This window comes from Coregonus lavaretus, assembly GCF_964263955.1.
Source record: "Coregonus lavaretus genome assembly, contig: HAP1_SCAFFOLD_1835, whole genome shotgun sequence".
In the NCBI taxonomy this organism is placed as follows: domain Eukaryota; kingdom Metazoa; phylum Chordata; class Actinopteri; order Salmoniformes; family Salmonidae; genus Coregonus; species Coregonus lavaretus.
The window spans coordinates 7187-79275 of NW_028160891.1; the positions used below are offsets into that span (position 1 = coordinate 7187).

The following is a 72089-nucleotide window of genomic DNA, read 5'->3' on the forward strand; positions in this document are numbered from 1 at the left end:
TGTGAGGGGGTGGCATTACGCCACAGAGGCTCCCGCTGACTAAGCAAGCCGGACTGCTATTGGTGCCTGAGCTCCTCACTAGAAGGTAATGAGCATAGTTCAGTTATAGTACAATATCTAATATAGAGAGTGAAGACAGATATATACTGTTCACACCTCCACAGAGCAGAGCTCCTAGTCTTTAGAAAAGCTCCTGTCCTCTGCCTCATTAACACATGGCACCCGTGGACATCACTTAGAATGTACAGAGAGATATCCCCCTCCACAGATGTCCTAACCTGTAGGAACCCCCCCCCCCCCAGGGACAATAGGAACACCCTGATGGGCATCCTGCCTGCAGGGCCAGGCCTTTGATAAGGGGAACGGAACAATCCCCTCTGCCAGCCTCGCTAGGGGATGAGTCACCCAACCAATGATTCAAATCCGCTTTTCTATCTATTCCTATGAATAAAACATGTTGTATGGGGTATGTCTATGTGTGATTGATATTCACTCAGTCTGTATAGGATGATACATTTCCCTATGAAACAGCTTCCTACTGAACAGACCAGAGAACAGAGCACCTGCAAGACACTGATCGTGTGCATCGCCAATGGCACCCTATTCCCTATATACTGCACTACTTCTGATCGGGTCCCATAGGGCTCTGGTCAAAAGTAGTGCACTGTATAGGAAATAGGATGCCATTGGGGACGCACACAGCAGTGCACTATAAAAGGACTAGGATGCTAGTTGGGACGCAGTCGTGAATACGGCTTTGGGATGAGGGATACCAAACGCACAGCGGAGTGTGTTTGATCTTTTTCCATAAAACTTTATCGACAGCAACTCGGTCCGTTCGTATACTCCTGGGTATGTGTTTTAATTGAGATAACAATGTTTTGTGTTTTTTATGATCTCTTCTTGGATACTTCCCAATTACTGTCCCTGTCTTGTGGCCCATGTGTTAGGGGGTGATATGGTTGGAGGGGCTGGTGTAAAGCTGTTGAAAGGACCTAAAACATATTGGGATCTTAACCCCTGCTAACACAAACACACGCAGACGGACAGACAGACAGACACGCAGACAGACACGCAGACAGACAGACACACACACGCAGACACACACCTCGTCTGCTCCCTCTGTCACTGCCAAGGTTATCTGGCCGGTGAAAGGGTTGCGTGAGGTTTGGAGAGCCAACTAGCTATAATTCATTCTGATACATATGGAAATCAGATTACTGGTTTTCAACCCCCAATGTGTTTTTCATTGGCCAGTCCAGTATAATATAATTCAGTTGAAAATATATTTATTGACATTTCTGCAAAGGAATTGGCCTAATATAGTTTTGGGTTATTTGTTATTATATTTGATCTAATGGAATAATACATTTATTTCATTAGATATTTGATCTAATTACATCTCTATAGAATGTTCGGTGAGTAATCTGCTGAGAAGTCATTCAGTTGCCGTTCTTAACTTCATCCATCAAACATATTTTATGTTTTATGTTTTATTTAGTACCAGGCACTAGGAGTGTCAATCTATAACGCTCGTTATGTCTCATAACTCCAGAAATGTTGATCTGTTTGATATGACATGCTTAGATGATCTGGATAGAGTGCAACGTTAGTCTGTTTACAGAGACAAACCCAGCTGTACTGTTTCTCTCACTCAATCTCACTTGAATTAATAGCACTGAAGAAGCACAGCGGCTAAACAAACACAAGCTGTGTTACTGTTTTGTATCGTGCTGTGATTTTCTGAGAGGAACTGTAGCTACCTGAAGACATTCAACTTTGATGATCACACAATGTTGGCGAAACACTTCAGCTCAAAATAAAAACCTTGAGATGTTATTATTGTTGCCTTGTCAAGGTTTCTACAGGTTGAGGCCTCAAAGTCATCATGGTGACTCACCTCCTCGCTAACGTGGGACTGTATTCCATCTCACGGCAGACATTTTGTCACCAAACCTTGAGACAATTGAAATAAAACAATATTCTCCCGATAGGTGCATTGACAGCCACACCTACAAGAGGTTACAGGTTCAAACGCAGGGTGAGATCACAGAAACATACACCAATAGCAATGTAATGTGGAGGAAGGAAACTCAACCCGACAACATGCCTCACACTAAAGTATCAGCTGTAGAAACAGAGAATATGTAAGGCAACTGTGTAAACTGTGAACGTCAGCCCGGCTACACTCTTTAAAAAAAGGTGCTATGCTATCTAGAACCTTAAAGGGTTCTTTGGCTATCCTCATAGGAGAACCCTTTGAATAACCCTTTTTGGTTGCAGATAAAACACTTTTTCTAAGAGTGTAGGCCACCAAAAGAAAGATAATACCACCTCCTCTCTCATACAGGAGTATTTGTTCCTAATGCTTTGACATTTCATCTACCTAAGAAGAGACGCTTAAGAGCTTCTTAAGAACAGAGAAAGGCCAAAGACATTATGAAAAAAGCCAGAAGCATGAATCAGTGCAAACTGAACGTTTGTGATGCATGATGTGACAATGCAGTGTTTTCAGTTATCTCTGGGCAAGCTTAAGCTCTCATTATGCAACACTAAAAACAGCCCATTGACTGTGAATGGATTCGAGTTTCTGGTTGGTATTGGGTCTGTTGGAAATATTTCGAGGAGAGGAAAGAAAGAAAGAAAGAAAGAAAGAAAGAAAGGAAGTTAGCACTGTGTTTAGATTGTCAATGGAGGGAGGAAAGAAGAATACATAGAAGAATCCAGTGTCTTTTGTATAGTATCGTTCATTCAACATACATGCAGAAAGGGGCAGAAACCAACAGTTATCTAAGCCTCACCTGGCTCTCCCTTCAGAAACCAACGGGCTCCCCATTCAGACTGATTCTATGCATTTAATCGACTTCTCCACCACTTCAAAATGATTCAGTTTCCACTGAGACTCTTTAAAGTAGTATCTCGTCTTGACAGACTTTCTAGCCAGGTAGCTAGCACGAGACATTCGCTACGTCTGAAATGGCACCCCATTCCGTCTAGAGTGCACTGATTTTGACCTGGGCCCAGCCGTTGATTATGGCTCGTGAGATGACTCAAACAAACCTTTTCCAGGTCTCAATGGATGTGCTGCTGCCATGATGGTGCCAGAACCCCAATCAGATCATATCCCAGAAGGAAGAGGATGGAAGACACCGTGGCTTATATAACACTGTGGAAACTGGAACGAGCCGTGTCAATCAGAAACGCCATCCGGGTATAATCAATTATTAATTGTTCTCTCCAGGTAAGAGAGTGGTGAGCTCAACATCTGGAAATGGCCGTATGAATCATGGTGCATTGTGGGTTTGGGTGGAGGGTGGTGGCCCCTCATACCATAATTACTCTACATTACTCAAATGTTGAATGCAAATTGCCATGATGGGGAAGCCAACATACACAGCACAGCTTGGCAGAGCGAGAGAGGGATTTCCTGGATTTCTTCGTGCAACACACATAGACGACCCCACTGTGTCTGTCTGTGTGTGTAATTCTTCTTGGGGGGATAACAAATACACCAAAACAAAAACAATAGGCTTACCAAGACAAAACAACGATCATTCTGTTATTATGCGCTTGTGGAAAGGGGGATTTTCTCTGCCTCTTAAAAAGCAATTTTTGCTGACTGGCTTACAGAGTGATGCCGTTTAGCTAAATGTATTCGAGAGGGAGAGAATGAGGTAGAAAGGGAGTACATTGCTATGAGATTATCCCATTGGCTCACAAGGACAAAAGGTGAGAGCCCAGGGGAAAACATCTAAAATTAGCTCATAAAGGGAAGTAGCAAAGTGCGTCATGTAGGTTTTTACCAAAAGTCTGTGTTTGTGAGTGTGTAATTATAAAACATACAAAGTGAGAGAGTGAGAAGAGGAGGAGCAGGGTAAAAGGATTAGCAATAGAGGAACAGTGTAAAGACACAAAGCAGACTGAGACAACACACCACACCAGGGTCGTGTTCAGAAGGCACGAAACAGAAGAATAAGTCTGAAAACGGTGTGAAACAGGGAGGTATTATCTTAACTTGGCCAATAAGAAATACTTGATTTTGTTTTCAAAACATTTTGTTACAGTTTTCCCTAACGAACACGACCCAGGCCTATACTAGGGATCTAATAGAGTTTGGGTGAGAGGTCTCTACTCCACAGTAGACCTCTCACCCTACTCCACACCCCTCTTCTTTCTATTGCTACGGATACTTTAAGGACCATTTATTTCTGTTATCTGTCACAACAGAATAGATCCATTGCCAGTCATCATTCATCACAACGCTGAACCTAAAGGTGCTCAGGGATGTTCTATGTCCTATGGCTCAACACAATGGGAAATGATAAGCTATTCTGTTGTGACAGAAAACAGAGTATCCGGTCCTTAAAGAATCCGTAGCAATAGATTTTACATTTACGTCATTTAGCAGACGCTCTTATCCAGAGCGACTTACATGAGCAATTACGGTTAAGTGCCTTGCTCAAGGGCACATCGACAGATTTTTCACCTAGTCGGCACGGGGGATTAGAACCAGCGACCTTTCGGTTACTGGCACAACGCTCTTAACCACTAAGCTACCTGCCGCCCCAGATAGAAGGGGGTAGTGTAGTTACCCTCCTCTGGTTAGACGAGCTCATGATGCTCTAGTCAAATAACCTCATGGATCATTTAGATACAAAGCAATATATAGGCTGAGAGAGAATACAACTAAGGCTAGGAGAGAATACATATTCACAAGACTGATAGATAGGCAAAGGCTGATTGTGATATCCCTGTTCCCCATACAGTAGTTCTGACAAGGAATTCATGGTAGTCTGTTGAGTTGATGGAGACTAGTAGGCCTACTGTAATACTGTAAGTATTGAGGAGTTACATCTACTGAGGAGTTACGTCTACTCTGAGTGTACAAAACATTAAGAACACATTGCTCTTTCTATGACATATACTGACCAGGTGAATCCAACTGAAAGTTATGATCCCTTATTGATGTCACTTGTTAAATCCACTTAAATCAGTGTAGATGATACAATTGAGGCATGGGTTGTGTACAGTATGTGTGCCATTCAGAGGGTGAATGGGCAAGACAACAAATGTAAGTGCTTTGAACAGGGTATGGTAGTAGGTGCCAGGCGCACTGGTTTGTGTCAAGAACTGCAATGCTGCTGGGTTTCAACAGTTTCCCGTGTGTATCAAGAATGTCCACCACCAAAAGGACATCCAGCCAACTTGATACAACTGTGGGAAGCATTGGAGTCAACATGGGCCAGCATCCCTGTGGAACGCTTTCGAAACCTTGTAGAGTCCATGCCCCGACAAATTGAGGCTGTTCTGAGGGCAAAAGGGGGGATGCAACTCAATATTAGAAAGGTGTTCCAAATGTTTGCAAAAGTATTCAACCCCCTTGGCGTTATTCCTATTTTGTTGCATTACAACCTGTAATTTAAATTGATTTTTATTTGGATTTCAAGTAATGGACATACACAAAATAGTCCAAATTGGTGAAGTGAAATGAAAAAAATAACTTGTTAAATAAAAAATTATACTAAATAAATAACGGAAAAGTGGTGCATGCATATGTATTCACCCCCTTTGCTATGAAGCCCCTAAATAAGATCTGGTGCAACCAGTTACCTTCAGAAGTCACATAATTAGTTAAATAAAGTCCACCTGTGTGCAATCTAAGTGTCACATGATCTGTCACATGATCTCAGTATATATACACCTATTCTGAAAGGCCCCAGAGTCTGCAACACCACTAAGCAAGGGGCACCACCAAGCAAGCAGCACCATGAAGACCAAGGAGCTCTCCAAACAGGTCAGGGACAAAGTTGTGGAGAAGTACAGATCAGGGTTGGGTTATAAAAAAATATCTGAAACTTTGAACATCCCACGGAGCACCATTAAATCCATTATTAAAAAATTGAAAGAATATGGCACCACAACAAACCTGCCAAGAGAGGGCCGCCCACCAAAACTCACGGACCAGGCAAAGAGGGCATTAATCGAGAGGCAACAAAGAGACCAAAGATAACCCTGAAGGAGCTGCAAAGCTCCACAGCGGATATTGGAGTCTCTGTCCATAGGACCACTTTAAGCCGTACACTCCACAGAGCTGGGCTTTACAGAAGAGTGGCCAGAAAAAAGCCATTGCTTAAAGAAAAAAATAAGCAAACACATTTGGTGTTCGCCAAAAGGCATGTTGGAGACTCCCCAAACGTATGGAAGAAGGTACTCTAGTCAGATGAGACTAAAATGGAGCTTTCTGGCCATCAAGGAAAACGCTATGTCTGGCACAAAACCAACACCTCTCATCACCCCGAGAACAACATCCCCACAGTGAAGCATGGTGGTGCCAGCATCATGCTGTGGGGATGTTTTTCATCGGCAGGGACTGGGAAACTGGTCAGAATTGAAGGAATGATGGATGGCGCTAAATACAGGGAAATTCTTGAGGGAAACCTGTTTCAGTCTTCCAGAGATTTGAGACTGGGACGGAGGTTCACCTTCCAGCAGGACAATGACCCTAAGCATAATGCTAAAGCAACACTCGAGTGGTTTAAGGGGAAACATTTAAATGTCTTGGAATGGCCTAGTCAAAGCCCAGACCTCAATCCAATTGAGAATCTGTGGTATGACTTAAAGATTGCTGTACACCAGCGGAACCCATCCAACTTGAAGAAGCTGGAGCAGTTTTGCCTTGAAGAATGGGCAAAAATCCCAGTGGCTAGATGTGCAGCTGTAATTGCTGCAAAAGGTGGCTCTACAAAGTACTGACTTTGGGGGGGTGAATAGTTATGCACGCTCAAGTTTTCCGTTTATTTGACTTATTTCTTGTTTGTTTCATAACAAAAAATATTTTGCATCTTCAAAGTGGTAGGCATGTTGTGTAAATCAAATGATACAAACCCCCCCAAAAAATCAATTTTAATTCCAAGTTGTAAGGCAACAAAAAAGGAAAAAATGCCAAGGTGGGGTGAATACTTTCGCAAGCCACTGTATATTCCCTCCTCTCCTCTCCTTTAACCACCACAAACCACAGTGACCTGTGTACTCACTCTAACCACCTGTATTGTGACAGTAGCGACAGAAGTGTACCTGTGTTGCTACAAACAGTAGTGTGTTGTGTTGTTTGTTGTCTGTCTCTCAGGTGTAGAGCTGTGGTAGCCTACTGTAGGTGTGCCAGCAAGGTTAACACACTTTGACATGTTGTGGTTGTTGTTGTCCCCTTTTCTCCTTAAATGATGAATGTTCCTGACTGGCTGCCTGAGGAGGGTGTGACACTGTGGTGACATAGCAGAGCTATGATCTGGAGACTGGTCTGGATAGGCCACCTCACCTTACTGTATTGTACCTCATACATTCCTTCATTCTCCCTCATTCTTCCTCTCTCTCTCTCTTCCTCCTCCCTCCTTCCGTACCTCCCTCCCCAGTATACCCCTTCCAAACCCAGACCAACCCGATACTAAACTACACACTCATGCTCTCGGGTGGCGCTCTAAACATCCCCTACATTCCTCACATTTTTATGTCCACCCTCCAAAACGTTCCAGAAATCAAACAGCTCAGACTCCTTCCTTCTTTAGAAGTGTTGGGTTACTCTTACAGCCGTCTGTCTATCGTTTGATAAATGCATTCCGCACTCCGCGGCCTGGGAGCATGAGAGCTGCCCATGTAGGATTGTTGCCTGTTTAGGTGCAGAGGAATGCAGCGGTTGAAGTTCTATATAAAAGGCCGTGGAATGGAGAACGTGTGGAGTTGCCGAGTTTGGGATTGAAACCCCATGGTTTTTAGTGGACCCATCTGGAGTGCTGAGGAGTGCTGATGGGTGTTAGCCCTCTCCTTGTGTGCATCCCAAATGGCACCCTAATCCCTATGCAGTGCACTAGTTTTGATGGGCCCTGGTTAAAAGCAGTGCACTACATAGCGAATAGGGTGCCATTTGGGACCCAGTCCTTGTCACCAGGAGTGGCTCTGCTGCCTGTTAGCCTTGGGTTCCCCTCTCTGGCCTTTCACCAGGCTCTAGATTGAAGATGGAGGACTGGGGCTCTAAGAGCCTTGCTGAAAGCTGAGGTCTGGGCAGGGTGCTCTCCAGCTGGGCAGGATTAGCGACTGCTGCTGCCTGCTGGCTCTGGGATGGAGTATGGAGGGTGTGCAGTATGAACCATAGACATACTGGATGCATAGACCATGTCTACATATGGTTCCAATGGGACCTGCGTGGTGCCTAAAACACCAGGGATTGATTCAAAATGGGCCACATCCAGTACTTGATGTATGTGTTAACTAAGTCACTTGAGATAAAAGTGTCTACTAAATCACCATGCATATTATATAAAAATACACATGCATATACAGCACTTTCAGTGCATTTACATGCACAAAAACACTCACAAATATCCTTATACTCTGCGGACCCAGACTGGAATGTAAGCTACAGTGTAGTAAGCTATCCTGTCATTTTCTTCTTGGGACACTTTCCCTTAGTTAGTGGCTTGTCTGTCACTGCTGTGGGATCTGACCAGGGACATATTTGTGTAGGGCGAGGAGTTTTTCTTTCCTGCCATTTTCCTGCCATAACTACAGGAGCAGGGGACTTAATGACAGGACATGGCTGAAATGACAGGGGACAGATAAAGTGTGTCCTCGTTTGAGGGTGTTGGTGTGTGTGTGTGTGCTGCCAGCCATTGCTGTGTTGGACACTGCAACCAAATAACTGTGGCACACATACAAACACAGTCACACACACACATATACACACACACACACTTGCCCAAGTAAATAACCAGCCCTTTTCATGGTGAATTAAAGTCGATGCAAATGCATACACTCCTCTATATCTCTGACCTTGACAATCTGAACACGTATGTAGCCTATAGAGCATGGTTGTTTGACTGGGGGCCTGGAGTATTTTTCTCTGTGTTCCAAATAGCACCCTACTCCCTACATAGTGTACTACGTTTGACCAGAACCCTGGTCAAACGTAGTGCACCAAATAGAGAAAAGAGTGCCATTTGGGATGCAGACTCTGTCTCTGTGTTCCTTATTGATCTGTTGATGTCAGTCAGAGCCGAAGATAAACCCATCCGGCTCCCAGGGGCCCGGGCCGTGTGTGTGTGTGCGTCCGTGCGTGCGTGAGTGTTCCCAGGACTCCAGTCAGGCAGGCAGGCTGCAGGGGTATTGATCTAGATCAAACTCAAGGCTCAGAGACTGGAGCGGTAAAATATCACAACGTCTGCCAATTACCATAAACAGAAGCTCCATCACTCCTCCAATGATGGAAGAGAAGAAGTAATCAGGGTTGAAATAGAAATAGCCTGGTCCTATTTCCAGCCCAGCTGCCTCGGAATAACACCTCCCAGTGATAGATCCTTAGAGTGGCATGGAAGCATATGGCAGGAGAGGGGCACACAGCAGACTTGGACAGAAAATAGTTGTATTTTGTATTTTACTTGAAAATACCAACTTTTCAAATACTTGAGGTAGTTGAATATAGTTTATATAGAGTTTCAACTTAAAGGCAACTATTTTCTTTGATATTCAAATACAGGTCTCAGAAAACCAATAATATTTGAAAGCATTTTGAACACCTCTCAGAAAACCAAATAATATTTGAAGGTATTTGAATATATGCAAGTTCAAAAAAAATAACATATATATATATATATATATATATATATATATTTGATGGCTGCCAAATATTTGATGAAGAACCAAAAACTAAAACAGTTAGTGAAATTAGTCTAAATATATTATCATTAGCACATGGTTTGCAGGGCACTGAGATATGAATCTTAATATAGCCTATAGCCTAGAATGAAATACACAAGGGACATGGAATCACCTCACTGTTAGAGTAGACCACTTTTGCAGCTTCAAAAAGACTAACAAGTATATTTGCATAATGAGTGAGACATAAGGTAATACAGTAACAGTAACCAGTTCTGATACATATGTAGTAACGTTGTGATAATTACAATAGCAACATTGTGGTTAGGACTTTGGGAATTGCTTTATAATTGTATAATAATGGAGTTAGTACATAAGTGGAATAAGGAACAGTCACTATTCCTCTTGTGTACAGTAGTTACACAAACTCTCAGATCATTGCTATGTAATTGGTCAAATGCAATTACCAAAGTATTATGGAACAACATGCTAATAAAATGTTGCTCCAAAAGTAATTACAGTTTTATTACAGGCACAAGACCAATTTAATGTTAAGTGTTACTGAGAATGCTAACAGAAACAAAATATGGCTATTAAAGGGATTCTCTGGTACTTTTGTTTCCTTTTTAGCCAGTAGATCTGAAAGTAGCGCTCACGAGCAAAAAGTGGTCCCCAAAAATGGCGTACTACATTACATATGTGTGTGCAGACATGTACACCAGGTCATTGCTCTCTCTTTCTCACTCTGCTGTGGGTGAGAAAATGTGAAAGAAATGTGCATCTTGCTAGCTGAAACTCATTTAGCGAGGGGCTGAGGCTCAATGGTTGAACTCTAAATGCTAGGAGCCTGGCCCATGTGGGGGAAAATTTAGGGAAAAGCACAGCTTATTTTCATCAAACTAGGGATTTCGTGGCTAATTGAGGTAAGACAATCATTCTGCTCATTGATTAGGCATGTATGAACTACACATTGACACATCCAGCCCAATGCGGGAGGTTTAAAAAATACTTAGTAGTCGTCAATGTTCTGGAGAATGTCTTTAAGTGTCGAAATGAAACTATATCCAGAAACTGCCTTCTAGAATAAACTACAGCCAAGGTAGGTGGAAAATCAAGTTAGATTGTATTCAGATTAAACTATCCCTTTAAATATGTTATAGTGTGTGTTTTAAACAACAATACTTTCCCTCAAATGGACAAACAGGTTAAACGTTTTTGAATTTCTCTGCAGTATTTTCAGGTATCATAAAAGGTATTGCAGCTTTCAACCTTTTCAGTAGTATTTTGAAAGAGTCATACAGTAGTTGAGCATCACAACTTATTTATAGTTATCTGTACAAAATATCATTGGGTTAATTGATTTGACTTGATTATGTACACCTGGGGCAATGGACATTCGGGGGAATAGATATAACTGTTTTGTGTAGATCAAATATGACTGTTAGAAAGATTAGAATAGTATAGAAGATTGTGTGTGCTCTATTCATTTTATTTATATTTTGAAGTTCCAGATACAGCCCTGCCATTAGTTGAAGGCAGCCAATCCAATAGTTTCTTAAAAGTAGTAATTTCCTTAAAAATAGTTACTTTCTGAGATATGTATTCAAACACACAAACACACACACACACACACACACACACACACACACACACACACACACACACTATAGGGCTGTGGGTGGGGTAGGGGGAAAACTGATAGGGCATTTACCACAGGTCAGATCTAGAAGATTTCCGCCCAGTGGCCCGTCATCTCATCTCATCGTGCCCCTCATGCTTGTTTTAATTGGCTCTGATCCCCTGATTGGATTGGCAGCCACTCCGTGAGAGAGAGTTTTGGCTCGGGGACAGGAAGTGAAGGGGGAGGGAGGGGGACTAGAGCGTAGGAGGGGTGCCAATCATCTTCTGGCATCTGCCCTCCTCGGAGACGTGGCCTAGTCAGAGAGCCGCAGAGGGATGGAAGGAGAACGAGAACGAGAGAAAGAGAAAGAGAGAGACAGAGAGCCCTATAGCTAAGGCTCACCCCAATACACACACACGCTCACGCACAAGCACACACACTCCACCACCACAACCATGGTGTGTCAGTCCACTAAGAGTTCATTAGCCTCAGCTTGACCCCCTACAGTAGGAAAGATTAATCAGATGAGTCGGAAATCAAAGGGGGAAAAAGACCATGTCAGTATGTAGGGTTGCACAGTTGACCAAAACTAGAACATTAAAAACAGTTCGGTAGTAGAATATGTGTTACTTTCAGTACTTCTGTCAAATGTGTCTCACGTTGTCTACTGATTTAGATTGGATCAAGTCTATCGATCAGCGCAGCCGATATCCCTTTATGGCGCTTGCGCACCGTTCATGCCTCTTGCCTAATCCACTTCCTCATAACTAAAGGGCCTGCCATAAGGAACCACTGAACTCACTGGGAGTCTGGGCTGCATCACCACTCATGCTGCACAGAAGTTAACACACTTGAATAATACAACGCGGCATGTAGAAATGTTGAAACTGTTCATTACTGTTCCCAAAGCAATGTCCAGTACAGGCTAGAACACTACAATGCAAGAACATACCGGTAGCTTCCAGCTTTGTAGGCTAACTTTCCTTGCTAGCTTACAGCTGAAGCCAACATCAATTCATCAATTCACTACCCTAGTACCATAACACAAAATACTGCTTATTATCACCAAAAATGTTATTAATTAACTTAGTCTCCCCCGCCTCATGTCTCTCCCAGTCAAGATCATCTTTGCTCAAGCCTCGAACTGACTTTGTGTGTAAATGACATCATGGGTCTTAAAGAGACAGCGCATACTTTTATAAAATAAGAGATTCTATGATTCTATGACAATGTTGTTGATCAGTACAATAAAATAGGTCCCAAATGGAAGGAAAAACAGAGAAAAAAGGGTGAGGTGCAACTCAATATTAGGAAGGCGTTCTTAATGTGTTGTATACTCAGTGTAGATGTATGGTGTTTTTACCGAGCTATTCATTAACTGTCTCAGTCGGGGGCCGGCGCCATTGAACTCCAGATAAATGCTTTTGTTTTCATCTGGGAATCAATACTGTGCTGTGGGTGATAAAAACTCACAGCTCACAGCCATACAGGCTGCACAGAGGGAGTGTTACGCAGGTGTCACCATTTATTTTACTCTCTTTATATACACTGCTCAAAAGAATAAAGGGAACACTAAAATAACACATCCTAGATCTGAATAAATGAAATAATCTTATTAAATAATTTTTTTCTTTACATAGTGGAATGTGCTGACAACAAAATCACACAAAAATTATCAATGGAAATCAAAATCATCAACCCATGGAGGTCTGGATTTGGAGTCACACCAACTTTGATGTAATGTCCTTAAAACAAGTCAAAATGAGGCTCAGTAGTGTGTGTGGCCTCCAGGTGCCTGTATGACCTCCCTACAACTCCTGGACAGTCTGTGGTGCAACGTGGCGTTGGTGGATGGAGCGAGACATGATGTCCCAGATGTGCTCAATTGGATTCAGGTCTGGGGAACGGGCGGGCCAGTCCATAGCATCAATGCCTTCCACTTGCAGGAACTGCTGACACACTCCAGCCACATGAGGGCTAGCATTGTCTTGCATTAGGAGGAACCCAGGGCCAACCGCACCAGCATATGGTCTCACAAGGGGTCTGAGGATCTCATCTCGGTACCTAATGGCAGTCAGGCTACCTCTGGCGAGCACATGGAGGGCTGTGCGGCCCCCCAAAGAAATACCACCCCACACCATGACTGACCCACCGCCAAACCGGTCATGCTGGAGGATGTTGCAGGCAGCAGAACGTTCTCCACGGCGTCTCCAGACTCTGTCACGTCTGTCACGTGCTCAGTGTGAACCTGCTTTCATCTGTGAAGAGCACAGGGCGCCAGTGGCGAATTTGCCAATCTTGGTGTTCTCTGGCAAATGCCAAACGTCCTGCACGGTGTTGGGCTGTAAGCACAACCCCCACCTGTGGACGTCGGGCCCTCATACCACCCTCATGGAGTCTGTTTCTGACCGTTTGAGCAGACACATGCACATTTGTGGCCTGCTGGAGGTCATTTTGCAGGGCTCTGGCAGTGCTCCTCCTGCTCCTCCTTGCACAAAGGCGGAAGTAGCGGTCCTGCTGCTGGGTTGTTGCCCTCCTACGGCCTCCTCCACGTCTCCTGATGTACTGGCCTGTCTCCTGGTAGCGCCTCCATGCTCTGGACACTACGCTGACAGACACAGCAAACCTTCTTGCCACAGCTCGCATTGATGTGCCATCCTGGATGAGCTGCACTACCTGAGCCACTTGTGTGGGTTGTTGACTCCGTCTCATGCTACCACTAGAGTGAAAGCACGGCCAGCATTCAAAAGTGACCAAAACATCAGCCAGGAAGCATAGGAACTGAGAAGTGGTCTGTGGTCACCACCTCCAGAACCACTCCTTTATTGGGGGTGTCTTGCTAATTGCCTATAATTTCCACCTGTTGTCTATTCCATTTGCACAACAGCATGTGACATTTATTGTCAATCAGTGTTGCTTCCTAAGTGGACAGTTTGATTTCACAGAAGTGTGATTGACTTGGAGTTACATTGTGTTGTTTAAGTGTTCCCTTTATTTTTTTGAGCAGTGTATATATATATATATATATATATATATATATATATATATATATATATATCGCTGTCTTCCTCTCCCCTCTTTGTCTTTCTCTCCATATCTGTGTCTTTCCCTCCCTCCCTCCCTCCCTCCCTCCCTCCCTCCCTCCCTCCCTCTGACTTTCTCCCCCTCTGAATCCCATCTGAATCTGAATCTCTGAATCCCTCTCTGTTGTTGCCACAGACTCCTTTCCTGCGAGGTGTCCATCAGAGTGACAGCAGAGCAGCAACAGCTGCCAACCAGAGCTGAGAGGACAGCATGTCTTGTCATGCATAATCACTTGCAGACAGACCACGGCAGGGAGAGAAGGATGGAGCGAGAGAGAGACCTTACAAAAAAAACTTTGAAATGTGCAGTTTAAAATGTAAAACATTTAGTTTCACATGTGAAATGGCTGTTTTCACATGTTGAGCTTAAATTTCACATGTATTACATTTTGAGTTCTCCACCTTTTCTCATGTGAGGAAAATAACATGTTTTCACCTCACATGTTAATTGAAATTTCACATGTGGAATTGCAAGTTCACATTTGAAAAACATGAACATGTCAACATTTAATTTTCAGTTTCACATGTAAGAAAACTCCACATGTGGAAAAACTCACTTTCACATGTGGAATTGCAAGTTTACATGTGGGGGTGAAATAGTGTTATTCTCCTCACATGTGAAAAGGTGGTGTTAACATGTTGCAGTATCAAATTCTGTAATGCCATTCTGTAAAAAGGTTACTTAGCCTACCTGAGCATAATAGTGTGTTAAAAATAATTATTTCTTATTTCTGAGCCCTCCACTCCATTATTTTTGACAAAATCAAAGTGTCAATATTCTTGACCTGCTTTTTATATAAAACATCTTAAATTACTGCTCAATTTGAGAAAATTCTAAATTTGCAATTAATCACAGCAAATCCTGTGATTAACCCGATAGAAATGTTAAACGTTTGACTGCCGTATTTTGAATTGAACAGTCAATATTCTTAGATTGAGAGAAATTAATAATACATATACATTGGAAGAGAAACCCAGTGTCAGCTCTTTGGTCTAATGGTCAAGACAATGGCTTCTCCCATGCGAGGCGTGGGTTCTAATCCCGCCGGTTACAAAAGCACATGTGAAATTTAGAATATCCCTTGTGAAATGTTGTTGTGAAAAATGTACATGTGAAAAACATACATTAAAATCCATGTGAAACTTCACACGTGTTCTAAAACCACGTCTGACTCGTTAAAAAAATGGAGATTTGTTCAAACGTGTTCATACTGTATGTGTCTGAAAACCACCTTTTTCCCCCACATGATTTTTTCCTGTATTTTTTTGTAAGGGACAGAGAGAGAGGAAGAGATGGGGAGATGGAGAGAAAGAGAAATAGGGATGGAGAGAGAGAGAGAGAGAGAGAGAGAGAGAGAGAGAGAGAGAGAGAGAGAGAGAAAAAGAGATAGGGGCGAGGGAGGGAGAGAGAGGACTGTAGAGTTAAGAGGGAGCGAGGGAGAGACGAGAGACAGAGAGAGAGAGTGAAAGAGGGGGGGAAAGAGAGACACAGCGAACGAGGGAACGAAAGAGTGGAACGGAGGTATAGAGAGAGACACCGGAAAGCGAGAGCAGCTGTGAGGCAGCCGACAGACAGCACAGCTGATCGAGCACTGATAGCTTTACTCCACACTGAGATAGGATTTACCAGTCCTATAACCATCTCCGTTATAGAGTAACTCAAGCCTGTGACCAACACTGTCCATAAACATATCAAGTTGACCACACTTGCGACAGCCCCAGTTGCTAAGGGGTTTCAGGGTCAAAGCCACAACTACAAGCCTTTATCCTCTCTTATCCACAAGAAAATCATAGGCATTAAATGTAAGTCCAGAAACGAGATATTGAGAAAATCTCCTCTGACTCCACTGACTTCAACTCATGCTGTAGAACAGAGAGCGAGAGAGACAGCAAGAGAGAAACAGAGAGACAGAGACAGAGAGAGAGAGAGAGAGAGAGAGAGAGAGAGAGAGAGAGAGAGAGAGAGAGAGAGAGAGAGAGAGAGAGAGAGAGAGAGAGAGAGAGAGAGAGGTGTGAGGACTGTATGTGGGTTAGGGTTAGGGTCGGACCAGAGATTTTAAAAAAACTGTGAGCTGTATGTATGATGTGAGTGTGTTAGTTAGTAGGGCTCTGAGAGATGAGGGACTTCACAGCTCCAATGAATGGAAGGACTTCCCAGCTCCACCTGTGGCCGCATTTCTCAGTAAGTGTCTGGCCTGGCTGACACTCTGGGACCCAGGGTCTGGCTGTGTGTGTCTGGGTGTCGTGTTGCAGACTGAGACAGGACTGGGGTGGGCAGCCAGGCAGGGGGCAGACGTAGGGAGCAAGACACAGACACAGTCAGTCTGACAGAGGCTGCGTCCCAAATGGCACCCTATTCCCTTTACAGTGCACTACTTTTGAACAAGAGCCCATAGGGTTCTGACCAAAAGTAGTGCACTTTCTAGGGATTAGAGTGCCAATTGGGACGCAAAGAACTGTCTGTCTGCAGCCTGGCAGTGATGAATGGAGGACAGCCTGCAGAACCAGGACAGACACTGGTCGGCTCCACCACACATTCATCCACCCAAGATGTATCCCAACTGAATATAAAACCTGCCCCCATAACAGATCAGTAATAATTAGCGGTTGCAGTCTGGAGAAACTGGACAGATACTAACCAGCTCCTTATTCACACACCCAAGATCTCACTTGTTTTAAAACCCTGCCTACATACTAGACTAATAATGGATAATAACTATACATCTACAGCATGGTTCCCACTAGGTCTAATTGTCTGAGGAGAAATCCACACAAAGCACACATTCCTCTGTCTACAGGCTCACCAACCAACAGAGCCTCCAGGCTCCTTCCAAACCTGTAGAAGGTGTAACATCATCCATGACCAAACAGCCATAGGTCGTTCTCTCGCTCACAGCTCTCTGTCTTCATTTGGCCACAGCCTCAGGGTCATTAGCTAGGAGACCTAATAGAGGCCTGTCACATCCAATGGGAGCCTCCCTGTGATCTGACAGCTCTTCTCCTCTCATCAAGAATGACAGTTAGTGTTTGCTCTGCTCTGTTCTTTCTGTGTGCAGTACATTCCTGGGGGCTGATCTGATGGACAGGCGAGAGCACCCGAGGCCAGAACACATGCCATACCATACATCACCTGAGTGACATCAACAGAGACCTGATCCTCTTACACAGGGCCTCTCCACTCTCTTTGGGCCTGGGCCTCACCCCTCAGGAAGTTATGTCACACACACACACCTATTTAGGTGTGAACGCACACACACGTACGCACACACACCTCTAAATGTTTTGTGTTGAGTAATAACATTTTTACTTTGACGTTAGGTGTTGCCCCATAACTTGAGAAAGGTTACACATTTCCATATTTTGAGTTGTGTGTGAACTTTAAAACACAATTACAGACATAACTGCATGTAAAATGCAAATACTGTCGGGAACTTCTGCAGGTTTAAACAGCACCTCTAGTGGCCAGTGAGGCCACTCTCATCTCCAGAGTGGGCAAAAAGCACTCTAGGAAAACCAGCCACAGATCCAATATTCCAGACTTTGTCAGCCCAGAGCTAACCCAAAGCCCCTCATCTACAGCAAAAGAAAAAGGCCAAAACGACAAGGGCCAAACCGAACCAGACCAGAACTCAAACAGAGCTCTCATAAATAGTCAGTAACACTAGTGTTGGTTTGAGGTGTGAGTGTAGTGAGGGTGAGCTGGGATCAGAGAGAGGCTGAATCAACTCTTCACACATCGCCCACTTACCACTACTTGCCCACAAATGGCCTACGTTGGCAGTTTGGACTACCAGTTGTGGGTGGAAGATGCCAAGGAGAGAAAGCGGGCAGAGCCTGGATGCAGGTGCTCATATAGTGGGCGAGTAGTGGTAAGAGAGAGAGAGAGAGAGAGAGAGAGAGAGAGAGAGAGAGAGAGAGAGAGAGAGAGAGAGAGAGAGAGAGAGAGAGAGAGAGAGAGAGAGAGAGAGAGAGAGATAGAGATGTAGGGGGTTGATGATATAACAGCACACACGGACACATACACACAACACCCTGTGATCACTCGCCAGCCCCCTAGCACAGTTGTTCTCAAACCTCTCCTCGGGACCCCCAGTCATTCCATGTATTTGATCTATTCCAGAGCTCGCACACCTGATTCAACTTGTCAGCTAATCATCAAGCCCTTGACTAGGCTGGGGTCCCTGAGGGAAGGTTTTAGAACCACTGCCCTAGCCAGCCGTTCACACGTAGGTTCCCAGCTTTGGCCGGCTGCATTCCTCAGGCCAGCGTGAGACTGGGGTCAGCTGGAGATCAGGGGACATGCCACACCACGCAGCCTGGCCCATGACAGGACAGGGCAGGCACGCCACACACATGTGCACGTACTGCACGCAAGTACACACACACATACACACACACACACATACACACACACACAGACATTTACTGCTTTTATCCCCAGCTACAGACAGCAGACGGGGCAGAGGGCAGCTGTGGGTGCCATTCCACTTACTGACTATGTGTGGGAGTGAGAGTACGTTTGCATTAGTTCAGTAGGTGTACAGTATGTGTTTGTTGTATGTGTGTGCGGTGTGTTCTGCATGTGTGTGGGTTTTGTTTATTCAGCAACTGTCACGGTTTCGGCCGAGGCTGCTCCTTCTCCTTGTTCGGGCAGGCTTCGGCGGTCGTCGTCTCCGGAGTACTAGCTGCCACCGTTCGATGTTTCTATGTTTGATTGGTTTTGTCTGTTTTGTTACACCTGTTCCTGATTAGTGTTCATTATGCGTCCTATTTAGTTCTCTGAGTTTGGTCAGGTGTTGTGTGTAATTGTTTATTGTCACGTTGTGTGCTAGTCCGTTTTTCAGTTCTCTCTGTATTTTGTATTTTGAGAGAGAGTTCCACTTTGTGCGCCTTGGTTTTACTTTACCGTGTTGCGTAAAGTTTGCCTGTTGCCTGATGCCGTGTGTGGCTTGTTCTTTGGACTTCACTAAAGACGTCTGTTCGAAACCTCTGTGTGTCCTGCGCCTAATTCCACACTACCTCTACACTCAACCCTGACAGCAACTCCAAAACTGCAACAACAAGTGCAACAGGGCTTGAATTTCCTGTTTGCTATGTCAAGTCTTTTGATAGACGGGTGAAACGCTGTCAACCATGCACCCTTCATCAAACACAACTTCACTTATGGGAGCATAAATCAGTGCGCAGTTATCTTTGATGTATCCGATTTTTCACCTGTCACCTGAGAAATAATGGACGTGTGGGTCCCACTGTGAGATTTTTGTAACAAACTCAAATCCATGACATTCAGCTTTAGGAGGTGCAGAATGTGCTACGTCACAACAGCCTTTGCGTTTAAAGGTCAACTCAGTCTCCAGAAAATGCCAGCCCTCCTGCTGATGCCAAGCTAATAGCATGCACCTTTCCCTCACAAAAGTTGGATTCATGAAGGTCTATAGAGCAGGAAACCCTGCCCATAGCCCTCAGACCCAGCCTCTAACCCACTGCCGCTTCCACGCAACACTCTTTCCATTTCTACTGGGCTACCTACTGGGGGAACACATGGACCTCAGAAATAACCCATTCATGCTGTCTTAACCATCTACATCCTACATCATTGGAACAGATCCACTGCGACTAGGTTATGTTATTGACCCGGCTAGGTTATGTTATTGACCATGCAAAATGTTGCTTGAAATGTCAGGCCCTAAGGCTAAAATTCATTTTCAATTCATAAAGCTTACATTCACTAGATTGCAATATTTGGTTCATGTTTATTACTACGTGTATTATAACTTTTGTATGCTTTCTACCTGTCTACTCAAGGAGGGACTTTTGGCTGTCAATGAGCAAGGTAGAAGGGGAATGACTCGGTCATTTAGCCACAGTCAATTGCACAGGCTGCAGGGAGGAGGAGGGAGGAAGAGGTGGAGGGGGGAGGAAAGGGAAGGAGAGGGGAGGAGGGCTGGAAGCAGTAGGCTGGAGGGGAGGAGGGCTGGAGGCGGTAGGCTGGAGGAGGTGGTGGAAAACGACTTGAAGTGTCCCCTTTTATCCTTTTGTTGTCCTAATCTAAGAGGACTAAGAGCAGCTTAGTGTGGACAGGTAATGGGCCTGCCCTCCATGTCGTGAGAGGAGGAGGAGGTTTGAGTGGATGTTTGAGCTGGCTAATCGTTGTTACATACATGTCATTAAGGGATCAGGAGAGACTTACCTGTTTGCAACAAGCCCACTCCGCTGTCCGATACGTTAAAGTGTCTCTGGATGTCGAGCAGAACCCCTGCACAACAGAGACAGAAGAAAGAGATAGGGGAGGACAGCGATTAGCATTGTATGGCAATGATTGCGGTACAATAACCATCCACATTATCATGAATATTTAATCGTTTTAATAACAGTTGAATGAATTCGGTTTGTGGCCATGCGGTGGTTTTCTCTTAGAGCTGCAGACAAGAATACGGTATAAAGGAGAGTAATACAGTATTAAGTGCTCTCTTGGCTGGCACACAGACAGCACTAAACACTAAGATGGTGTTGCCTGCAGGGGGTTAGTGAAGGTGGCCAGGAGCCCTTTTAAAATCCCAATTTGCCACATGCGCCGAATACAACAGGTGTAGACATTACGGTGAAACGCTTACTTGTTGGTTAAGGGCTTGTAAGTAAGCATTTCACTGTAATGTCTACACCTGTTGTATTCGGCGCATGTGGCAAATGCAATTTGATTTGCTTTGATTTGAAAAGCACCACACACAAACACACATACACTGGTTGTTTCCTTCTCTGTAACCGGAGGACAGTTATGCCACACCGGTATGGAGGAAAGGAAATTCCAGAGAGAGGATCGCGAGCAGAACAGAGCTCTTAGTCTATAGTGAGAACTTAATGAGGTGGAACGACTGAGCTCAGGATATGTGAACAGCTGAATCTTGTTGTCATAACATTACTAAGACACTACTTGTATCTCTGTAACCAATGGTGAGATTGAGATATTCACCTGTGAATCAGAGAAATAAAGATGGCCGTTGTGCGACAGCAATACGACAGCCAGCATACTTATTGATTGTATAGTCAAAAAAGTGTCCAGTCTACTACCAGTGCCCTTTCAATAACATAGAAATCTTTCTCAAAATGATTATCCTTGCCTAAATTCCTTATCTCAATCGTTCATATCCTCCCGAGCCTCTCCCTACACAGAACACACTACAGGGCTATTTGGGCTCAGTGTGTGAGACTGACTGACAGGCTGGTCTGGTCTGAGCAGAACAGAACTTCTGAATAGAGCAGCAGTAACAGCAGCATCCACAACACTAAACAGCAGCAGCCTCTGGCCTGGTATTATAACCATGAAGCATATCTTTTAGAAAAAGAGATGCTTATAAACTGATACCAGGTTGTATTATATTATGCACTGCAGACCTCATCTGAACTCAACGTCAGAGGGGCTCTCTCATAGAAATAGAATGAGATTCTAATAATATGGTCTCTCTACCTCAACTGTCTACACTACAGTAACACCCAAACTATATTTAAAATGCTGTGTGTTTGACGATATTCATTTACTCTAAAAATGGAGAGGGAGGAAGACTTAAGAGAAGTGACAACTAAGCACTTTCTTAAAGAATATGACTTTATTAATGTGATTGAGTGGCCAAGGTTGAGGTTTCTATGCTTGGGCATTGTCATCACTCCATTCATTTGTCAACAGATATAGTCAGGGCACATTTCAAAGGCAGCGAGGAGCGAGGTCTGGGCAGGTGCAGCTGGGGCTCTGAGCAGAGCAGGGACATAAGTGACATTCCTGTCACATGAGACAAGCCACCTGCTCACATTCTCACACTTCAGGCTGCATTCCTGCACCACTGCAACACCAACACCCACAAGCCACAGCACCGAGGCTAGGTTCTCTCTAGGTTGGAACGACACACACATAAGTACTTCCATATCAATGTAGCATGGTTAAACTACTGCTTGGTTGGTGCAAGGTAAAACTGGGAGGGGATTTAGTTAGGCTAATAACCCATTTCCCTTCAACATTGAATGACGCACACACCGAGACAAGGACAGACAGACACATATACACATTGGCCGTTTGCTCTATTCTTGTTCTGTACAGACAGGTTGGCTCTCCCTTGTCGAGCCTGTCAAACATCGCCACGGCGACAGCGCTGTCACTCCGCCGAGGCTGTGCTCTAATTAGCCTGCCGGAGACAGCCACACACACACACACACACACACACACACACACAGCCACACACACACACACACACACAGTGTGCCCGCTGGGAGGGGGATCCTGTACCAGATGGTGGAACGTCCCTCCCGAGCAGAGTCAGCACCTGCCGGCCTGCCTGGTACCACGCCCTGCCCGTCCACACACACACACACACACTCACACACACACAATGCACAATTACTGAACCCCCTCCTACTAACCCTGCCCCCCCATTACACCACCACCTCACTGGGGTGACTGAGTGCAGAACCAACTTAGTCTGTGTGTGTGTCGGTGTACATGTGAATGCATGTGTGACTGACTGACTCATCTTTGCCCTACTTGCTCCTTAACAGATTGCTGTGAAAATTGATTTTTCAGTCTTTTGGGGCCGACTCAGGTGGGAGTGACAGGATTTTCTTTCTGATATACAACAGTCACTATTATGTAAATGTTGTGTAAATACAGTATGTGCCAAATGTTGGCCCATATTCCCTAAATTGTGTTCAGCCTTTATAACAATCAACCTGACTGTTCAAGTTGGCAAGTGTTTGATACAACAAATGTCTTCAGATAAGAGCTCACCATCCATTGTAGTGAGTGCAGGTGTAATGTTGTATAATGTTGTGAAGTAATTGTTGTAATCTATTGAGTGCAGGTATACAGGTGTAATGGTCTGTATTATGGGCTCTCTTAATCTATGAGATTACAGACAGCAGGCTGCTGTGTGTTTCTGCAGCAGCATATCAGGCTAAAGTTAGCTCCACTCTCAATGGGAGCTTTCAGTTTCATGGTTTGCCCTTGCCCTCAATGAAATCTCTCTTCCTCTCCTTCTTTCCTCCCTCCCTCCCACTGTGCTGCCTCCCTCCTTATCCTCGTCCTTCCTGTCGTCCTTCCTCTTTTCTTCTTTGCCCATTATCGCCCTTCATAACCCGACCGCTCTGTATCTATCTGGGCTTGGTGGGCACTGACATCTCTGGCTCTGACCAAAATCACCTAAAAGACCACAAAGACATTGTCTGAGATGTTTAATTTCTATACAAGACAAGTAATCGTCCTGCTTTAGCTAAAGGAGTCAGGTTAAAATATATGTGACTGAGGTACCACTGACTGCCCGCCAGTCTCTACCCGTCTCCTGCCTTAGTGGCGCCAGGGCTAGAGTTGCCATGGTAATGTCGCGTGGGTACACACAAGGAGGAAAGGTCAAGAGACGGTGGCAGGAGGATGTCAGCTTGCGAAATCCTGAGGACTTACAAATCACCACCAGCCTCTCCCCTCTCCTCTCACTCTGTCTCACTCTGTCTGCCTCCTGTGCTCTAGGCCTATATTTGACTGCATCTCGATCTATGGTTGTCTGGCTTGGGTTCACTCTCTCGCTCTCTCCAGGTGTTTGTGAGGAGAATATACTGTATCTTACCACCATGCTCAGTAACATTATACTACATGATAACAATGGGATGCATTTTGCTCAACACAAAATTAGAACTAACTCGTCGCAGCTCTGCCACAAAAATGGAAGAGGCAATTACTTAAAAGAAAATGGAATGCATTAGTTTGTCTGCCACCAATAAAAATTATAAATGGCTTAAAATGACACATTTAAATTGTAAAATGTATCAGTTTCACTATGACAACTATAAAGCATTAAATTCAAGCTAGTTGGGAACAGATTTTCGATGTCCCAATCCCATGGCATCGTGTTTATGAACTGATATACAAAACAATTGATGCATCAATCCATTCTTTTCAATTTAAGCTATTATATGAAATTCTCACTACAAAAAGAATGCTCAGTATATGGGGCATTGAACAGTCAGACTCAGAATCAATAGAGCATCTCTTTTAGCACTGTCCATCAGTGGCTTGTTTTTGGAGTCAGGTCCAAGAATGGTTGTTATGTCATAAAATCAGGATGCAGTTGGACCTGCAAACTGTATTGTTGGGGGGTTTGAAGGACCACAGTCAGTCAATAGGATATATCATTGTGCTCTTGGGTAATTAGTTTTATTTTTGTGGCAATTTCATCAGAAATGTTGCAGATGGGGAGGTTCAAGATCCTAGTGAGACACCATGGTATACTGGAGGGATGTATTGCAAGAGGAAATGGTAGAATGATGATTTACTGGGAAAGATGGGTTGATATGTGGCTGTCTGAAGGTTGGAATTAATGAGTTTTGGAATAAATACATACACATGCACAGTATAAAGCTTTGAGGTCCTCCAATCAGGGGTGAGGGTGGGGATGTGATTGTATGTTTTGTGCTTTGGTGTGTGTGTGTGTGCTGATCCTGGTTGTTATGGGCGCTCACTTCCATGCCCGCCCGGCGTTGGGCGGGGCTAGGTCCTTCCCGCCCTTGGAAAATCCCTTTGGGATTGCCGGCGTCTCGGGCGGAAGCAAGCGCACCCACTGACCAGAGCACCCACTGATGGGAGCGGCCATTTGTATTGTATTGTTGATGTTTCAAGAAAAAATAACAATGGGATTAATTTCACAGACAAACCACAGCTCAGCGAGATCAACACTCCATGGGCTGTTTTCAGTCTACACTTCGGTGCATTTAATACAATTGCCTCAATGCAGCGTCACAAGTGTAGGACTCCAGGGCATTGTTTATTTAATGTACTATGCCAGTCCAGTAACACTGCTGGCACAGGGGTATGGCAGGAATGCAGATGTGCCTGATAACACATCATCCACTTCCAGCTAAACTACAGTCAGATTCTCACGAAGCTGCTGCAGATGAGAGCCTGCAGCGATACCTCAGTAATGTACTCTAAAAGCTGCTTTGTAGGCCACTCCCTCTGAGAAATAGGACTTCATTGACACACATACATGCAGGCACGCTCGCGCACGCACGCACACGCACGCACGCACACGCACACGCACACACACACACACACACACACACACACACACACACACACACACACACACACACACACACACACACACACACACACACACACACACACACACACACACACACACACACACACACACACACACACATAATGAACAAGGGACAACAATTACAAAGTTTGGGAGGTTTCAGGAGTAAAGTTTGTTCCTGGTGCAATCTGTCATGTTGGCTCTGTAGTTGTCCATAGGGAATTCACAGCCTGATTATTTCAGGTGTAACAAATAAGCTCTCTGGTACGGAATTTAGCCACTTTGATGGAAGAGGAGTATTTTCTTGTTTCATGCAGAGGACTAAAATAATATAAAGGACTACATTTTGACCGTATCGAACAGATAGAAGTAAACTAATACATTTTAGTTTGAGAACTCATTTACAGATGAAGACACTGGAAGTTTACTGGAGATGCCTATGACATTGGCAGAGTGCTATACGTCTCTACTGATACAATATCACGACTACTGAGACAGCCCTGTGTAGAGCTGACACTTATTCAGACCTCACATAATGGATGCCTTTAAGAGTGCTGCTTTGAATGGAGCTTTATAGGCTTTACAACAGTCTCACAGACTGTCACAGACAGAAAAACGCGACGAGTGAACAGTGAAGAGTTTATTTAGAAATATGTTCTAAATATATAAATGTAATACATTATAAATATTTTACACATTATACAGTGTTTGATTCTACAAATAATAGGCCTCCATTGTATTGGGAATAACAGGAAGAGAGATTAGTGAGGTGAGCTTAGGTCATCGACTATAGACCTTGTCTGTAAACCAGCTTTATTGGGAATAAGAGAAAGTAATCTTGGGCCATAGACTATAGATCAGTACCAGAGGATCTGCCTGGGCTTCGGCCAGGAGAGGAGAGGAAACTACTGGGACATACTGATCTCTCTGGGGCTTCCCGAACTGTATGGTACTGTCTGCTATCTAGACTACTATCCACATGTAACTTCACCTTCCAGAAAGAGGAACTATCCACATACGTGGCTTCTCTCAAAGACTGTTATACATACGTGGCGTCAAGCAAAACCGCATTCAAAGCAATAGTCATAAAGGCCTACAGTACTGTGAGGGGCCGTTTCATAAAGGCAATTTCTATTTTCTAGACGTCTATCATGTTTATTGGAGGTGGTGCTGTAAATGTTGATTTGCCTGTTTTGCATAGAAACCTGATTTGTTCACCTGCAATTTTGTTTACCCACAAATTGTTCAATTCTTTGAAACCAATATACAGTAGTGGAATACAGAATTCAAATCCAGATGAGATTTGAGATGAGTTTACGGTATGTACTGTATATAATGCAGCTCTGTGAGGACTGTGTTTTTTGGGGTATGAGTCATACACTGCCAGTCCTAAATGGTCCTTTGGGACACCTTACACACACACCAGAGGAGGCTGATGGGAGGAATATAGGAGGACGGGCTCATTGTAATGGCTGGAATGGAATAAATGGAACAAACACGTGGTTTCCATCCAGATGTGTTTGATACCGCTCCATTAATTCCATTCCAGCCATTACAATGAGCCTGTCCTCCTATAGCTCCTCCCACCAGCCTCCTATGACACACACACACACACACACACACATTTTCTTTCTCCACACACACACACACACGCAAACACACACATGCTCACACACACACATTTTCTTTCTCCACACACACACACACACGCAAACACACACACGCTCACACACACACATTTTCTTTCTCCACACACACACACACACACGCAAAAACACCAGCCCATCAGCTTGCAGAGAGAGGACCAACTTCATTTTCCAATCCCCACCAGGGACCCATGGATCTCCAGCCCCACGCTTCTATTTACGACACACTGAAACTAGGCTAAGAGGAGGACAGGAATAGAGAGCCATTTAGCAACCAGAGTGAAGTATAGTGTGTGTGTCTTTGTCTGTGTGTGTGTCTGCAGGGAGGAGTGTGTAAAAGGGAAGAGAGTCGAAGAAGGAGAGGAGAGAGGAGGGAGGGAGGTGGCTAACAGGCTGAACCCAAAACCTCTCTTGCCAAGCCTATGTTTCCATAGTGTGTGTAACGATACTCCTCGTGGTAATACCTTACTTCCCCTTTCACTCAATATTCCTTATTTTCCCTCGGCTGCTCTGTCTGTGAGCTCTGGATGGAAGTAATTCATTCTCCCCACTGTTACAAGGGTTACGTTCCAAACGGCACCCTATTCCCTGTATAGTGCACTACTTTTGACCAGGGCCCATTCGGCTCTGGTCAAAAGTAGTGCACCATATAGGGAATAGGGTGCCAATTGGGAGGCAACCAGGCAGGGTGGTGGTGAACCACTGGTACTCTCTGCTCTGCTGACGAGGGTCAATCCTGCTTCATGTGTCACCACCAGGATCAATGTAAATAGGCACAGCTCTGGGAAAAACAGAAAGGGAGTTCTCTCTCTGGGATATACAATACGTGTGTTTTTGTGTCTGTCTGTGCGTGTGTGGAGGTGTGTGTGGTGAATGCACGTGTGTGTGTGTGGTTGGGGAAAGCCAGGGCCACAGCAGAGGCAGAGAAAGGACTGGTGGACCACAAATATGTCCGACTGCAGCCGGCCCGGCGGGCGCTCTCCTCCCGCTGGCTCGCCTGGCCGGGGCAGGGGACGTTCTCTTTTTCCATGTGAGTGTGCCCAATGTGTATTTGTGTGGTGTGTTTCTATGTGTGTGTATCTATTAATATTTTATATGTGAATATGTATGTGAGTGTGTCCAATGTCCTTTGGGGTCAAGCTGAATCACAGCCCTCTTGTAACTATGACCTCATTTGTTTCCTAACTGACTGGGGAGGAAAGCAGCCCAGATGAAAAATAAGCTCTATTGACACTCCAGAAGGATGCTTGACTGGGGGACTGAAACACACTAAAACAGTGGCCATCTGAGAGGTGAAGCCAGACAATATGTCTATATTTATATTCAGCGTCATGTGGCTGGGCAAACATCTGAATCATCAAGGCACTGCCACCTAGGCTGTCTGTCGCCACTGTGGCTGTGTACCTCTCCTGTTCAACCTCTGAAACAGCAAACAACATGTGTGTGTGACTCACATTGAAGGTGAGGTAGAAAGAGGTGGGGTGAGAGGAGGGGGGAGAAAGAGAGACAGAGAGAGAGAGAGGGGGAGAGAGAGAGAGAGGGAGAGAGAGAGAGAGAGAGAGGGAGAGAGAGAGAGAGAGAGAGAGAGAGAGAGAGAGAGAGAGATAGAGAGAGAGAGATGTACGCTTGATATAAATCTCTCTCCAACCCCAGTGAGGGCTGCTGTTCATCTCACCCAGCTAGCCGATAAGTGTTACATATTTCATAGCATTGGAGAGGATCCCTACAGTAGCGTCCCATAGGCAGCATACTGAACGTATAGAAACGAATCAATAATAGTTACTGTACAGCCCTATCTGCTGGTAGCTGCTCTGCTATGAGCTAATGCATTAGATGTTTGGGTTGCATCCCAAATGGCACCCTATTCCCTATATAGTGCAGTACAAAAGTAGTGCACTATATGAATAGGGTGTCAAGTCATAAAATCTGATTTTAAACCTAACCCTAACCTTAACCACACTGCTAACCCTAATGCCTAACCTTAACCTTAAATTAAGACCAAAAAGCAAGAAAAAAATGTTATGAATCTTTACAATAAAGACAATTTTGACTTTGCAGCTGGGCCATCTAGTGGAAACCGCTCAGTTCTGCCTCCAGGGCAAAACTCATGACAATAAACGTGAACCTGTGTGCCGCACAGGGAGAGACACATGCATGCCCAGTCATTGTACAACATTCTTAATGCAGTCGCGGGAAAACACACCTTTGAAAGCAGTTTTGATGGCCACTGTTAAAAGAGGAGGATCACAACTTTACATTTCCTCAACTCCAAAAATGTGTGAATTGCACCATTTTAAAACCAGAGCTTTTAGCAGCGGCGTGGTTTATTTGCAATATGAATGCAGAGGGGAAACCGGGGCTAAATGTAACACAGGTCAGGTCTAACAGGTAGGCCTGGTTTATATTCACAGTACATTATCATTGGCTGAGTGCCAGTGGAACGTTCTTTTGGGACAATCAAGTCATCAATATGTTGCTAACTAGCAACAAGATTATGTCTAGAGTTTATGATCAAGCTAATGATTAGCCCAAAGGGGTAAATGTTGATTTGCAAGCCTATGCTTCAGCCTATTTATTTATAGCCACTATGGTGCATCAGTTGGGCTACAGGTGATAATGCTTATTGCTAAATAGCACACCTGTCTGATAATATGGACCAATATGTTATTGGGCTCATTTCTGGAGTAAAACATAAATAAAACGTATGTCAATGTAATTTTCATTTATTTTGGAGTAGAGTGTCCTTATAAATAGTCACCAGAACTGACCTTCTCACAGTCATTCTACAAAAAAAATGTTTAGGTCATGTAGTATGCTGTGATACAGTATGTGCTTATCTCAGTATACATTGTTTAGGTTAGTATATCATCCCACCCCGTCACGCCCCCGAACTAGGGACCACCCCACCTCCCAAATTAACCACTGCTACCAACAATCCTAGCCATACTGTACGTACATGCCAGGGACAAACACTCTCCATGCTCACTTTCTAAATCATGCAATTGCTCCCTGAATTCACTCTGGCCGTGTCCCACTGTGTGTGTCAGTGTGTGTGCATGTGTGATGTACAACCAGTCGACCACACTGACAGCTACCATACAGCACAGCACAGCCTGTCTCTCTGTCTCTCAGCACATGTGAAATTGAAAAGTCCCATTGGTGGTAATCCCTCTGCTTTTTTACATAACACAGCAAGGGAAAGGGATTAGAGTCATTATGTAGTGCTTTTTAATGAGATTTCATCCCTCTCTCTCTCTCTTTCATTCCTCTGTCTCTCATCCCTCTATTTCTTCTCTATATGCTCGCTCGTGTTTCTCTATTTCTCTTTTCCTCTCCCTCTCTTCATCTATTTGATTTCTCTCCCTTCGTTTTTCTCCCCCTCTCTCTCTCTCTCACGCTCTTCTTCATCTCTCTCTCTCTCTCTCTCTCTCTCTCTCTCTCTCTCTCTCTCTCTCTCTCTCTCTCTCTCTCTCTCTCTCTCTCTCTCTCTCTCTCTCTCTCTCTCTCTCTCTCTCTCTCTCTCTCTCTCTCTCTCTCTCTCTCTCTCTCTCTCTCTCTCTCTCTCTCTCTCTCTCTCTCTCTCTCTCTCTCTCTCTCCCTCCCTCCCTCCCTCCCTCCCTCCCTCCCTCCCTCTGTAGTGTGTGGGTAGGGATCCACTAAGGGGGTCAATGAAACCGACTAGCAGCACAATTAGCTCACACACTAAGTGGCCCGCGTAGTTTGATTAGCCATCTTAATTAGGGTCATACCAAGCGTTTCTTGGTATGCTTCTCTAATTACACAGGGTTTCCAAGACAGGGGCACAGAGATGTCTAATGGTAGCGCTATTATACTACACACGATAACTGGTGCTGCCATACAGAATGTACAGAATACTACACTACACCAGATAACTGGTGCTGCCATAGAGAGTGTACTGAACTCCCTGGACGGGCCTGAACCGCCCATCCCTCCAACCCCATCCCTCATTCTCTTTGATTCCAACATGGCTGAGCAGTGAAGCAGCACAATCAATACCCTTTTCAAACAGCATTGGAAGGAAAGCTTTCTCCAGCCTTCACTCTCTGGAGATAAAGAAAGAAGGAAAGAAAGTGAGTGAGGGGACAAAGAAACAGAGCGTAACAGAAAAGAGAGAAAAAGGCGAGCTTCGAGCGTGCCAGCCAGGGGCGTGAAAGCAGTAGAGAAAATTGGTCTGGACTGGTGTTTCAAGCTCAATTTAGCATCAACAAGCTGCAGCAGAGCTAGCCTGTCAAGCTGACCACATACACACAAAAGTGGAGAGAGAGAGATAGAGAAAGACAGAGAGAGACAGGTTGAGAGAGAGAGAGAGCGAGAGAAAGACAGAGAGAGACAGGTTGAGAGAGAGAGAGAGCGAGAGAAAGACAGAGAGAGACAGATTGAGAGAGAGAGAGAGAGAGAGAGAGAGAGAGAGAGAGAGAGAGAGAGAGAGAGAGAGAGAGAGAGAGAGAGAGAGAGAGAAGAAAGAGAGAGAGAGAGAGAGAGAAAGAACGAGAGAGAGAGAAGGCAAATGGAGGCCTCTAAGTGTTGGGCTCTGTTAAGTAGATCACCTAACCCAACGGTGCAGAACAGAGAACCCATAACACCAATACTCAATCACTGTGAACCCAGGTTGTCACAAGTCTCTCATCATGTGACAGGGGAGGACACCTTACCTCTGATGGAAAAGATGAGTTCAGAAGGCAGACATTTTGTCTACTCCTTTCTTTGGCACGCCTGCCTGAGTAGTGATAGTGATAGTAATATACCTCAGCTGCAGCACTGGGCTGACAGAAGGAGAGTAGAGCAGTATAGCTAGCGCTGGATCTCACAGGCTGCATCTCAAATGGAACCCTATAGAGCACTACTTTTGACAATGGCCAGTATGCATTATATAGGGAATATTATTATACTGGGACACAGCCACAATCTCACAGCACACAACAGGAAACATCTGTCAAAACTCCCCTTAAAGTCCACTATCTTTATGCACTCTAGTCCATGGGCCAGACGGACAAATTTCACATTCACTATATATATAAAAGTATGTGAACACCCCTTCAAATTAGTGGATTCGGATATTTCAGCCACACCGTTGCTGAAAGGTGCATAACATCGAGCACACCGCCATGCAATCTCCATAGACAAACACTGACAGTAGAATGGCCTTACTGAAGAGCTCAGTGACTTTCAACGTGGCACCGTCATAGGATGCCACCTTTCCAACAAGTCAGTTTGTCAAATTTCTGCCCTGCTATGTCCATAATAAAGTGTTGCTCTACCTTCTTAACAGCACTATAAATGTGTCACACCTGGACTACTGTTCAGTAACGTTGTCAGGTGCCACAAAAAAGGACTTAGGAAAATTGCAATTGGCTCAGAACAGGGCAGCACGGCTGGCCCTTGGATGTATACAGAGAGCTAATATTAAGAATATGCATGTCAATTTCTCCTGGCTCAAAGTGGAGGAGAGATTGACTTCATCACTACTTGTATTTATGAGAGGTATTGACATGTTGAATGCACCGAGCTGCACAGCTCGGACACCCATGCATACCCCACAAGACATGCCACCAGAGGTCTCTTCACAGTCCCCAAGTCCAGAACAGACTATGAGAGGCACACAGTACTACATAGAGCCATGATTACATGGAACTTTATTCCATATCAAGTAACTGATGCAAGTAGTAAAACTAGTTTAAAAAAACAGATTAAAAAACACCTTATGGAACAGCGGGGACTGTGAAGCAACACAAACATAGGCACAGACACATGCATACACACACACGATAACATACGCACTATACACACACGTACACATGGATTATGTACTGTAGATATGTGGTAGTGGTGGAGTAGAGGCCTGAGTGCACACAGTGTGTTGTGAAATCTGTGAATGTACTGTAATATTTTTAAAACTGTATTAACTGGCTTAATTTTGCTGGACCCCAGGAAGAGTAGCTGCTGCCTTGGCCTTCACTGATGTCTATTGATTACAATGATATGCAATATGATTCTATAATTTGTGTTAATATCAAGAAATGTGATGTGAAACCTGCCCCGTACATTGCACCCTATATGAAATCCCATAGGATTTACATCCAGCAAAGTGCCTTCATAATGAATGCACCAAACTTTACATAAAACTAGGGAAAGTCTAAACAATGATGCCTAGCTATCTATTGCTGATTTAACCATAGGGTACACATTTTTCAATATGGCTGCCAACAGGCTCCATTGGTTTTAGTTGGATTGGTCTGACATTGACACAACTCTTTCAGAAATAGGTGGAATATGCCTAATGATAATTTAAAAAATGATTATAGTTATGCAGATAGCAAAACCAATTTAGCCAGTTTTGCAAAATATATAATCTTTGTAAAATATTACCACAATTGTTTAAAAAATATGTCAAAATTACTATTCATATAACTGTTTTTGGTCAGTATTTAGCATCCCTTATTTCTATATGTTATTGTCAAACAATAAAACATGTATCTATAATATTCCTAAAGGGATCTTTCATTGGTTTGTAGTGATTATAATGATATACAACATTATGCCATATTGTTATGGACTACTCCATAGCGGCAGGTAGCCTAGTGGTTAGAGTGTTGGCCAGTAACAAGTGATTTAACAAGTGACATCAATAATGGTTCATAGCTTTCACATGGATTCACCTGGTCAGCCTACATATGTCATGGAAAGAGCAATGTTTTGTACACTCAGTGTATATATATATATATACGCCATGCTATGATCAATCGCAATTCCCTACAGTACACTCCCCATATACTCCTAATAGGACAATAATGGAATAAATCTGTCACATTTCCCCATACAGTAGATTTACAATAGAGATATGTCCTAATTGCCTATCCTCAGTATGGTACGTACTGTATACTATTTTCTCCTAGTTCTCCATATAACAGCTTCTAATCTCAGCTCCATTATGAGTCCAGGGAGGGATTTTACTGTATATACATGAGTGACTGTCATACAAGACTTTCCCATCCCTAACCCCATTTCCTGAATTCCCTGCAGAGCTACATGAAGGGGATGAAGGCCTGCTTTGAGTGAAGGATGTGTACTGTGGGTGAAGGAGGTGTACTGTGGGTGAAGGAGGTGCACTGTGGGTGAAGGAGGTGTACTGTGGGTGAAGGAGGTGTACTGTGAAGGCCAATCCAACATATAATGGCCATTTCCTGGATGTTGTGGCTGTCATGGACATGGCCAATTCACAACATGAGCTCTTCCTCCTACAAGGCCGTCAACAATGGCTACTACATCCATAACCCCATGTCATCCACAAATCTTTCCTCCTCTTCCTCTTTCCTCCTCTTCCTCATCTTCCTCCTCCTCCCCATCAACAATGACTACTAACTACCCCAATAACCCATGTCATCCACACATCCTCAGATGCTGGACTAGAGACTAAGTACTATCTTTAGACTACTCCATTGCACTCTTTTTTGGGGAGAGTTCAGCTAAGGCTCTCAAATCCATTACTTTTTTTCATTCCTCATGAATAAGATATGCATCTAATTTATTCTCTGTGTGATTTAATCCGCCACTCTGTGCCTGAGATATAGACCCAAATGTGCATTTTAATAATACAAACTTGTGAAAAATGATCTCTGAGACTTTCTCTGCTTCATTTCATTTCATCCTCCACAAGTCATGAGTCAGAGGCATCATTGGTAAGAGCCCCACATTGGTTTACTAGCACTCCATAGACAGTAACCTACATTACTTTATATGGTAGGAATTCATTCACTTGCTAATCTCTGTTAACCCAGAACTAAAGTTTCACGTAATTGGTCAGCTGCTCAATTAAGTTCTGGGTCCATATGTGTTATTGCTGGTATCAAGAGATGCTTAAACGAGGAGCAGTACTGGAATCTGCTCTCTTCGCAAGTTACGGGCCGAATGTCCCCTCCCCTTATGAAATTCGATTTGTGATTTGTCCAAATAACCAGTGATGAAAAACCCAAACACCAGAACTACTGCTGCTCATTATCCTACGCATCCCATTCCTTCCAGACAGATTCTATGGTACCAGTTATGTTTACGTAGCTCTGTCCACAAGAGATTATTCACTTGCTAACCCTCATGTACACTGTACATATTACCTGGATGTTTTTAGTTGTTTTGCTACCTAGCTCCATACAGAACTTGTTCAAGACCAGCCACAGTCTCAAACATACAATTAATTCCATACGTCAGATGAATTCCACTGTCGATGAGTGAGTGTTAACCTAATATTCAAATAATCTCTAATGTACAGACGCTTCATTCCATATAAGTCAAGATGAATGCCATTATTGAGCACTTTAATTTAGGTGAGCATATATTCAAATTTTTTGTAAGGTACTGATGCTTATTAGTGAGATGCCCTATGAAGATTTGCCTGGATCACAGGGCAAGGTTGTGATAAAGTTATTTAATTATGAAGTGCGTGTTAGATGATGGCGTAGGAAAACAAAACAACACCGTCCTCTTTCCTCATTCCTCTCCTCTCTACCACGTCTACATTCCTGCTCTGCTCTGTCTTCATTAAGGGAGCGGGACACACACGCTAGTGCGCACACACGCAGGCATGCACACAAATATGGTCCAATAATCAACCCTGGGAGGTGAGGTGGAACCACCCACCCACACACACATACACACACACACACACACAAACACATGCACACACTCACCCTGGTGCAACAACACGCTGCGGAAACAACACCGGAAACCCAGCCTGTCAGTCCACTCCTAGTCCTAACCCTAACGCTCCTTTACATACCTGCATACAGTACCTCTGTGGGTTGGGCTGTCCCCTCCACTTCCAGGCAGTAAACAATAAAACAATGACACATTCTGACAGGAATTAAGTCCTAGGTGAGAGGTATCTCCTTACAGCAGAGACACACATTCCTGCAGGCACACACACACACACACACACACACACACACACACACACACACACACACACACACACACACACACACACACACACACACACACACAGTAATACGCACACACACCAATGCACACTCTCTACACAATAACCTTGACCCTTTACACACAATCCTGACAGATATACTCCCAGAAAGCTCAAATCAGATCAGATAGCAACATATGAAATACACATGCACACACACACACACACACACACACACACACACACACACACACACACACAGGCCCCTCGGACCGTTGGTTATTTACTCTATCACATGTGAATGAGGGCAAAAGATGACATATTCTCCTGCAGAAGAAAGACCTGGGCCGTGTCCCAAATGGCACTTTATTCCCTTTATAGTGCACTACTTTTGACCAGATAAAGGAAATAGTGTGCAATTTGGGATCCAGCCCCAGTAAACACAGAGCTGCTGTAAATAAGCAGAGTAAATGTTATTGTAGCCGTAGTGGAGGGCTTCCAGGAGCTGCTTTAAGGGGAAGAGTTAATATTGCTGTAAACTATGGGTCAGTGGGAGCGGGGTCTGGTTTCCGCCCGACAACAGACCCTCTGTGTATCATTGGCCCTGGGAGCAGGATGGAGGCTGAGGCTGCTGCAGCTGGGGTGCTATATATCTGATTGTAAATCCTGTGTAAATCCTATAACCACAATCTCATCTAATCTAATCTACGAGGCGTTGATGTCACAGAGAAATATCCATTCCAATCTGATCATTTCCAGAATACTGTGCTGTATTGTCATTAACTCTGGCTTATTTTGATCTCTTCCTCTGTTCTATATACAGTTCTGTAAATCAAACATCAAAAGTGTGTATTAATCTGCCTGTGAGGGGAAACACACACACGCTCACACACGCACGCACACACGCTCACACACACACACACATCCTCTCACAGTGAGTGTGCCTCTAATGCATGTGTCAGCAGCCAGAACCAAAGCTCTGAAGGACATTTGAATATGACCTTCACAGAAGAGCTGTCGTCTCCAAAAACACTGGGTTTCATTTCCCCTGGGACGTGTGTGTGTGTGTGTGTGTGTGTGCGTGTGTGTGTGTGTGCGTGCGTGCTCGTGTGTGTGTGCGAGTGCATCTGTGTGCATGAGTGCGTGCATGTGTGTGGAAATGTCACATTTTTGGGTCTAAATGGGGACATGACACAGGGAGAATGGCAGTCTTTGACACGACTCCTCACAGCCATACTACTCTACTACTACATCCTCTGTGTGGATCACACCCACTACGAGACTCTAGTGTAGAAAAGACCTTGATCAAAGCGACCACTATGAAAATAGTGGGGAAGGGTAGTAGGGGGAACTGAAGGGTAGTAGGAACTAGCAATGAGATAAGACAAGATTAGGTAAGATACGTTTTAATTATTTGTTTAAACATCCATTTATTTCGCAACTTTTAAAGTGCAAAAACTGAATGCAGGGAGTATGTGGGAAATGACTGAGTAAAGAGCAAATTCCATTTCTGTACTATGGGGGAGTGAGTTGTTATTTGACAGGGAGGCATCATCATCATAACACAGGAGTTTGTGAAGTGTTCAGAGCACCTTTAAATCCCTCTCTCCTACACTTTCTGTAATCCTCCTGTCTCTTTCTGTACCTCTGTGAGGGAGTTTCAGGTCTTCCAGGTAAACACAGTTTAATCCCTTCAAATAATGAGAGGCACAGCTGATTAGGGAATCATTAACTACAGCATGAGAGAGCGTAATCCTGCTGCTTATGGAAGGGTTTGGAGGTTTCACTGAAGGCTGGGATAGTCCATAGCTCTTAAAGGCTGGGATAGTACCAACTCACTATCTTAAAAGCCCATTCCTTAACACTAAAAAGAACAAGATGGCAGCTCCACCACTTGGTTTGCTGTGAAACTGAAGGATGGGGCTGCAAATATGTAAGCACCACTTTCAAATTCATACTGAAGGCTGGGATATTCATTTACATTTTAGTCATTTAGCAGACGCTCTTATCCAGAGCGATTTACAGTTTTTTTGTGAGTGCATACATTTTCATACTGGCCCCCTGTGGGAATTGAACCCACAACCCTGGCGTTGCAAACACCATGCTCTACCAACTGAGCTACACGGGACTGTATTCCCTCTCTATGATGCATTTTGTTGCCATCCAGAGTCAACAAAACATGGTGGTGTCCGCCTAGTACTGGTGTCTCCTGTCCACCACACCAACGCTTCTACCTGAGAACTATAATCTAAAGACAAACCATATAAGTGGAAGAGACAACACCAAAGACAAAAACCCTCTCCTCCCTCTCCTTATTTCTACTTAGGTCCACTCCTCATCTCTCCCTTTGTGGCCACTGCTTTAGAAGTGGCCACAAATGACATGGAACATGGACAGGGTCAGTGATTATGACAACTGGCTTCCTTTCAGAAGGACTCTGTGGTAATGTGTCATGTTGAGATTAATAGAAACGTGTTGATTAGAGTCCTGGCAACATGATCAAACAGATTTGTATCTTTTTAGTTGTCTCTTATTAATCATTATCTGTTTCCTGTTGTAAGAAAACAAAGGCTTATTTTGAAACAATCCCTTTGTACTCAACCTCATCCAAATCCTATTGACTGGTAGCTCTACCCATCACCACAGTTAAAGTACACTGAACAAAAATATAAACGCAACATGTAAAGTGCTGGTCCCATGTTTCAAGATCTCAGAAATTTTCCATATGTACAAAAAGCATATTTCTCTCAACTTTTGTGCACAAATCTGTTCACAACCCTGTCAGTGAGCATTTCTCCTTTGCGAAGATAATCCATCCACCTGACAGGTGTGGCATATCAAGAGGCATGATCATTACACAGGTGCACCTTGTGCTGGGGACAATACAAGTTTTGTCACACAACACAATGCCATAAATGTCTCAAGTTTTGAGGGAGCATTCAATTGGCATGCTGACTGCAGGAATGTCCACCAGAGCTGTTGCCAGACAATGTAATGTTCATTTCTCTACCATAAGCCGCCTCCAACGTCATTTTAGAGAATTAAGCAGTACGTCCAACAGCCTCACAGGACCTCCACATCCAGCTTCTTCACCTGTAGGATCATCTGAGACCAGCCAGGACCTCCACATCCGGCTTCTTCACCTGTAGGATCATCTGAGACCAGCCACCCGGACAGCTGATGAAACTGTGGGTTTGCATAACCGAATCATTTCTGCACAAACTGTCAGAAACTGTCTCAGGGAAGCTCATCTGCGTGCTCGTCGTCCTCACCGGGTCTTGACCTGACTGCAGTTCGGCGTCGTAACTGACTTCAGCGGGTAAATGCTCACCTTCGATGGCCACTGGCACACTGGAGAAGTATGCTCTTCACGGATTAATCCCAGTTTCAACTGTACCAGGCAGATGGTAGACAGCGTGCATGGCGTTGTGTGGGAGAGCGGTTTGCTGATGTCAACGTTGTGAACAGACTGCCCATGGTGGCAGTGGGGTTATGGTATTGGCAGGCATAAACTTCGGACAATGAACACTATTACATTTCATTGATGGCAATTCGAATGTACAGAGATACCGTGACGAGATCCTGAGGCCCATTGTCGTGCCATTCATCCACCACCATCACCTCATGTTTCAGCATGATAATGCACGGCCTCATGTTGCAAGGATCTGTACACAATTCCTGGAAGCTGAAAATGCCCCAGTTCTTCCATGGCCTGCATACTCACCAGACATGTAATCCATTGAGCATGTTTGGGATGCTCTGGATCTACGTGTACAACAGCGTGTTCCAGTTCCCGCCAATATCCAGCTACTTTCCACAGCCATTGAAGAGGAGTGGGACAACATTCCACAGGCCACAATCAACGGCCTGATCAACTCTATGCGAAGGAGATGTGGCAAATGGTGGTCACACCAGATACTGACTGGTTTTCTGGTCCACGCCCCTACTTTTATTTTTAAGGCGCATATCTGTATTCCCAGTCATGTGAAATCCATAGATTAGGGCCTAATTTATTTATTTCAATTGACTGATTTCCTTATATGAACTGTAACTCAGTAAAATCTTTGAAATTGTTGCATGTTGCGTTTATATATTTGTTCAGCATATAAATATCTACACTAGAATGTTACACCACGTAATACTGGCCTCATTGTTGTGGTGATGAATGTAAAATACCATGTCAACGCTAAAATAACACAGACCCATTATGACACCAATGTCCCCCAGAGTCAGCCCTCACCCCTCTGTGAGCAAAACAAGAGGGTGTGAGGTCAGATCATACTTAGGGAGCAAGGGGTGAAGGGTGAAGGGGTGACGGGGTGACAGGGTAACAGCGGTTGCCACAGAAATGGTGTGGCCTGTTGAGTAACGGTTATCGTGAACACATGAAAGCTTCGGTGGCTGACAGAGGAAGAGGCGGTATGTAATTCCACTGCTTACTATTACAGACGTCGGCTAAATCTGAGCCCTAAAGAACACAGACTGTTTTCCCTCCGTGATGGGAATCGCACGCTAGCAAGTGGGCTTTAACAGAACCCAGGGAAAACTGTGGAAAACTAACTTGGGAAAAGAGCTCTGGCAGGATATCAAATATTTTATCAAAACACAACTAGGCCTACCATGTCTACTCTATAGCCTTTCTATCTGATTGTCTACAGTGAAATAAAAGGTGCCTTTGATATCCACTAAGACATATTTTACACTCAAATCCTATGCACGAAATGCTAGATTAACCCTTTGTATAAGTACAGTGTCACATACAGTATAGTCTGTCACGAGAGACTACATCCCATATAATGGTGATGAACAGTGTGGCTTTTCTAACTCTTAGACCAGCTCTGAGAACCGAGCCACTGCCAGTCCCAAGCAGATGGAAAAACAACACTGTGGAGAGAGAGAGAGAGAGAGACAAGCCTATAAACGAAATTACTAGAGCTTTTTTCCATCTCTTTAATGCTTCTGTTGTTGTTTGGGAGCCTTTAATGTGAACACTATAAAAAGAGAGGGAAGGAGAGAGAGGAGGACAGGAGGGAGACGACAGACAACAGCCAAGTCTGATGTGGCGGTGGCGGGCAGGCCTAGCCCCAAACTTTAATTTAGTAACAAGATGTCCAATTTGTACAAGGCTTCTTCAGAGATACTGACTTTGACACTTCGGGTTCTCTGTGACTGTCTATAGAGGAAATCTGAAATAACACATTAGGATCCTCAGACGAGAAAATGTCACAAAAAACGTCCTCCATTTTAAGTTGTATGGCACTGAAAGTGTTACTTTTTCTTTGCTTAGGATTTGGACTATCTAAATTGAGTGCTACTGTCAGGAACCTACACAGCTACACCATGTTATGTGTTCTCTTTTAGTTTTAAAATGGTTGATCATCTGGCTATGTTAAGATGGAGGTTATTATTAGTCTGCTGTCAGCAGACCTGTACAGGTGACAGTAAGACAGACAAGGATCTGCTAGAAACAGATCTGCTTGTTAAGACACAGTGAGAGAAAGAGGGGGAGGAGAAAGAGAGAGAAGGGGGGGGGGAGAGATAGAAAGAATAGAGAGGAGAGACAGACAGAGAGCGAGAGATACAGTAGGCCTACAGTACAGTAACAGTACGGTGCCACAGCCCTGGCCACTGTAGTCTGTACTGACAGCTGGGTCAGTGAGGAGCCAGCAGCCACAGCCACAGGGGTCTAACCAGCATCTCCAGGGGTGGCCAGGCAGGAAGAGGCAGAGCCTGTCAGACTGGCTCACCCAGTCCCCTGTGTCTGTCCCCTCTTCCCTCAATGGATCACCCTCACACAATGGCTGGCCCTCTCTTAGACCAATTAGACAGTGTCATAAACAGGTTAAAGAGGATTATTTCCGTACAGTCATCTAAATGCCACCCTGTGTGTGTGTGTGCAGAGGTAAAATGTGGATTTGAGAGGTGAGGCAGCCCTACTCCAGGGGCGAGCCGGGGTGGGTGGGGAAAATGGGGTGTGTGGTGTATGGATCTATAATTGCATATTCGTAATGGCATAGAGCGGAGGTATTTCTAGGATTTAGGCTACACACGAGGCACAGTTTTTAGTAGGGTCCAGTTAAAAAATTGCATGCAATTCTACGTGCAATTCTACGTATACTCCTCCAAAAACTCATTTTTTTTCATGAGCACCAACAAGTGAAGTTCATAGGAGCATACAGTGCCTTCAGAAAGTATTCACACCCTTTGACTTTTTCCACATTTTACAGCCTGAATTTAAAATGGATACAATTTAGATTTATTTGTCACTGGCCTACACACAATACCCCATAATGTCAAAGTGGAATTGTGTTTTTCGAAATTTTGACAAATTAATTAAAAATGAAAAGCTAAAATGTCTTAAGTCAATAAGTATTCAACCCCTTTGTTATGGCAAGCCTAAATAAGTTCAGGAGTAAACATTTGCTTAACAAGTCACATAATAAGTTGCATGGACTCACTCTGTGTGCAATTATAGTGTTTAACATGATTTTTGAATGACTACCTCATCTAGGGAATACATGTCATCTATGCACTTAAATAGCAAATGGAGGACGCTTTTCCCATGGTTTATTTTCATACCAGCCAGGTAGGCTATACTCCTATTGTAAAGCAATGTGCTTAATATTAAGAAAGTTGAGATATAAATATAGTAGGCCTAGCCTATTGAAACCTGATGGGATCCTCCTCTTTTTAATAGAAGCCATCACTCTGTTTTCTCACGCAATTGCATACTGTAGCCTTCAAAAATGTTGCACAACATGAGCTCATGGGCTCTCATGAAGTGTTTGATTAGATTTTCGATGACATTTGCATTGATGTCAGAGTGATTAGAGGGACAATAGAGTGCTGAGTACCAGGCAGTTAGCAAGTTTGGTAGGCTACTAATGACCATCAGCAGCATCAGAGCTTGGAGAAGACTAATTACCGTGACTGCCTTCATGACTTGTGACCGCTGGTGTGGAGGTGATACGGTCACCGTAACAGTCCTAGTCCTTCCAAACTCAGTTGCCGGAGAGGAATGAAACCGCTCAGGGAATTCATGAGGCCAATGGTGACTTTAAAAGTTAAAGAGTTTAATGGATGTGAACGGAGAAAACTGAGGATGGATCTACAACATTGTAGTTACTCTACAATACTAACCTAATTGACAGAGTGAAAAGAAGGAAGCCTGTACAGAATAAAAAATTTTGAAAACATGCATCCTGTTTGCAACAAGGCACTAAAGAAATACTGCAAAAAATGTGGCAAGGCAATTATCTTTTTGCCCTGTATACAAAGTGTTATGTTTGGGGCAAATCCAATACAACACATTACCGAGTACTGCTCTCAATATTTTCAAGCATAGTGGTGGCTGCATCATGTTATGGGTATGCTTGGGGAGTTTTTCAGGATAAAAAATAAACGGAATGGAGCTAAGCACAGCAAAATCCTTGAGGAAAAACTGATTCAGTCTGCTTTCCACCAGACACCGGGATATTAATTCACCTTTCAGCAGCACAATAACCTAAAACACAACTCCATCTACACTGGAGTTGCTTACCAAGAAGACAGTGAATGTTCCTGGTTAGTGGCCGAGTTACAGTTTTGACTTAAATCTGCTTGAAAATCTATGGCAAGACTTGAAAATGGTTGTCTAGTAATGATCAACAACCAATTTACAGAGCTTGAGCTTGAACTGTTGCACAATCCAGGTGTGGAAAGCTCTTAGAAAAAGACTCACCAGCTGTAATCGCTGCCAAATGATTTTCTCACACTCAGGGGGTTGAATACTTATCTAATCAAGATATATTATTGTTTCATTTTTCATAAATATTTTGCAAATGTTACAATTAATCTTCCACTTTAATATTACAGTGTATTTTGTGTAGATCGTTGACAAAAAAAAGACAATTAACTCCATTTTAATCCCACTTTGCAGCACAACAAAATCTGGAAAAGGTCAAGGGCTATGAATATTTTCTGAAGGCACCGTATCAAGTTGGGTGTCAAATGAAAGCTAAAAGTCTATATTTTTGGGAAATTAAGGCATAGATACATTTTTCGACCTTTTTCCATCTTAAACATTTGGCCGAAGTAAAGGCTTTGATTTCCAGATAAACAGATGGAAAAGGGGTCTTAGAAAACATCTACCAGAAAAAGTCTGAAAAGGTATCAGAAATACATCAAAACACAATAATGTTGATGTAAAGAACCCTGCTACCTAATGTGGGGTTCTATTTTCTCATAACTGGATGGGATGACTAACTTACAAAGAATGCATTAATGATTAAAGCATAAAAGGTTTATACTGTACTGATATGAATGTGAGCCCGTATACGAACCAACATACTTATCATACATACATTTTGCATATAATAAATTTAGCTTGGATTGAATATCTCTTGATTATGTTTTCTCTTATTCCAATACCAGATTTGAATTACGCAATTTCTAACACTACTATCAACACTTATGTTCAAATCTGAACCTATCATAATTTTGGATAGCACAGTACAGTACAGTGAGTAGAGCACAGTAGAGTACAGTACAATACCCCAGACCGAGTCAAGATCGAGGGCTCCGAGACCGAGTCAAGACTGAGACCAGAAAAACGTGAGTCCAATTCTAGACCATGATTGTAATTGTGTCAAATCGCCACCATAAGAGTTCAAAATGTTCTGTGTTCATATTTCAGAAGAACATACACATATGGATTCTTTAGACATTCAGAATGGTGAAAAGATGAATGCTGAGGGCAAATAGAGAGCAACTCTACAACTGATAGCTACCCAAACAGGTCTATAATAGATCAAATATAAAATAAGTTAGAACTTCTCCCGGTATCCCCTTATTAATAGCGAGGGCGCAACTTTCAAACAATTTCCCCCACAATTTCCCCACGCTTCCCTACCAAGGAAATGCTGATGAGTGCCAAAAAGTTTGAGGATATTTTTCAGTGAAAGTAAAGGACAGTAATGTTACCAGTAAAGTAGGAAGCCCAGGTTTCAATAGGCAATAAGAAATGAATGTGTCATGAAAGGAGTGTGGATATTTGGCCTGGCGAAGCGTTTGTATGCACTGACTGAATGGGAGACCGAGTCATTGTCCGAACCCGAGTCAAGACCGAGTAAAAATGTATCCTACACTGAAACAAGACCAAGACACTCAATATATGGTCTCGAGACCGGAATCGAGTACTACAACACTGCTGTTTAGTATAGATCAGGGACCATTATGTAATTCCGTTACCGTAATTCCGTTACCGGGTGAAAATCCAATTAACTTACTATAGTTTAATAACCAAAATAGATTGATTTCAAACTCAAGGTGCCAGGTCATAGCTGACACCCCATTGTTTCTGCAGACATCTTTGAATCTTAAAGGTGCTACACATAGGATTTCTTAGAATTTTTGCATTGCGATTTAGTGTAGGGAATCATTGTACCATCTAAATCGCTGGAAATATAGTTTTTACAGCTAGCTTCAAACAGCGGTTTTGGTCCACTAGATTCAAAAAGCTGTAAAAACAATATTTTTTGTTATTGAATAGATATTTCCCACCGATTTGGATGGTACAATGATTTCCTACACTATTCAGTGCTTGTTTTCTCACATAATCTGAAATTGAGTGAACAGTGTAACATTTTTGCAACCAGGAAATGACAGAGCTATTTCCACTAGATTACACAGCCATAAAGTCAGAACAGCATTCCCATTTTGACAACAGATGCTGCTCCGGAGGGAGAAATCAATAGGTGAATATCACAGCCAATCACAACACTGGCGGGTAAGTAATACTGCAGATATATTATGGACATTTTCTGAAATTACAATGCCAAGGTTATAACAAATGCTATGTGTAGCACCTTTAATTCGGAGCAGATATTTAACAGAGTTTTTGGGAAACATGGTCGCATAAATACCTGAGAGAGATTTTACCGTAATTCCATTACCAAAGTTTGCATCTGCACAGTTCTTCCACTAAATTCGTTTTTGGAAATGTTTCAGTGGAAATGTTTTAAAGTATTTCTTGTGCATAGACTTGTATGGTTAGGTCAACTTTTAAATCAATGGTTCTTGGCATACATTTTAAAGTGAAAACACTGAGTCAAAGCGTAATTCCGTTAAAGTGGAATTGCCCTGTGGGCAACATTTGCATAACCAAAGGTACTGGGGCTCAGCCCACTCTGGCTCTCGTTTGGATCATAGGTGCCGGGGAACAGCCCTGGTAGACCCTGGCCCAATTGAATCCCTGTGTGTGTGTGTGTGTGTGTGTGTGTGTGTGTGTGTGTGTGTCTGTGTCTGTCTGTGTGTGTGTGTCTGTGTGTGTGTGTGTCTGTGTGTGTGTGTGTGTGTGTGTGTGTGTGTGTGTGTGTGTGTGTGTGTGTGTCTGTGTGTGTGTATTTGTGTGTGTGTGTGTGTGACTGTGCGTGCATCCTGATCTGAATCTCTTCCTCTCCAGTCAACCCCTCTCCCCTGCAGCCTTCCTGCCAAGTCTGATGATACTGGACTGGGGTCCAGGGGGTCCCTCAAGGTGCTAGATTATCCCCCATCATCACAGGCCCCTAATTAACAGTTTGACTGAGACTAAATAGAACCCGATGCCTTGAGAAAAGCACGAATAATCTACTACTCTGGTCTCCACCCTTCATCTGCCGAACCCAGATTAGACTGTTCTAAACCCCCTCCAACCTGGCTGGGTTTGGGGTGAGGAAGGGGCATTTAGATGGCTACTGGGGGATGACACACACACATCTTTCAAATAAGTTTAAGTGCTGCCCAGCCGTCTGCCCCCCTCCCCCGCGTGGACCCCGATATTCCCCTAAACAGCTAATCCAGTCTTTATCATAATCTGCTGGGGAGCTTGGACTGTCTGATGGGGGAATAGAGGAAACACCACCGCTATGAATCTGGGTCTGAGAGCGTTGAGAGCGACGACAGCAAATTAAATCCAATTTAATGGGTCCTACACTCTCAGAGAGCACTCTAAATCCTAGTCTCCTAAAAACCATGAGGCATAGAAACGCCTGGTGCTAGAATGTCTCCATCAGGACCCATAAACTCTGGACAGAGTGTACAGAGTGACCCTAGACTGGCCATCGTAACTCCTCTGGCGCTTACTCTCAAGGGGTAGGTCCCAAATGGCACTCTATTCCCTATATAGTGCCCTTATTTTGGGTAGTGCACTAAAGTAGTGCACTATATAGGGAATAGGGTGCCATTGGGGACACAGACCTAGTCTCCTCCACTCCAATCACCTTCTCACTAATGGTCCTGTTGTATTTAGAATGATAACTTCATGACAGTGTGTTCTAGATCGCAAATCAACTAACTGTAAGTTACAGAACAGAGCAATCAACCACAGATGGCATCCAAAATGGCACCCTGTTACCTTTATAGTGCCCTACTTATAGTGCCTTATTTATTACCTGAGCCCTACGGGCTCATTTCATTTTATTTTCTTTATTTAGCCAGGATAGTCCACTCAGTAACAATTGCCACTGTTTTCCAGGAAGTCCTAGATTCAAGGCTTAACCTAACATTAACAGCAATGCAATGCAACGTTCAATGTAGCAGCACTGCTTACAGACATTGCAGATCATCTAAGGGAGAGGAATAAGACTAGAACACATTCACTGCCTTTCTACAAATATACAGCCCTGCTGCCCCTTCACAGCACGCTGTAAATAGAGTAGGAAGGGAACAACCACATCACAGGCTAAGAAATCAACCACACTCAAGGATGCACACACACACACACACACCCCAGACTGCTGTGTTTTTACCTAACAACACTCATAAACAGTCATGGCATGGCCCGGGGCCTCCAGAGCGAGGCGGGCGGTGTTGCTCGTCGGTCTGGGTTTGAGTTACGGCTGAGAGAAAAACATAGATGACCCAGAACCCACCAAAACAGCTGAGGCCTCACAGCCTAGCAGGCAGCAGGGTCAGTTGGCAGGGTCAGTTGGCACCCTCCATCTCTCCACCACCTCACAGTGAGACAGGGTGTGTCTGAAAATGATACTAGCTCCAATTTGCAATGAGAGGAATCGAGGTAGTAAGGACGTAGGAGGCAAGGATTCGACGGCTAGTACGTTTTTCATACGCAGCCGCAGACACATGGCAGGCCCGGACCTATGAGCATTTCTCCATCACACGTGGGTTTGGCTCCTCACTCTGCCTGACTAAAAACATATTACCATAACCGACCAACGTGTCTGTTTACCAAGACAGACACCCGGGAGAGCAAATAGTGGAGGTCACAGAAGTTATAACTGTGGATGTGTCCCAAATGACACCATATTCCCTATGTAGTGCACTCATTTTGACCAGGGCCCATAGAGTTCTGGTCAAAACCAGTGCACTATGTAGGGAATAGAGTGTCATTTGGGATACACCCTGTGTGCTCCGCAGCACTCTCTCTAGTTCCCAGCATGTATTTCAATTAAACACAGAGCAGTGGCAAATGACAGAGCATTAACAAGAGCGGAGGGAAACGGATATTATAAACATATATATATATATAATATAATAAATATATATATATTAAACACATTTTAGGGAGGATTTTTTGTGTTGCATGGTCTAAATTAGTTTGAAGGCTGGAAAAGATGGATGGATGTGTTTGTTGATTCCAGTGGACTGAAATGTTTTTCCAGAGGATTATTTTATTATAATCTCATTTTATGAGCCTGGGACATCTTCTAAAGGTGTGTTGTTTTCTGTCTGTTCAGTAAGCCTATGTAAATGAGCATTTCATTGCAAACCTGGACCAGTAGTATTCAGATCTAGAAATCCCTCTTTAAAACGTAACAGTTCCATTCGTTCTAATTGTGCCATTCCAGGCCTGTCTCTCCTTGTTAAATGGCCACATTGGGTTGAAACGGCTTCTATAAAGAATATTGGCAGTAAATGACGACTTTGTTAAATTACTCAATCAAATCCAGTAGAGAACATCTGGCAACAGCAATCAACAAAGAAATAAGTTTTCTTTCTGTTGTTCATGTTGGCAAGAGATAGATAATGAATAGCAGTGTGCGTACAGTGTTTGTCTTTGTACATACGTGTGACTTTGAATGAAACTGCATGATGTGTGTGTGTGTGTGTGTGTGTGTGTGTGTGTGTGTGTGCATGTGTGTGCCTGTAATTCTCTGATCATTGGTGCAGAAAGAAGAATCAGGCGATGTGATGGGTGGCAGGAGCCGGGCTGCCTCTGTCAGCTTGAGAGACAATGCAGCAGTGATAAAACAGCAGAGAGCACACTACAGTAATGTAATGGCTGGAAGCACAAGGACCTTTTGATGGAGGGGCAGGCAGGAGGAAGCTATGGCTAAACGCAGCCTGCATTCTGCTGTGTGTCCACTCTCCTTTGACACCTCACCACTCAGCTACCACTGTACTGCAGTCAGCCCCTCCCTCACACAGCCCCACTTGAAATGAGGGGAAAACTCTGAGTGTGTGTGTGTGTGTGTGTGTGTGTGTGTGTGTGTGTGTGTGTGTGTGTGTGTGTGTGTGTGTGTGTGTGTGTGTGTGTGTGTGTGTGTATGGGGGGGATACAGTACAATGGGCACCTGACACGAGGAGAGAGGGATTAAGGGAGGGATAGATGGAGGGAAAAGGAAGGGAGTGGAGGAAGTGAGAGGAAGAGGGAGGGCGACTGGAAAATAATCGTAATCATGTCCCCGTTTCCAGGGCTGTTGTGTCCTCTGTACTGATCCATCATACTTGGTCACACAATTGCAAAAGAGAGCAAGAGGGCGAGAGAGAGAGAGAGAGAGAGATGCTGTGGAGAGAGAGAGAGAGAGAGAGAGAGAGAGAGAGAGAGAGAGAGAGAGAGAGAGAGAGAGAGAGAGAGAGAGAGAGAGAGAGAGAGAGAGAGAGAGAGAGGGAGAGGGAGAGGGAGAGATGCTGTGGAGAGAGGGTGGAGGCATACACAGTCAGGAGTGACCCACACAACATCACCCACAGTCCCCCTCCCCCTAAACACTTTACTACCAGCACCGCAGATGTACAGCACACACTAATTACCCTAACACCAACACCATGTCGGTCAGAATACAGCAGGAGAGGAGAGGAACTTTGGAGATGGTCATTTTAGGTAAAGGTGGAGAGAGTATATGTTTCTGTTGTGTTCAGTAAATCAGTCCAGCCAGGTCACTGCTTCCCTCCTCGCTCCTCCTCTTCCCCCGGCCTCTCTCTCGGAGGGTCTTGTGCACATGCTGCACATGCATAATACATCAGGCAGTGGTCAGTAGCAGTGGTAGTGAAGGGACCCCCTCTCCCTCTGCACCACATGCACTCAATGGAGAGGAGACCTCCATTGCAGCTTCCCTCACAAGGGTTGGTTAGTGCTGCAATCCACCTGCAGCCCCTTCCCTCCATCTCTATCCATCTCTTTCTCTTTTTCTCTCTCTCTTTTTCCATTTCTCTTCTCCTGCTCTCTCTCTATCCATCTCTCTCGCTCTCTCTCTCTCCATCACTCTTCTGCTCCTGTCACAGCACTAGAAGTGCTCCCCCAGTCAATAATCTACACTATACTGTAGTATCTGGGTAGAAAATTCAATTGTTTGATATTTACCTCGCTAATCATTATATTCTCAACACCACTGAAACTGTAAAGACTAGATGCACATGATAGGGGAAGGAGCGGAGTCACAAAAGCCCAATTGAGCTGTTTTCCAGTCCATTACTGAAGTGTTTGTCATGAAAATCACATTTGCAGTTTCACATGTGGAATTGCAAGTTCACTTTTTTTACAGACGAGGGCTCATATTGAGTGTATTTGCATGTGTACATATGAACTACGCTAATTATATGTATTTTAGAAGGTTACTTTTTATGAAATGTGTATCTAATGGCCGCATGCTAATTGCTAACTGCTAGCTAGCTTAGTGAGAGGCGATATCTAGCCATCCATTTCGTCCTAGCTAGCAATTTTTAGCTTCTGTTATTGTTAACTGTCCATTGGTTTTTGCTACATTTAATAATGTATTTCAAAATGTGTGAATGTGTTTGCTATTGGAATTAATATAAACCGATACAACAATGCAATGTAAAAAAATATATATATATAAAAAATATATAATAATATTGTAAAGTGGTTGTCCCACTGGCTCTCATAAGGTGAATGCACCAATTTGTAAGTCGCTCTGGATAAGAGCGTCTGCTAAATGACGAAAATGTAAATGTAAATGTAAAACAAATTGGCATTGTGAGGATAAAGAAAGTTTTGCATCATATGTATTTCTGCCTGCTTGAATGGCGAATAGCTCAGATACACATGAAAACATGAAATTACCACGGGAACCGATAAAACATAGTTTAGAGACGCACAAAAACGATTCAATCAAAATGGGTGAATATTTTCTTTAACCCCCAACGGTGGTTTATTGAATTATTTTCTTTGTCAATCAACTTGTTCTTAAAAAATCGAAATCTTGGTTTAGTGTTTCTGTATCAAAATGTACTTTGGGTTCATTTTGACCCCAGCCAAAAAACACCTAATTTCACCTATAGTAATTTAATAGATAGGGCCTTTATTTGAATCAAGGTTTCTCTTCAAGTTATCCATACCACCAGAGGGTGGAGGGGGACCTGTATCAGTGATTTTGCCCAGATACACAGTGCACCTGCAGAGATGGAGCACCTTATGTACTCGCCTATGGTTATAACTGGTTATAACTAGGTATGACTGTGTACAAAATCTAAATTATCTTACATATATGCTTAGTTGCAGTCAAAACAGCTCATAGAAGTCTGTCAGTGGTATGAATACTTGGTAGAAATGCAATATAAAAACCAGCTACACTCTGAATGTCCACATAGTGCTGTATTGGTGTGTATTCTCCCAAAAATAGTTATTCCTATAATATCCTCCAATATTATATATGTGCAACTTGCTTTGGTATTTGGGTTGCTCTAACATTTGGTTTGAAGTGACATTGAGGATTTGAGCATGCTTTTTTAAGCATTTATTCAATTGATATTATACAATTTTTGTAAGGGCAGGAAAGGGAGGTGTGAATAGAAAACAGCTATGATGAACAGCTCACTCACCCATTGTTATTGTACTGTAACTCTGTTTGACAAGGATGTGGGTTTTCAAACTATCTGCATTGTGTTTGAATGGTGCTTATATATGCTGAGATTAGATATGCAACTGTACATCAACACATTCTTGGCACAGGGAAGGAAGGAGGTTACCTAAGCTAACTATCTCTCCCATTGAGAATAGATCATTCAGAAGCTCGAGGCTTTGCCCCTGTTGTTTGCCTCTAGTGGTGATATCTATCTAGCTTAAAATCACAGGCAGAACTGCCTCTAAAACAATAGTAACCCAACTGAGAAGACATCACCTCTGTGTGAATCTGAATGTGATGATATAGCCTTTGACAGAAGCCCTGCTTACTTACACCTACCTACTGGCAATCTCCCTCCATCTGGTACACTGTGAAGACACGTGTTCGCAGTAAATCATAAGGCTTCATCTGTACATTGTGTTATATCTGAACTGGTTGCCAACTGAAATACCTGGGCAACTAAACATGAACGTGTTCGAATATAAACACATTAAATATCATGCAAATTAATTTCTAAATATATTGTAGGTCCAATGTTGTAAAATAGATGGGGATGATATATTTAGTCAGTGCAGTACTTTACACTACAGTAGGCTACACGATATCGCTCTCTCTACTATTGTATGTCCTCCTCGCCATGAACAGACGGCTCTCCTTGCTGCGTGCTGCGGCAGTATGTTTAGCCCCATCCATAGCGACTAACAAAGTCCTGCATGTGGTTTGGAAGAGATGCGTAAAGCTGAATTCTATTGGCATCTCGTTCACTTCCATTATCGAATAGAATGCGCAGGTCCAGTGATTGATTTTGCGCAATATGAGGGCAACATTTGGACACCGAGCAATCTGCAGTAACAAACTAACACGTTACATAATCACAGCCTCATTACTAATGCATAACATGTCAAAATGAATCTAACAATCCACACGGTGATATAACACGCCACTGCTATACTGAGTCTGCTATAATGTATTATATTGGGGAGACAGCTCTGCTCCTATAGTCCACGGAGAAGGTACACTGGAAACATGTGCAACATAATAAGATGGAGAGGATAGCTGTGCCAAAAGTGCTATCAGTCTACAAACTAAACTCCCACAAATAATGAATACCTCAGACTTCATCTGATATTATGATGATGTTAAAAAATGTATCTCCAGTTTGGGAAATTTGGAGAGCCAGTGCAAGACGCATTCATTTTGATCATTTAATTACTTTAATTACGTTATATTAGTCACTGATTAAAACAACGAGAATAAGACATTTCAAGGCCATTAGCAAACTGAAAATTATATCCTGATAATCGTCCCAAGATTTATGTTAATATCTTCTTTCATACCTCAATAACTTAGTCACAGTATTGCATTATTTTGGACAGCTCATTGTAATATGCATCCAGCATAGGCTATCCTTTCACAAAGTACTATTCCAGCACTGACTATAAGGAGGAGTATCATGCGTAAAATTAAATTGAGCACTCCAAAAAATGTATTGGTTAACTGCAGTGTGGTTTCTATGGAAACGTGGTAGGTCCGACCAGAGGCAGGGAGGGATAGATTAAAGTAACTGTCCAGTGAAAATCTCATTTTTAAAAGCTCATATTTGGTTTGCTCATACCAAAATAATGTTGTTGACTTTCCTTGTAGTTGTGGCCAAAGCATAAATGAGAGAAAAACCACTCAATCAAAAAAAAAAAAATTTTTTTTTTTGCTTGGAACATGACATCCTCTTTGACCGAGACAGGCCCAGTGGGGAGAAGGATCCTTCTCGAGACTAGGGGAGACACAGTCTCAGGAGTACGCACTCACTACACACAAGCAAGCTAGCTAGAAAGCCAAGCAAGCCACAGCTGGTGTTAGCAAAAAGGACAAAGCCAATGGAACAACTACAGTATCTCGCCAGTCACTTCTATTTCAAATTACGTGGTTTGTAAGAGTTGGCCTGCTGGCTATTTAGAAGCAGTTTGCTAACATTAGCTATCATGGCTAACTTAGCTAGCTGGCTAACCAACAAGAAAGCAAGTCCTCCACACACCAACCATCTCGCCATTCCCTTCTATTTTAAATCCTATTTGTAGCTAAAAGTTATATGTCAAGAGGAAACCTAGTTAGCTGTTGTTGACTCGTATAGGTAGCAGAAGTAGCCTCACGACTTGCTCATTAGGTAGCTAACAACAAAAACATCAGGAATATAGTGATAAAGCAAAAGGACAGAAATGACTCAGTCTGCATTTATTGCTGTTATAGTAAAGTGCCCTAGTAGTTCCATTGTGCATTTCCAAATCCTGAATCCATCCATACTATTTGACTAGGTGCAGCCGGGCTCGGGCAGGCTGCCCCAGTGGCCCCATGTTGGCGCTAATTTGAATCTCCAAGTGTATGTGCGTCTCATTGACTGAGCTGTACCAGTATACACCTAAATCACTCTGTTGTTTCCTAACAGGCCAAGCAGGGGCACAGAGCAAAGCTGCTTTTTAACATCCTTACTTATAATCTTTTGGAAGGACATTTATTTAATTCATATTGTCACAAATTTTAAGGTAATATTTCATAGAAATCTGGAACGCTGGACAGATACTTTAAAGTCTCATAGTAGGAGTTGTTAATTATTCAAAAGTGTTTTTCAAAAGTATTGGTCTCTTGTGAAAACGCAAGCAGGGAAATCATTCTCATATGCATAGGGAAACTCTCTGAGGGTGCTTCACATTTCCAAGAAAATTCTCTCACTTCATTTGACGAGTATTTTCTTCCCCACATCTGATGTGACAGTTGTGGATGAATAAACACACACATTGTTCACAACTTTGATTAAATGCAGCAGTGTGAGAAAACACACCATCTTGGGTACTTTACGCAATAGATAATACATTTTTTTCAGTGGTGTTGGTGCAACTAAAAGACACTAAATGAAACAGGCTTTTCACAAAACTCCTTCCACATATGGCCCAGAGAAATAAAATATGGACATCCCCTGGAAGGGTCATCAGAGAGAGAGGGACCATATCAGAAACAGGGTAGGCTATGTGGCACCTCTTTGTATATTTATTTTGATATCTATTTCGATATACACAATCTTGTAATTATAACCCTATAATAATTAGCATGGGTGCTTTGGGTCTTATAGCGGTATGAATTTGGCCTTTTCTCCCCCCTAATTCCAAAGCGCTTCAAAACCTCTGACAGATCAAGCCAGAGCTGGACAGCTACCGCACGTAGCAACAGCACGGCAGCAGCCTCCCTGAGTGACACAAGGCGATCTTAATTGATGTGCGATTATTCAGGACAGTGCCAATCAATATCTCAAGGCCCCTGCTCTTTCCTGCCTGATACCCCACAAATAAAAGGAACTGATATATTTGATTTAATCACCTTTCCCCAAATCCTGCCAATAAATAATCTATGTGAGAATAGCAAATATTGAATATGGAGACCACATTGCTGCTTCTTTGTACAGTGAATAGCCACGACTGCCCACTGTGCGTGGGCAATCCGGTCATTGTTCGATTGCTCTCATTGGAGAGAGCAGGGCTCACACAAAGTAGGCTATTGTATCCTATGTGTTCTAATTGCACTCTACATGGGCTATATAGAAGAAGAAAGAAAAATACAATAAACAACATTAATTCTACACTTGTGCGATAGTCCCTCATTGGGATGTGATAATTGCATTTACACAAAGAGAAATGTTGGGCTCTTACCTGCCACAGTGTATCTGTCCATGTAATTGAGCACATTCCCAAAACTGAGAATCCCAGCCGCAGCCGCCGGAGACCGGCATCTAAGCAGCGCAGCTCGGAATTTCTGCCCGGGCTTGCAGGGATGGAGGTCCGGGTTGGATTTCAGTCCAGGACTCATGCTGCCCGAGAGAGTGTGCACCTCATCCGAACTGCTGCAGCCCTCGATCTCGCATCCATCGCTCTCCACACACATCTTCTGACACGACAGATCCAGCGCAACAGAGAATCAGCCACACCGCACAGAAGGAACAATTGATCAATGTTAGGTAGCCTAGTAAACGGTTAGAAATCTCCAACTGTGATTCCTCGCAATAAGATATTAGACGCGTTGAAGATGTCGTCTTGTTAAGTGTTTGAGAGGGAGTCGCGTCTCGCTATGGTTCATATTTTACCAGCACACTGACAGCACTGACGGGCTCTTGCGCTCCTTAGGTTTTTCCCTCAGTACCATGAAGTCCTAGTGGAGGGGGTGTGAACTGACTTAAAAACTCCGCCTCCTTGAAAATTACTGGCACCTGATGTCTGGAGAGAATGCGGGGAATTGCAATTTCAGTGAGGTGTGCTGTCACAAAACATTTCCCAGTGGCACTCGCAGGTCCTCGAGAGCTTTGTATATTCACTATTCTGTTATTTTTAGGGGAAGCGGTGGCAACAATGGGGAATGTGGCAACAATGTAGTATGTGCTAGAATCGGTGACACAGGACAGGTTTACTAGGTTTATACCTGATGCAGTGGAGGCTCCTCAGAGGAATTTCAGAAAAATAACATTTGTGAAACATTCAAAAAGTTATATATTTTTGATAAAACTATACTAAATATATTCACATGTCACCAAATAAAGTTTTGCAATGAAGGTCTACAGTAGCCTCAACAGCACTCTGTAGGGTAGCACAATGGTGTAGCCAGAGAACAGCTAGTTTTGCCCTTCTCTGGGCACATTGACTTCAATACAAAACCTAGGAGGCTCGTGGTTCTCACCCCCTTCCATAGACTTACAAAGTAATTATGACAACCTCCAACCTATCAGAACTATTGCAGCATGAACTGACATGTTGTCCACCCAATCAAAGGATCAGAGAATGATTCTAGTACTAAAAGCATAAGCTACATCTAGCTAGCACTGCAGTGCATACAATGTGGTGAGTAGTTGACTAAAAGAGAGAGAAAGACAATAGTTAAACAGTTTTGAACAAACTAATTTCTTCAAAAAATAAGGAGAAGCCAGAGAGAGAGAGGGAGAAAGCTAGCTATATTTCACATTTTTTTCACTTTCACTTACAGTTGAAGTCAGAAGTTTACATACACGTTTTTCAACCACTCCACAAATTTCTTGTTCACAAACTATAGTTTTGGCAAGTCGGTTAGGACATCTACTTTGTGCATGACACAAGTAATTTTTCCAACAATTGTTTACAGACAGATTATTCACTTATAATTCACTGTATCACAATTCCAGTGGGTCAGAAGTTTACATACACTAAGTTGACTGTGCCCAACAGCTTGGAAAATTCCAGAAATTTGTGTCATGGCTTTAGAAGCTTCTGATAGGCTAATTGACATACTTTGAGTCAATCGAAGGTGTACCTGTGGATGTATTTCAAGGCCAACCTTCAAACTCAGTGCCTCTTTGCTTGACATCATGGAAAAATCTAAAGAAATCAACCAAGACCTCAGAAAAAAAATGGTAGACCTCCACAAGTCTGGTTCATCCTTGGGAGCAATTTCCAAACGACTGAAGGTACCACGTTCATCTGTACAAACAATAGTACGCAAGTATAAACACCATGGGACCACGCAGCCGTCATACCGCTCAGGAAGGAGACGCGTTCTGTCTCCTAGAGATGAACGTACTTTGGTGCGAAAAGTGCAAATCAATCCCAGAACAACAGCAAAGGACCTTGTGAAGATGCTGGAGGAAACAGGTACAAAATTATCTATATCCACAGTAAAACGAGTCCTATATTGACAAAACCTGAAAGGCCGCTCAAGAAGGAAGAAGCCACTGCTCCAAAACCGCCATAAAAAAGCCAGACTACGGTTTGCAACTGCACATGGGGACAAAGATCGTACTTTTTGGAGAAATGTCCTCTGGTCTGATGAAACAAAAATAGAACTGTTTGGCCATAATGACCATCGTTATGTTTGGAGGAATAAGGGGGTGGCTTGCAAGCCGAAGAACACTATCCCAACCGTGAAGCACGGGGGTGGCAGCATCATGCTGTGGGGGTGCTTTGCTGCAGGAGGGACTGGTGCACTTCACAAAATAGATGGCATCATGAGGAAGGAAAATTATGTGGATATATTGAAGCAACATTTCAAGACATCAGTCAGGAAGTTAAAGCTTGGTCGAAATTGCGTCTTCCAAATGGACAATAACCCCAAGCATACTTCCAAAGTTGTGGCAAAATGGCTTAAGGACAACAAAGTCAAGGTATTGGAGTAGCCATCACAAAGACCTGACCTCAATCCTATAGACAAGTTGTGGCCAGAACTGAAAAAGCATGTGCGAGCAAGGAGGCCTACAAACCTGACTCAGTTACACCAACTCTGTCAGGAGGAATGGGCCAAAATTCACCCAACTTATTGTGGGAAGCTTGTGGAAGGCTACCCGAAACATTTGACCCAAGTTAAACAATTTAAAGGCAATGCTACCAAATACTAATTGAGTGTATGTAAACTTCTGACCCACTCGACTTCTGCAGAGGCTGCCTCCCCTCCTTGTTCGGGCAGGCTTCGGTGCTAGTCGTCACCGGCTTACTAACCACTGCCGCTCCTATATTCATCATTCCATTTGTCTTGTCTTGTCATTACACACACCTGGTTCTTATCCCCTCGTTAGTCCGTGTATAAGTGTTCCCTCTGCCCCCTTGTCCTTGTGGTTGATTGTGTAATTGTGAGAGTAGTGTAGCTCGTTGGAGCTACTCGTACCATTTTGTTGCCAGGGTAGATATTTCCCCTGTGCCTATGTATTGTTGGATCTACCATTACAGTGTATTGCCAGGGATGATAGTTTCCCCTGTGCCTGTTTCGTTTGTCGCTATTCCAGCGCATTTGTGTGTAAAGACGGAATAAACTCTGTAATCGGTGATTACCCTCCTGCGCCTGACTCCTTCATCACACTCATCACAGAATCACCCACCCGAGTATGGAGTCAGCGGGAGAAGAGCGCATGCCTTGAGTCATGGCACGAGTCCAGGAGCATTCCACGATGCTGGCCAGCTTGGGGGAAGTGATGGATCGGGTTCTTCAGGCCGTCCAACGCCTGGAGAGGAGAGGACCCGATCTGTCAAGACCAGCTGGCCAACCGGATCCAGCCACCTACACCCCAGCACCCGGAGGGATCCAGATATCTGGCGCTCTGCCAAGGATTCCTCCTCCAACTAGAGCTTTACTTCTCCAGTATAAGGCCGGCGCCATCAGAGCGGGAGAAGGTGTCCGTCCTCGTTTCCTGCCTCTGTGGGAAAGCCCTGGAGTGGACCAACGCAGTGTGGAACGAAGGAGGAGCCGCGTTGGAGGACTACGGGGAGTTCACTCGCCTCTTCCGGGGGTCTTCGATCACCCGCCCGAGGGTCGAGAGGCGGGCGAGCGGCTGGTCCACCTGAGGCAGGGGACGAGGACCGTGCAGGACTTTGTGTTGGAGTTTCGGACTCTGGCAGCGGGGTCCGGGTTGAAAGAGCGGGCCCTCATCTACCATTTCCGGTGCCATCTGCGGGAGGACGTCCGACGGGAGCTAGCCTGCCGGGACACCATGTTGTCCTTCACGAAACTGGTGGACATGGCCATTCGTTTGGACAACCTGCTGGCAGCCAGAGGACGTCCTGGTAGGGGTCTGCCCGTTTCCACCCCGGATGACCCGGATCCCGAGCTGATGGAGCTGGGTGGAGCCGCCGTCCGAGAGAGCGGAGGAAGACAGTGACAGTGCCACTCTGGTGGCACGAAGGGACAGTACACCACACGTTGTAGTCAACGTTCTTTTGGGCCTGGAGGCGGCAGGCAGGGCACTCTCACATCACCCCAGGTATCGAACACCCACACTTGTTCAGAGCCCTCTGCTGCGTACTGTACCCTACCTATCCACTTTCCCAATCACATGGTAGTTCCCCAGTGTAAGGCGCTAGTCGATTCAGGCGCAGCTGGTAACCTTATGGACAGGGCATTCGCACGCCGTCAATGCATTTAATTGTTTCCCCTATCCATTCCATTCCCCATCAGAGCACTTGATAGTCGACCATTAGGGTCCGGGTTTGTTACGGAAGTCACTATACCAGTCACCATGATCACCCAGGAGACTCATTGTGAGCAAGTAATTTTTTCGATTATTTTCCCTGTGGTATTAGGTATCCCTTGGCTAGAACTCCACAACCCCACCTTCTCATGGCCGCAGAGGGCTCTCACGGGGTGGTCGCGAGAGTGTCAGGGTAGGTGTCTAGGTGTTTCCGTTGGTGCAACCATGGTGGAAAGTCCAGACGGTACCTCCACCGTGTGCATTCCCCCAGAATACCTCAATTTGGCGCACACGTTTTCTAAGACACGTGCGACTAAATTACCACCTCATCGGGCGGGGGATTGCGTGATAAACCTTCGGGTAGACGCTGTACCTTCCAGGAGTCATGTGTACCACCTGTCACAGGCTGAAACGGAGGCTATGGAAACATACGTCACCGAGTCCCTGGGCCAAGGGTATATACGTCCCTCCACTTCTCCCGCCTCCTCGAGTTTCTTCTTTGTGAAGAGGAAAGACGGCGGTCTGCACCCGTGCATTGATTATCGATCACTGAACAAGGAGACGATTAGATGTAGTTATACTCTCCCCCTCATTCCTTCAGTGATTGAGTCAATGCATGGGGCGCGCTTCTTCACTAAACTAGTGCATACAACCTGGTGCGTGTTCGGGAGGGGATGAGTGGGAGACAGCATTCAGCACAACCACGGGGCATTATGAATACCTGATGATGCCCATAGTTTGATGAATGCTCCATCCGTCTTCCAGTCCTTTGTGAACGAGGTGTTTCGGGACATGCTTGGTCGCGGTGTGGTGGTCTACATCGATGACATCCTGGTGTATTCCGCTATGCGCGCCGAGCATGTTTCCCTGGTTCGCAAAGTGCTGGCCCGACTGTTGGAAAATGACCTTTATGCCAAGGCAGAGAAGTGTATGTTTTTTCCAGCAGTCTGTCTCCTTCCTCGGATACCGCATTACCACCTCAGATGTGGAGATGGAGGGAGATCGCATTTCAGCTGTGCGTAATTGGCCGACTCCAATCACGGTTAAGGAGGTGCAGCGCTTCCTTGGATTTGCCAACTACTATCGGAGGTTTATCCTGGGCTTTGGCAAGGTCGCAGCTCCCATTACCTCCCTTTTGAAGGGTGGGCCGTCCCGGCTCAGCTGGTCTGCTGAGGCTGACCTGGCCTTCAGGAGAATGCTGGGTCTGTTCACCTCAGCCCCGGTACTGGCCCACCCCGATCCATCACTACCGTTCGTAGTGGAGGTGGATGCGTCCGAGGTAGGGATAGGCGCTGTACTATCCCAACGCTCGGGCACGCCACCCAAGCTCCGCCCCTGTGCCTTCTTCTCTAAGAAGCTCAGCCCGGCGGAGCATAACTACGACGTTGGTGATCGGGAGCTGTTGGCTGTTGTTCGAGCTTTGACCGTGTGGAGGTATTGGCTCGAAGGGGCGAAACACCCTTTCCTCGTCTGGACGGACCACCATAACCTGGAGTACATCCGGGCAGCGAGGAGGCTGAATCCTCGCTAGGCCAGGTGGGCCCTATTCTTCACCTGGTGTGATTTTACACTGTCATACATTCCGGGTACGAAGAACGTGAAGGCAGATGCATTGTCCCGGCTGTATGACACAGAGGAGAGGCCCAGAGACAACACCCCCATACTCCCGGCCTCCTGCATTGTGGCACCGGTAGTATTGGCGATGGACGTGGATATAGAGCAGGCATTACGCACAGATCCATCTCCACCTCAGTGTCCAGCTGGGCTGCGGTACATGCCTGCTCTTATCCGTGATCGGCTGATCTTCTGGGCACACACGTCACCCTCCTCTGGTCACCCAGGTATCGGTCGTACAGTGCGCTGCCTGATCGGAAAGTACTGGTGGCCTACCTTGGCTAAGGACGTGAGGGTGTATGTCTCCTCCTGCTCGGTGTGCGCCCAGAGTAAGGCACCTAGGCACCTCCCAGCGGGTAAGTTACAACCTTTACCAGTTCCACAACGACCATGGTCTCACCTTAGTGTTGATTTCTTGACTGATCTTCCCCTCTCCCAAGGTAACACCACCATCCTGGTCGTTGTGGACCGCTTCTCCAAGTCCTGCCTCCTCCTTCCTCTGCCCGGTCTCCCCACGGCCTTGCAGACTGCGGAGGCCCTGTTTACTCACATCTTCTGGCACTACAGGGTGCCAGAGGATATAGTGTCCGACCGAGGTCCCCAGTTCACGTCCAAGGTTTGGAAGGCATTCATGGAATGTCTGGGGGTCTCGTCAGCCTGACCTCTGGGTTCCACCCCGAGTCAAATGGACAGGTGGAACGGGTAAATCAGGATGTGGGTAGGTTCCTGCAGTCCTACTGCCAGGACCGGCTGGGGGAGTGGTCAGTGTTCTTGCCATGGGCAGAATATGCCCAGAACACTCTCTGCCTCTCCTCTACTAACCTAACGCCATTCCAATGTGTTTTAGGTTACCAATCGGTTCTGGCACCGTGGCACCAGAGCCAGACTGAGGCTCCTGCAGTGGATGACTGGTTTTGGCGCGCGGAGGAGACGTGGGACGCTGCCCACGTTCACCTCCAGCGCACTGTGCGTCGTCAGAAGGCCAACGCTGACCGTCACTGCAGTGAGGCCCCGGTCTTCGTACCAGGGGATCGGGTCTGGCCCTCGACCCAGAATCTGCCCCTCTGCCTGCCCTGCCGGAAGCTGAGCCCGCGGTTTGTGGGGCCGTTCAAAGTCCTGAGGAGAATCAACGAGGTCACGTATAGGTTATTACTTCCCCCTGATTACCGTATTAACCCCTCATTTCATGTGTCTCTCCTCAGGAGGGGGGGGGGGGGGGGGTACTGTCACGACTTCTGCCAAGGCTGCCTCCCCTCCTTGTTCGGGCAGGCTTCGGCGCTCGTCGTCACCGGCTTACTAACCACTGCCGCTCCTATACTCATCATTCCATTTGCCTTGTCTTGTCATTACACACACCTGGTTCTTATCCCCTCGTTAGTCCATGTATAAGTGTTCCCTCTGCCCCCTTGTCCTTGTGGGCGATTGTTTAATTGTGAGAGTAGTGTAGCTCGGTGGAGCTACTCGTACCATTTTGTTGCCAGGGTAGATATTTCCCCTGTGCCTATGTATTGTTGGATCTACCGTTACAGTGTATTGCCAGAGATGATAGTTTCCCCTGTGCCTGTTTCGTTTGTCGCTATTCCAGCACATATGTGTGTAAAGACGGAATAAACTCTGTATTCGGTGATTACCCTCCTGCGCCTGACTCCTTCCATCACACTCATCACAATGCGTTAATTCTAGTAGCTATGTTGGCTTGACGTTAGCTAATATGGTGACAACGATGTAGGCTGTGTGTAGCAGTTATGATATGAAGGTTTGGCTTGGAAAGGTTTTTTCGCCTGGTCACAGACAGTTGATGTGTTGTGCACTGAAGTCCACAAGCGAAGGGAAAAGGTGAGAGGAGTTGAGCGCGTAGATGCGAGAAATCATTATTTAGTGATCAAAGGGCTCGGTTTGAATGTGGCTGCTATGAAAGTGAACTGTGTTTGCATTTGCTCAGGGGTGTATTCATTCTGCCGATTCTGTTGAAAAACGTTTCTTAAACAGAAGCAAACTGAACTAAACGTAGATAAACATACCTTCATTTGTCCAATAGAAACTCTTGTTTGAAACTGTTGGACTAATGATTACACCCTAGATCAGCTAGATGCAGGCAAGGTTGTGCAAGGCGGTATTGAATGTGTCAATGTCTGTCACCTTGATTACTGAAATTTATCTCAACCTGTGCACCTACTATACATTGTAAACTTTCATTCATAAGCTAGGTTGTAGCAACCTCATGATGGGTATGGGGGAAATTCGAGCTTCATGTAGTACCCTAAACCTATCGATATTACATTGAGCTGGGTGAATGGAATATAAATGACATCCCAAAAAAAGTATAATCCTCCCTCATCTTAAACTGTATCGACCGCCACTGACCTGATGTCCACCAGATGCATATGCATTTTGTTTTGCTGGATGTCTAGCCCCCATTTTCCATACTTAACGCACATGTGCTTTGCTTTTCAACTAGTTAGGAGTCTGTGTCTTTGTACCAATGCATGGTAAAGATGTCTGGTTAGACTGTAAACTCTCCTTCCAGACTCACATTAAGCATCTCCAATCAAAAGTTAGATCTAGAATCGGCTTCCTATTTCGCAACAAAGCCTCTTTCACTCATGCTGCCAAACATGCCCTCGTAAAACTGACTATCCTACCGATCCTTGAATTCGGCGATGTCATTTACAAAATAGCCTCCAACACTCTACTCAGCAAATTGGATGTAGTCTATCACAGTGCCATCCGTTTTGTCACCATAGCCCCATATGCTACCCACCATTGTGACCTGTACGCTCTTGTTGGCTGGCCCTCACTACATATTCGTCGCCAAACCCACTGGCTCCAGGTCATCTATAAATCACTGCTATGCAAATCCCTGTCTTATCTTAGCTCACTGGTCACCATAGCAACACCCACCCGTAGTCTGCTCTCCAGCAGGTATATCTCACTGGTCATCCCCAAAGCCAACACCTCCTTTGGCCGCCATTCCTTCCAGTTCTCTGCTTCCAATGACTGGAACGAACTGCAAAAATCTCTGAAGCTGGAGACTCTTATCTCCCTCACTAACTTTAAGCGTCAGTTGTCAGAGCAGCTTACCGATCACTGCACCTGTACACAGCTATTCTGAAATTAGCCCACCCAACTACCTCATCCCCATATTGTTATTTATTTTGCTAATTAGCACCCCAGTATCTCTATTTGCACATAATCTTTTGCACATCTATCATTCCAGTGTTAATACGAAATTGTAACTATTTTGCACTATGGCCTATTTATTGCCTTACCTTCATAACTTACTACATTTGCACACACTGTATATATATTTTCTATTGTATTTTTGACTTTATGTTTTCTTTACCCCATATGTAACTCTGTGTTGTTGTTTTTATCGCACTGCTTTGCTTTATCTTGGCCAGGTTGCAGTTGTAAATGAGAACATGTTCTCAACTGGCTTACCTGGTTAAATAAAGGTGAAATAAAAAAAAGTAAAAATAAAATGCACTAGTTGAAAATATTGAGCGCATGCGGTATACAGAATGCACCGCAGCCTAGTGCGGCACCCCCAGCGTAGCATTGCGGACTGCTCCATTGACAATGAATGACTTCCTTCAGAACGCAAAGAGTTTGATGCATCTGGTGGACAACACGATGCGGCAGAGAGACTGGTTGCATCATTACATTGCCGTAGTCTTCTCAATCCAAGCGCCACATCACACCAAAAAGAGTCATGATACACATTAGCAACTTCTTCGGTGGTTTATTTACTTCTGTGCACTGCAAAGCAATGCACAAGATGGAAAAATCCAACGGCATGCGAGACAATGCACAGGTGCCACACACTGCAAGCTAGTCCACACCGCAAGCTAGTCCAGGAAAAAATAAAAATGTCTTGCTGGCATCCGGTCCACTAATACAGGACTAGTAATTGCCCACTGCACTACTTTTGTGAGATGCTTTTTTTTTTGTTATTATTATTTTGTGGTGATTCATATTTATTTCTTATTCCGAATTGTCAGGGGGTGCTGCAGCACCCTCAGCACCCCTACTTCCCACGGCTATAGTTGCAGACTTGCAGATTGCCTCCCAATTAGAGAGGCTTCTGAGGTGTTTGGCCACAGAATGGAGCAGGGAGCTTTCAGACATCAAATCAAATCAAATGTTATTTGTCACATGCGCCGATTACAACAGGTGTAGACCTTACAGTGAAATGCTTACTTACAAGCCCTAACCAACAATGCAGTTTTAAGAAAGAATACCAAAAAAAAAATCACAAACAAATACAATATAAAATAATACGAAATAAAAGTAACAAATAATTAAAGAGCAGCAGTAAAAATAACAATAGCAAGGCTATATACAGGGCATCTGTGCGCATTTACGCCTCGAGCCGACCGACAGCATCATTGCATCAATGCTGTGTAATAAATTCTGCAGTCAATAATTCTAATTATGTAATCCAACATTTCTACTGGATGTGTGTGCAACAAAAGTTCAACGTTCACCTTTTGCTACTATTTCTGTCAAGTCTACATATACAATTTGTGAATTGTTGGATATATCCAAAGTATCCAACGTATGCACCACATAGAACACAGAACACACTGAAACTGCCTCTGCAGTGCTGCAAGGCAAACAAGCATTCCATTGGAAATGGATGTACTTCTGGTGTACCAAAACGCAATGACGCTGATGTGTGAACAAGGTGTTATTACACGTAATTGTAGTTCTTTGTTAAAGCTGATGAGAAAGAATACTGATGATGTTTTGCACTGATAACATAGCCCAGCGTTTAGGCTTTTCTATCAAGAGTGTGTTGGACCTTGGACTTTGAGATAAGCTTAGGCTATAGTCATTTTGCCATGGAGTGGAGAGAAATGTTTGCAGTCTTAAAGCTAATTTCCTGCAATTCTACACATTTTGCCGCGACTTATGCCATGTTAATATGATATCTGAGTGAGAATGAATAGCAAAATCAATGGGGGCTGGAAGTTAGGACCCCTGGGCTCATGCCCTGTGTGCCCGGTCGGTATTCGGCCATGATTGCTACATGTTTGGATAGCTGGCTAGACTAACTACCAATCACATTTTTTTTGCTGACATGGCTAATTGAGTGACTGTCAGGTGACTGACAATAACAAGAGAAAAACTGCTGATGCACAACCAAATTTCTAAATTGCACCTGGTGTAATCTACTGTTCTTACTCTCAATAGTATGTTGAGACCCAGACTGAGTTCCTAGAAAAATATATAATACATAAATTGGTGGCTTTTTCACACCATATCTAACGGAGTTAAGATCGCACCGTAAACTCACTCCACAGCTAGCTTGAAATGTCGCTAATGGAGCCATCCAAGAGGTACCTTTTGTATTGCGCATTGTCAAGAAATGGCGGTCACGTGTGTTGCAATGCAGAGGATCACTGGTTGGAGCCCAGTATGGGGCAGTCAGACAGTGGAGGAAGCCAAGCTGTTAGCCGCACACTAACTCCCGTTACACATACAGCCTTTCAATATTTAAATTACACAGTCGTTGAAACACACAAATGATGTGCCAGTGGCTGTTTTGTTATTCTTTTGATAAAGGTCCAGTATAGTAGCCCAGGTGAACCATTTGTAAAAACATTAAATCCATCAAAATGTACATTGTGTGTTGGCCACGTGATGCAGGGTTGAGATGATGTGTTCAGCACGTTGGACAGCTCTTGTGTGATCTAGATTTAAAAAAGACCAACGATATTCTCACAGCTGACACAAGGAAGATCTTCTAAGACAAATTGTTCCTAAACCATTATTATATATTTCATTGATCTTGTTGAGTCCGCAGCATACAGAATATCTATTTCGAACATTATTCACCCATATGGTTTCGACTGATGTCGTTTTTTCACGTTGAGGAGATCAGAGGCACTCTCTGCGTAATATAGACAGCTTTAAAGGATACGACCGTTAGATTGTGAGATCAAATCACTTTCGATTGAGCTAATCGATTCACGATTGTCATCGAAACCCTTTCAACAGTTGAAACGATCAATTGAATATTAGCTATACATGGAAATAGTTTGATCTCTTTTATATTAGCTACTGATTTTTTAGAAAGGTAAGGATCATGTCCATGCTGTCTTGTCTCTATTTTCAATATATTACATTTTATTTTGTGTTAGGCTACTTCGGTATATCATCACTATTAAATTAAATCAATGTCCAACTGTCACTTGACTCTTTCCTTTGTCAGACAGATATTGGTGTTTCAGGCCCCGTGCCCCCTATTCAATTCAGATTTCCCAACAGTATAGTTATCAGGGACCATTGTGTCTGTGTGTGTGTCAGTGTGAGTGTTGCATCATTGATAAGAGTGTGTGTTGGTGCACGCCCATGGTGGGTCAAGGGTTGTCTGTGTGTGTGTGTGCGTGTGTGTGTGTGTGTGTGTGTGTGTGTGTGTGTGTGTGTGTGTGTGTGTGTGTGTGTGCGCGCATGTGTGTGTTCAGGGGTTACTGCAGCCCCATCCTGCATTATTATCAGAGGAAGCCTCATTTCCATTCACAACACATAAATTATAATGCAGACAAACACACAAGGAGACAGAGGGGGACATTGACATGCAGACAGTTGCATGCATTGACAGACACACACAGACAGACAGATGGACAGACATTTTTGAGGAGGCAATAAATGTAATTGCAATTTATATTAAAGAATTTGTACAACCCTCAGTGATGGTATATATCAGGGGTATTCAAATTTGATCCTTCGAGGTTTGGAGTACTGCTGGTTTTCTGTTCTACCTGATAATTAATTGTACCCCCTTACAAAGAAAAAACATGAAAAAATCACATGTGAAAAGAACACAAACCTTGACTTTTCCACATTTAGTTGTGTTACAGCCTGAATTTATAATTGATGAAAAAAAAAAAATGAAAAGCTGAAATGTCTTTACTTAATAAGTATTCAATCCCTTTCTTATGGCAAGCCTAAATAAGTTCAGGAGTAAAAATGTGCTTAACAAGTCACATAATACATTGCATGGACTCACTCTGTGTGCAGTAATAGTGTTTATTTCTTAAAAGTCTAAAAGTCTAATTCTTAAAGGTTCTAAGCTGACATATGGAATTGTTTTAAGAAGGACATACCATGGATCATTTAGATATTTGATTTTGAATTTTAGGACCCCTTTGGGTATCCCCCCAAAATAAAAATAAATTATTAGATAAAATATTTAATTTGGCCTTTACTACTATAGCCCATAGAAATGCATTGAATAACACATTCATAAATGGCATAAAAATCATCATAAGGAATAAGCTTTTGAAGTGCCTTTCCTATATCTAGGAGATATACAGTGCATTCGGAAAGTATTCAGACCCCTTGACTTTTTCCACATTTTGTTATGTTACAGCCTTATTCTAAAATGGATTACATTGTTTTTTCCCCTCATCAATCTACACACAATACCCCATAATGACAAAGCAAAAACAGGTTTTTAGAAATGTTTGCAAATGTATTAAAAATAAGCAACTGAAATATCACATTTACATAAGTATTCAGACCCTTTACTCAGTACTTTGTTGAAGCACCTTTGGCAGTGATTACAGCCTCGATTCTTCTTGGGAATGACACTACAAGCTTGGCACACCTGTATTTTGGGAGTTCTCCCATTCTTCTCCGCAGATCCTCTCAAGCTCTGTCAGGTTAGATGAGGAGCGTCGCTGCACAGCTATTTTCAGGTCTCTCCGGAGATGTTCGATCGGGTTAAAGTCCGGGCTCTGGCTGGGCCACTCAAGGACATTCAGAGACTTGTCCCGAAGCCACTCCTGCGTTGTCTTGGCTGTGTGCTTAGGGTCGTTGTCCTGTTTGGAAAGTGAACCTTCGCCCCAGTCTGAGGTCCTGAGCGCTCTGGAGCAGGTTTTCATCAAGGATCTCTCTGTACTTTGCTCCGTTCATCTTTCCCTCGATCCTGACTAGTCTCCCAGTCCCTGCCGCTGAAAAACATCCCCACAGCATGATGCTTTCACCACTATGCTTCACCGTAGGGATGGTGCCAGGTTTCCTCCAGACGTGACACTTGGCAAATGGGATTTTCTCGCCATTGTTTTTCCCTTGTGAAACCGTTAATTTCACATGTGCAACTGCAATTCACATGTGAGTTGAAAACATGTTTTTCTTCTCACATGTGAAAAGGTGTTGTTAACATGTGAATTCTAAATGTAATACATGTGAAAATATGGTGTCACGTGGAATTTAAGCTCGACATGTGAAAGCTAGCTATAAATGCAGATTTGACATGTGTTTTTTTTGTAAGGGCCCACCTGGTGTCCCAGATCTAAATCAGTCCCAGATTAGAGGGGAAGAACTTTAAAAAAGCAGTGGAACCGGTGTATACTGATGTACTATTAGGTATATACAGTGCATCCAGAAAGTATTCAGACCCCTTCCCCTTTTCCACATTTTGTAACGTTACAGCCTTATTCTACAATGGATTAAATAAATAAAAATCCTCATCAATCTACACACAATACCCCATAATGACAAAGCGAAAACGTTTTTTTTTTCTTTTTTTTGCAAATGTAGATTAAGAAATAAACGTATTTACATAAGTATTCAGACCCTTTGCTATGAGACTCGAAATTGAGCTCAGATGCATCCTGTTTCCATTGATCATCCTTGAGATGTTTCTACAACTTGATTGGAGTCCACCTGTGGTAAATTCCATTGATTGGACATGATTTGGAAAGGCACACACCTGTCTATATAAGGTCCCACAGTTGACAGTGCATGTCAGTGCAAAAATCGAAGGAATTGTCCGTAGAGCTCCAAGACAGGATTGTGTCGAGGCACAGAACTGGGGAAAGGTAAGAAAAAATGTCTGCAGCATTGAAGGTCCCCAAGAACACAGTGGCCTCCATCATTCTTAAATGGAAGAAGTTTGGAACCAAGACTCTTCCTTGAGCTGGCCGCCCGGCCAAACTGAGCAATCGGGGGAGAAGGGCCTTGGTCAGGGAGGTGAACAAGAACCCGATGGTCACTCTGACAGAGCTCTAGAGTTCCTCTGTGGAGATGGGAGGACCTTCCAGAAGGACAACCATCTCTGCAGCACTCCACCAATCAGGCCTTTATGGTAATGGCCAGACGGAAGTCACTCCTCAGTAAAAAGCACATGACAGGCCGTTTGGAGTTTGCCAAAAGGCACCTAATGGACTCTCAGACCATGAGAAACAAGATTCTCTGGTCTGATGAAACCAAGATTGAACTCTTTGGCCTTAATGCCAAGTGTCACGTCTGGAGGAAACCTGGCACCATCCCTACGGTGAAGCATGGTGGTGGCAGCATCATGCTGTGGGGATGTTTTTCAGCGGCAGGGACTGGGAGACTAGTCAGGATCGAGGGAAAGATGAACGGATCCTTGATGAAAACATGCTCCAGAGCACTCAGGACCTCAGACTGGGGTGAAAGTTCACCTTCCAACAGGACAATGACCCTAAGCACACAGCCAAGACAATGCAGGAGTGGCTTCGGGACAAGTCTCTGAATGTCCTTGAGTGGCCCAGCCAGAGCCCGGACTTGAACCCGATTGAACATCTCTGGAGAGACCTGAAAATAGCTGTGCAGCGACGCTCCCCATTCATCCTGACAGAGCTTGAGCGGATCTGCAGAGAAGAATGGGAGAATCTCCCCAAATACAGGTGTGCCACGCTTGTAGCGTCATACCCAAGAAGTCTTGAGTCTGTAATCGCTGCCAAAGGTGCTTCAACAAAGTACTGAGTAAAGGGGCTGAATACTTATGTAAATGTTATATTTCAGTTTTGTTTTGTTAATACATTTGCAATAATTTCTAAAAACCTGTTTTTGCTTTGTCATTATGGGGTATTGAGTGTAGATTGATGAGGGGAAAAAAACAATTTAATCCATTTTAGAATAAGGCTTTAACGTAACAAAATGTGGAAAAAGTCTAGGGGTCTGAATAGGGGAGACCGGGGATGGCTTTAACACAGGATAGTTGTAACACTTGCAATTCCTCCAATCAGGAGCGAGGTGAAATCATGTGATTGACTGTGCACATGCTCAGTTTAGTCCTGAACCCTCATGTGAAAAAGCAAGTCCCTGTGATAAACTCTGCAGATTCTATTGACAGAAATCTGATTTTGAGGTAAGAAAGTAATTAATGTTGTGACATATCACAACAGAGAAAACGAATACATGCACATACCGGGGAAAAAAGGCTTTGTTGCCTTGGAGATTACCATTATGGTGTGTTGTCAAGGGCATCTTGGCCCTCTCCAATAGATGCTCTGAAAGGAAATTGGAGTTAGTCAACCACCCACCCACCCACCCACACACCTTCAGTCCACTCCTCACTCCCTCCCATACAGGGACATGCAGGAGCAATAGCCCACAGAGCCTTTTCAGCAGTCATGATTCACTGAGACAACATCCAGGGAGCCTATCAGTAGGCCTAAACGCTGGCACAGCTCCTGT

General features: G+C 44.1%; 1 protein-coding gene across 1 annotated transcript; it reads right to left on the reverse strand.

The window, feature by feature from the left end:
• Nucleotides 1-20516: 20516 nt before the first annotated feature.
• On the reverse strand, nucleotides 20517-56202 carry LOC311121345 (sphingosine-1-phosphate transporter SPNS2-like; the record flags this gene model as incomplete). Its single annotated transcript, XM_084195846.1, has 2 exons — nucleotides 55756-56202; nucleotides 20517-20605 (listed from the first exon to the last, which is right to left on the reverse strand). The coding sequence occupies exons 1-2, from the start codon at nucleotides 55985-55987 to the stop codon at nucleotides 20517-20519; spliced, it is 321 nt and encodes a 106-aa protein (XP_084051972.1). The 5' UTR covers nucleotides 55988-56202.
• Between the last annotated feature and the right edge of the window lie 15887 nt (nucleotides 56203-72089).